A 63,200-nucleotide genomic window follows, 5' to 3' on the forward strand; every position below is an offset into this window, starting at 1 on the left:
TACTCAGGAGAGGCAAAGGTTGAGAGCAGTGAGTTCTCTGAAACACAACCCAACCACACCAGCGTGTCAGAGGAAACACAGTACACCTGAAGATCGTGTCAGCATGCACTGCGCCCAGCCCACCACAGAAGTCACTAGTGCACGACGGGACAAGGATATCCCTGTCGGCCAAACCTTCCCCTAACCCAGACAGGCACTGGAGTCGCTAGTGAGCGATGGGACAAGGATATCCCTGTCGGCCAGACCTTCCCCTAACCCAGACAGGCACTGGAGTCGCTAGTGAGCGATGGGACAAGGATATCCCTGTCGGCCAAACCTTCCCCTAACCCAGACAGGCACTTGAGTCGCTAGTGAGCGATGGGACAAGAATATCCCTGTCGGCCAAACCTTCCCCTAACCCAGACAGGCACTGGAGTCGCTAGTGAGCGATGGGACAAGGATATCCCTGTCGGCCAGACCTTCCCCTAACCCAGACAGGCACTGGAGTCGCTAGTGAGCGATGGGACAGACCTTCCCCTAACCCAGACAGGCACTGGAGTCACTAGTGAGCGATGGGACAAGGATATCCCTGCCGGCCAGACCTTCCCCTAACCCAGACAGGCACTGGAGTCGCTAGTGAGCGATGGGACAAGATATCCCTGTTGGCCAGACCTTCCCCTAACCAAGACAGGCACTGGAGTCGCTAGTGAGCGATGGGACAAGGATATCCCTGTCGGCCAGACCTTCCCCTAACCCAGACAGGCACTGGAGTCGCTAGTGAGCGATGGGACAAGATATCCCTGTCGGCCAGACCTTCCCCTAACCCAGACAGGCACTGGAGTCGCTAGTGAGCGATGGGACAAGATATCCCTGTCGGCCAGACCTTCCACTAACCAAGACAGGCACTTGAGTCGCTAGTGAGCGATGGGACAAGAATATCCCTGTCGGCCAAACCTTCCCCTAACCCAGACAGGCACTGGAGTCGCTAGTGAGCGATGGGACAAGGATATCCCTGTCGGCCAGACCTTCCCCTAACCCAGACAGGCACTGGAGTCGCTAGTGAGCGATGGGACAGACCTTCCCCTAACCCAGACAGGCACTGGAGTCACTAGTGAGCGATGGGACAAGATATCCCTGTCGGCCAGACCTTCCCCTAACCAAGACAGGCACTGGAGTCGCTAGTGAGCGATGGGACAAGGATATCCCTGTCGGCCAGACCTTCCCCTAACCCAGACAGGCACTGGAGTCGCTAGTGAGCGATGGGACAAGATATCCCTGTCGGCCAGACCTTCCCCTAACCCAGACAGGCACTGGAGTCGCTAGTGAGCGATGGGACAAGATATCCCTGTCGGCCAGACCTTCCCCTAACCCAGACAGGCACTGGAGTCGCTAGTGAGCGATGGGACAAGATATCCCTGTCGGCCAAACCTTCCCCTAACCAAGACAACACTACGACAGAGCCTGGACTCGAACCCAGAATCTCTAGTGGCACAGCTAGCAATGCAATGCAATGCAGTGCCTTAGACAACTGCGCCACTCAGGAGGCTGACTAACATAGGTATTTTGTCTTGATCTTGTCCACATTCTGATTGTGCCCATATTCTCAGAAACATGTCTACACATGGTATTAAAATGTGTCTCATTTCTGTCCACTGTGTCAGCATCGTGACCAGATTTCCTCGTCCCTCTTATTTATTTATTTTAAGACACATATTGATGCCATAAGTCAATGGTTCCACCTGTCATTGATTTTTAAAAGGCGGGATAATGATCCAATTATGATTTTAAATGGTTTCACTATCCTGATCCGTTTACACTTGTAAGATATCCAGACAAATTGGCTGCATTTACACAGGCATCCCAATTCTGATATTTTTTTTCACTAATTGGTCTGATGGAAAAGATCTAATGTGATTGGTCAAAAGACCAATTAGTTGGAAAAAATATATATCAGAATTGGGCTGCCTGTGAAAACACCGCCAATGGGTCCTGAGGACGTCAGGAAGATATGATCACAAGCAGATCACAATGCATCTTTTAATAATCTACACCTGTCTGAAAATGTGGGCACAATCAGAATGTGGAAAAGATCAGGACAAAGGATTCATGTTAGAACCAGGTATAAATGAGGCTTATGTCTACAGGTCTCTTTTGTGAAAGACATTTAATCTCAATGACAGACAATAACAATATATAAACAAAGGTTCAATCAAATGCTTAGCTACAGTAACTGGAGTAAACCTTGTTGGCAACTTCAGTCAGTGTAAAACTAGTGAAGTATTCACATTTGTTCCATGCTATAATTAACAATCCTGAAAGTGTATTTTATTGTGTCCTTGTTGATATTTTCAGGTGCTGACTCCACCAATGTGTTGAGATCATAGAAAGTCTGTATAATTATACAGTGTACATTCCCTTTTATGCCCTAAGAGACTGTAAAAAACAATGTGAATGACTCTACAGCAACACAGAACGTTCCACGGGTGGTTGACCTATATTTCAGAACAGGTGTAATGTATTATATAAGCGTAAGCCATCGTCTTCACCAATTAGCTGTTGCTAATCATATTGCAGCCTAATCAGCTTAATTGCATTAACAGTGGCTGGCAGCATGTTATAAAACAGACACTATACTCATCAGTATTGTCATGAACAAAACTGACAATGGAGTTTTGGGGATTATTATCATTACTGTTATCTGGTTACATAGTGTGGACACCAGAACGGTTCATTCTCAAATCTGTCTGTCCCCCATAGCCATGGACACTTTTCAAGTTCAGTATAGTGGCTGAGTTAATATTGACTCGTTATAAAAGTTATGACACTTTCATCACTAACTTAACTACTCAATAACTTCTACCCTAATCTTGATATGATTTCATTTTAAAGTGTGTGTAAACTATACACACACGTAGTTATATAAACAGTATATACAGTACCAGTCAAGTTGACACCTAGTCAAGGGTTTCTTTATTTTATCATTTCTACATTGTAGAATAGTGAAATCAAAACCATGAAATAAAACAATGGAATGACATAGTAATTCGAACTAAATCACCGACAAGTTCACTAGCAAAGCACACGTGATCATCCATTCACCTACTCTTGCGTCTCACAAAGACATGGCAGTTGGAACCAAAAATCTGGACAGATTTCCACCAGTCTAATGTCCATTGATCGTGTTTCTTGGCCCAAGCGAGTCTCTTCTTGGTGTCCTTTAGTGGTTTCTTTGCAGCAATTTGACCATGAAGGCCTGATTCACGCAGGCTCATCTGAACAGTTTTTGCGACTGCACTTAACTTTAAAAGTTCTTGAAATGTTCCGACAAGGTCGGAGAATGAACTGGTGCTGTTTGAGCTGTTCCGTCTTTCCCCTAAATAGGGCTCTCTGTATACCACCCCTACCTTGTCAACACAACTGATTGGCTCAAATGCATTGAGGAAAGAAATTCCACAACTTAGACATGAAGCTGGTTAAGAATGCCAAGAGCGTGAAAAGCTGTCAAGGCAAAGGGTGGCCACTTTGAAAAATTTCAAATAATTGAATTTGTTTAACACTTTCTTGGTTTAGTCTTTCCATGTGTTATTTCAAAACCCTGCATTTTTTAAACAATTATTGAACCTTTAACTGGGCAAGTTAGTTAAGAACAAATTCTTATTTACAATGACAGCCTACCCAGGGCAAACCTGGGCCAATTGTGCACCGCCCTATGGGACTCCCAATCACAGCCAGATGTGATACAGCCTGGATTCAAACCAGGGACTGTAGTGACACCTCTTGTACTGAGTAGGTGTCCAAACTTGACTGGTACAGTGTCTATAGTTATAGACAAACAAATATTTAGGGACTTAGTCACTTGAATAGGGAATACAATTAAGACAAAGTATTCATTGCAAGAATTTTGATTTATTCAACAGCAAAAAGCATGATAGAGAAATCCTTTTGTCTTTTATAAAAAAAATATATAAACACAGGGAGGAAAAGCAGCCTCAATCACTAAAAAGTTGTAAAATCTGCTGCCTCAATCTCCAACTAAACTCAAGGTGTGGGGTGTTGGAGAAGAGATGGGATTAGGAGGGTGGTGGGCTCCCTTGTTCCACCTTCCCAGAGTTACTGCTTTCACTGAGTTGCCTACTGAGTTGCTTCTTCAACACCATCTCCCTGGCGATACACGCCACCTGCCCGTTGGTCACCGTGTACGTTCCACTCCTGCAATAAGAAATATTGTTTAGCTAAAGAGGTACAGAAAAACAATTAACCGGTTACTTAAAGTGAGACATCTTACAAAGGACAAATGAAACGCAAGATTTAAACTATGCATGGTTTTAATCCATTTGTGTGACTCTTGGGTTAAGGAACTCACTTCTGTTCAGATCCAATCATGCTGCCAGGCTGGTTCTGTTTGTTTGGGAAGAAGAAAGAAGACCACCAGTGACCAGAGTCCTGTCTCTGCAGACCTGAGGAAGAGAAAACAAAAGGAAACTTTAGAGACCGAGTGCGAGATAATGTTCTTATGAAAAACTTGTCAGAGTGCGAGAAACTGGTCTGTACCTGGGGGGTGTGGAATGACTTCGCCAGCGTATTCAGAACTGCCACAGGAGCTGTTGCTAGAAGTGGAGCCTATGCGCCTTCTATAGTAATCATGGGTGGCGATGAGAGAGCCAGTGGACGGAATTGATGCCATTCTCTTTAACTCTGCTCAAAGATGGAAAACCTAGGGAAGAGAGAAGGGGATATTAGGAGTGTGGAGACAGGAACCATGCAAGCAGAGGCAAGTGATACTGGGATGAGCCAAATAATATTGCTATGGATGCTGCTAGATGTCATTAAATGTGCCATAATGCAACAGCCTCAACATAGGCTTTTGTACAGATTTGTCTTTGTGGAAAGTGTAAGACCCATTTCAAAATCAGCCTGCAACCCATTCACAGCATTTTGCGACACAGCAGAGAACAGGTCTATATTCAACTTCATCCAAAGTGAGTTAGAAACATGCCTGAGTGACAAATTCTGGATTGTCATCCAGTCACAGAAGCCCGTCATTAGCCTATTATAGGCAAACGTGCATTTCCACTTCCCATGCTCCTGACCCCTTGAGCCTCTCTGATATCACTGTTGGCTTAGCCCTCAGTCTGAGGGGTGTGATAGAGACCAACAGCTGTGCAAAGTGATTTCCACACCATGATCTGCAAATAAGTGGGCTGTCTGGGACCAGGGTCTGCAGGTATAATGTTCCAACTTCCAGGCACCTAGCCAGGAAAGTGCACAGGCTAGGTGAGTCACAGGGCTCAACACTTGGTGTGAGGCGCTGCAGTACCTCTTTAAAAAAAAAAAGGTACTGACTAAGCCACTCAGAAAGCAGGACTATACAGGATGCACAACTCTTCTCAAACACTGCAGTGGAATGAAACATGCTAAACATATAGTTTTACTCCCCAAACAAACTACATTTCCATAAGCAAAAATGAGTGGTTTATTGAGAAGCAACCTGATTACATTTGATGCTAAATCAGTTGTCAGGTCCAGTCAGGGCAGAAGTTCAGTCCAGATGGTTACTGGCTAGGGATTGTCAGGGTAATGCATGTCTGTGCTAGATAGGCAGTTGCAAAATATCAAGGATAAACCAATCCCCTTTACACAGTGGGGAAAAAAGACTTACTGCCATCAGGCACTATTGGATGTGTGAATGTGCATTGCATTCATGCCAGCATTGCCAATCACACCTCATGTGCAGAAAAATAAGAGACCAACACTGGCAAGTGTATGATAAAACAGACCATTGAGACAAAATGTAGATGCAAAGAGACTATACAATATCAGCAGTCAAGGCAACAATTATTCAACAAATTAGAGAATTCTTTGATGTTCCTCTTTGATGATCAGAATCAGATAGGACACAAAGCTGGTAGAAAGAGAATCCCCCCCCATTCTGATTTCACTATTTTAAGGCTATTAGCCTACATTGTTAAAGGCAATGTGGAATCTTTTCTAAAATAATTTGTGCCAGGACAATAAATCAAATAGATTTAGTGTAGGTAAACATATGATTGGACACACATTGTCCATTGTTATCTGGGCAAGTAGCCCAGCTTATTCAATTGTCATTCAAGCTGGGCGAATATTTTTTGCCTTTTCTAAAAGCAATCAAATCAATCTTACCTTTTTATTTGGCGTTGAATGATGTTGAAAAACACCAAAGGCGGGGTCTTTTGGCAATACTCGGTGAATTAAGCTAAACGACTACTCTTGCCCATTTGTGGTATGTTCTCGAATAGAAAACTTCAAATTATTTCTGGTGTGCTCAGTGTAGAATGATGAATAGGGACAAGCAGGTAACTTTATACAGTGGGCGCTGTGACGCATCCTGGACGAGCTGCTCATGGGTGGGGTTAGGGCACGTTTAGGCCTACGTTTCCAAGGAAGCCAACCTGGACTCAGGAGTAGACGTAACATAGTAAACGTAAATATGTACTGAAATTAGAACAATTACTTTTCGAATTGTGTGTACTAATTTGTGGATATCCATCATCCATTTTGTATGATATGTCACATATTACAATTCTTATGATATGTTACCAATTGCAATGTGTACAATATGTTACGAATTTGCAAAACGTATGACAAGTTATGAGTTTCAGTATTTTGTGGCTAACTTTACCTATATGGATAATGTAAACTAGGATAGAGGCTATGGTAAGGATTAGAGATAAATTCAGGGTTAAGGGGCTATTAAGGTTAGGGGTTAGGAGGCTAAAGGGTTTGGGGGTAGGGTTAGCTAACATGCTAAGTAGTTATTTAAAAAAAAGCTAAATGTTGTAAGAAGTTGCTCATTAGCTATAATTGTCCTTGATGAGAGTCAAACACAACCTTTGGGCTGTTAGACTTCGCGTTATATGCACGCACGCCTTCCGTCCATCCCGACCAACCTATGTAATCATACATATACATTTTTCGTATGTACGTTTAACATGTAACATGTCTAGTCTAGGCTGGGCAAGCACAAAGGCTGGGCAAGCACAAAACATGATCGATTGCAATGCTCTTGACAGACACGTCATACAGAATCCACAGCTGTCCCAAACACGAATAACCGAACTTTAACCCAGTAGCCTACTGATTCATTCACTGTTTTAATTTGTTCTTCCACAGCGTGGAATTTCCCATTTAGGAATGAATCCTAACTGTGAAAGCAGAACATAATGTCAACATGTTATTATCTGACTTTTTCTTTTCAATGTTTATAAGATGATTGGAATCACAGACTATTGTATCAAATCCTATAAATTATCAAATGTTATTCCCTCAATAATGTCATCATGAAGAAGAAAAACACGATAATAGTTATTTCAAAGTTAACAATATAAGTTTTTGATTTTCAATAATATAAATTGGATCATTTTCTAGACATTTGATTTATTTTCTTGGTGGTCTAGTGGTTAGGGTTCGGCGTTCTCACCGCAGCCGCCCGCATTGGATATATATGTTTTTTTTTTTTAGAACCTGACAGCGACTGTACTACCGAAGTCCTTTATACCAACTTAACAATACATTTTATGAAGACTTCCCTGGTGGTCTAGTGGTTAGGATTCGGCGCTCTCACCGCCGCGGCCCGGGTTCGATTCCCGGTCAGGGAACATACGTTTTATGTTTGTTTTTTTAAACAACTGTACTACCGCTATTCCAAGTTAACAATATAATTTTTTGAACAGTATTTATCATTTTCTGAAAAATGCTGCATTTCGTGGTGGTCTAGGGGTTAGGCTTTGGTACTCTCACTTCCGCGGCCGGTGTTCGATTCCCAGTCAGGGAATTTAAGTTTTACATTTTTTAAACAACATGACAATCACCGTTTTACCAGTCTATTATACTACCGTATCATGGTTATAGCTGTGAACTGTAACAACAATACTCACTTTTGTTTCTTTCTTTATTTTTCCAGAAAGGTATTAGTATCCAAATTCAGAACAGACCACTTTTGTTTTAATTGTAAATTCTCTTAAAGTACAAAAATACATTACTGTACATTTGTGATTGTTATGTTCTTAGAATGCAATAGTAGAATATGACAATGACATTTTCCTTCAAACAGTTGGACAATATACACTGCTCAAAAAAATAAAGGGAACACTAAAATAACACATCCTAGATCTGAATGAATGAAATATTCTTATTAAATACTTTTTTCTTTACATAGTTGAATGTGCTGACAACAAAATCACACAAAAATTATCAATGGAAATCAAATTTATCAACCCATGGAGGTCTGGATTTGGAGTCACACTCAAAATTAAAGTGGAAAACCACACTACAGGCTGATCCAACTTTGATGTAATGTCCTTAAAACAAGTCAAAATGAGGCTCAGTAGTGTGTGTGGCCTCCACGTGCCTGTATGACCTCCCTACAACGCCTGGGCATGCTCCTGATGAGGTGGCGGATGGTCTCCTGAGAGATCTCCTCTCAGACCTGGACTAAAGCATCCGCCAACTCCTGGACAGTCTGTGGTGCAACGTGGTGTTGGTGGATGGAGCGAGACATGATGTCCCAGATGTGCTCAATTGGATTCAGGTCTGGGGAACGGGCGGGCCAGTCCATAGCATCAATGCCTTCCTCTTGCAGGAACTTCTGACACACTCCAGCCACATGAGGTCTAGCATTGTCTTGCAGTAGGAGGAACCCAGGGCCAACCACACCAGCATATGGTCTCACAAGGGGTCTGAGGATCTCATCTCGGTACCTAATGGCAGTCAGGCAACCTCTGGCGAGCACATGGAGGGTTGTGCGGCCCCCCAAAGAAATGCCACCCCACACCATGACTGCCCCACCGCCAAACCGGTCATGCTGGAGGATGTTGCAGGCAGCAGAACGTTCTCCACGGCATCTCCAGACTGTCACATGTGCTCAGTGTGAACCTGCTTTCATCTGTGAAGAGCACAGGGCGCCAGTGGCGAATTTGCCAATCTTAGTGTTCTCTGGCAAATGCCAAACGTCCTGCACGGTGTTGGGCTGTAAGCACAACCCCCACCTGTGGACGTCGGACCCTCATACCACCCTCATGGAGTCTGTCTCTGACCGTTTGAGCAGACACATGCACATTTGTGGCCTGCTGGAGGTCATTTTGCAGGGCTCTGGCAGTGCTCTTCCTTGCACAAAGGCGGAGGTAGCGGTCCTGCTGCTAGGTTGTTGCCCTCCTACGGCCTCCTCCACATCTCCTGATGTACTGGCCTGTCTCCCGGTAGCGCCTCCATGCTCTGGACACTACGCTGGCAGACACAGCAAACCTTCTTGCCACATCTCGCATTGATGTGCCATCCTGGATGAGCTGCACTACCTGAGCCACTTGTGTGGGTTGTAGACTCCGTCTCATGCTACCACTAGAGTGAAAGCACCGCCAGCATTCAAAAGTGACCAAAACATCAGCCAGGAAGCATAGGAACTGAGAAGTGGTCTGTGGTCCCCACCTGCAGAACCACTCCTTTATTGGGGGTGTCTTGCTAATTGCCTATAATTTCCACCTGTTGTCTATTCCATTTGCACAACAGCATGTGGAATTTATTGTCAATCAGTGTTGCTTCCTAAGTGGACAGTTTGATTTCACAGAAGTGTGATTGACTTGGAGTTACATTGTTTTGTTTAAGTGTTCCCTTTATTTTTTTGAGCAGTGTACATAACTACATATTGGAAATACTACTTCATATTTAGAATGAATGAAAGGTTGGAACTAACACTGTCAAAGCCATACCCAAGTTATCAACCTCCTGCATAATGTTTACTCTTTGAAGGGGTAGTGTGGACCATGACATCAGGTTAAAGTAATGAAGGAAGTAGTGAGATTACAGATGGTTGAGAGAAAAATAGATTATGTTGGAAGGAACCACTGTTCTGAGATGGGCTTCTTTCAGACCCAGAGATATCTCCGTCAATCCCTAGAATCCTGGACACCTTGTTCTGTGTGGAAGAGACAGAAGCCAGTAGAGACATGAGGAATTAGTTGTAATATTAAAGATGAGAAAATAGAGTATTTTCTGTTCTTTATGTTTGTGATTGTTCTCACAGACACTTACCTTCACGCTTCACACCATGTCTTCAAAAGGACTTGAATGTATTGGAATGTCTACAAGGAGGCAGAAAGACACATCTCTTAAACAATGGAATTCAGTTTGAGGTATCACTTCAGGTTAAAGTAAGTTTTTCAGCTTTAAATGTAACTTTATTTACTTGCAGCATTAATGTCATTCTAATGTCGTTCACCAGACTCTTCCTCCCCAAGCACTGTTCGCAATTAGCCTGGGGACGAAGTTAATATCATTCAAACATCATTCACCGCCTATGGAGGTACTGCAGAAAGTAGTAGTAGTGCAGTAGTGTGCCCAGTGTTTTACCTCATTGACATAGCAGGGACACTGATGGAGTGGCCCAAGGAGGGGCTGGTGCGTCCGAGAGCAGAAACAGAGACAAAGAGAGATTAGTAAGAGCATCATGTAGTTTAGCAGTACATCATGTAGTATAAAGTACTAGTATAGTAGTACATCATGTAGTATAGCATGTAATATAGTAGTAGATCATGTAGTATAGCAGTACAACATGTAGTATAGTAGTACAGCATGTAGTATAAAGTAGTAGTATAGTAGGTCATCATTTAGTATACAGTAGTAGTGCATCATGTATTAAAGGAGTGCATCATGTAGTATACAGTAGTAGTACAGTATGTAGTATAAGAGTGCATCATGTAGTATAGGAGTGCATCATGTAGTATACAGTAGTAGTACAGTATGTAGTATAGTAGTACATCATGTAGTATAGTAGTATATAGCACATGAGCAAGAAAAACAGATAAGATCAGTAGCAGCTTAATATATCACATCGAAATCAAGGTTGTTCACTATCACAAGGCCAGGGAACTCCTACTATCCTTACCGAGGTGGGCTTGGCAAAGGCAGTGCCCTGTCCGGTTAATGGGCAGCGTTCCAGGAAAGAGATGGGGAAAGAGAGATGGTCAGATAAAGTAATCAAGAGGCCACATGGAGGTGTAAATATTGACAGTGCGCTGTATGAGAAGAGTGTGTGTGTGTGTATATATAAAAAAAATACTTAAACAATTAATGGCAAGCAAAAATGCATCACAGCGACAGCTATCCTTTACGCAGGCTCAATTTAAAGGCTATGAAGGAACAGTAAAGTAGATAAAGGGATAATGTTGCCAATTAAGACCGACTGGTCTGATTCGATTAAGGCTGTTGAATTTCTCCCTGTGATTGCGTAAACAAATGCACGAGAAGAAACCTCTGTCCTCAACAATGTGTCCTGTGAAGGGCAGTGGTGTAAAGTACTTAAGTAAAAATACTGGAATGTACTACTTAAGCAGTTTTTGGGGTATCTGTACTTAACTATTTATTTTTGACAACTTTACTTCACTACATTCCTAAAGAAACTTATAACCTTTTTACTGCATGCATACATTTGCCCTGACACACAAAAGTACTTGTTACATTTTGAATGTCAGTTGTATTGCTTCTTTAAATCAGAACAACAATTTTCAGCTGTGCTAACACCATTTCAAAAGGGGTTTCTAAAGATCAATTAAACTTATAAGATAAACTTGGATTAGCTAATACAACGTGCCATTGGAACACAGGAGTGATGGTAGCTGATAATTGGCCTCTGTAAGCCTACGTAGATATTCCATAAAAAAAAATCAGCCTTTCAGCTACAATAGTAATTTACCACATTAACAATGTCTACACTGTATTTCTAATCAATTTGATGTTATTTTAACAGACCAAGTTTAATTTACAATCGACCGACACAGCCATGGCACGTTGGCCAAGAACATTTCGTTTTTTATTCCAGGGTTGTTGCTCTAGCACCTCGGCTGTTTTACACCTAGGCCTATATCATTACGATCAAGAATATAAAAAGGTAGCATAAATAGCTTATATAGAAATATATAATATACCTCTCTCTCGCTTAGAGAAGTGTTCTACCGTTAACTTTAATCAGTTTATCCCCGTGTTTACCAGCCCACCACACTAATAGAGACAACAACCCTGTTGACAATACCTTATCCATTTGCTGGTGTGTAACAGAACAATAATCATCCTTTTACATTTTTTATAATGAGATTTTAAATGTAAAAGGCAAATGACACCAATTATTTTAGGATCATTTAGGCCTATTCCAATAGAGAACCTAGGCAGGTTTTTAATGATATTGTCCTTTATCATTGCCCTATAATAATTCTATTCATATTTATTACGTTTTATCTTAACAGCTATTCATTCCAATTCACATCAGCGAACAATAATGTATTTGAAGTCATAATATACACGACCTCTACAATTAGGCCATATCATATCAAGTAAAAAAAAACAACCTTGGTATTTCTAAAGTACAATCTTCAAATTAAATAAGTAAATAAATCATAAGAAAAAAGGTCAGCCTTACCCATCTTTGCCTTCCCCTAAATCAAAACCTGATATTAAGTCCATATAGAAGAGGGATAAGTTCATCATACCCATTCTGCATTACCATAAGTCCAACCGTATTTTAAGTCCACGGTTCCATACTGCATGAATAAAAAAAGTTGTTCATGCAACAACAACAAAAAAGTTATGTGTACTGTTTAACGCGGTGCAAATATCTATCGGGGACTACTTCAACAGAAGGTAGCTATCACTCACAGCCACGTTGTAATCTTAAGAGTCCTTGAACATTTGGTTGTTTACATATCATTTATTGACCACTAGACGAACATTCTGCTTCACTGCTCGGAGCCTTTTGAAAGTGGGGTAGAGGGCACGTCGTCTCTCCACTATTTTATGGGGAAATTGTTCATCAATAGAGAATGAGGTGTTCTTCAATTCTCTAACCTGTTGTAACAAAGCAATTTTCCTTTTGAGGTGGGTCAGCATAGCTACGATCGGACGGAGCCTTCCCTCTGCTCTGCCACCGAAAAACGGGGAGCCCTCTGAAAATCAATTGTTTCCACCTGTTCGACCGTCATATTGAGATTACTTTTCCTGAACACCTTGATTTTTCCTCCGTTGACAAATAGTTTGTGTTCATCCTCCTTTTATTCCCATTATAACAATATTATTTTTCATACTTCTGCACTTTAGATCAAGTAATTCGGCTTTCATTGTTTTATTATCATACCGTAGCCTCTCTGTAGTGTCTTCTAGGGAGTCCACGGCAGTTTTCAATATCATATTTTCCACTCGTATTTCATTTTATTACTGTAATCCATTCTTATTTTTAAGGCCTCAAACTCCCCCAGTAACCCAGGCAATATATCATTTTTTTGAACTGCTCGCTCATGCTTGTAAGCAATGCTCTATCTTCTGGAGACAGTTATAAAATCGTCCCCCTCCCAATGTGACATTTTTAATTTTTGGTTTCGCTTGTAGAACTCGAGGAAAGGTATTCTCTTGTTCACTTCGATGTATGCGTTTCTTTTTCGAGCATATCAAAATGCGGATCAATAAATAGTTCCAGATTCTCAATATTATCCAGAATGTTTGTTTTGTAGTTATCAGCCAATCCTCAATTGTTGTGATTAAGTCATGCAACAAACTATGCCTACCACGCTGCCTCGTCAGACTTGGTCTTTTACCAAATAGGGCTATCTTCTGCATACCACCCATACTTTGGGTTAATAGATTATTCCATTTGTGCTATTTCATAGTTATTCACTATTATTCTACAATGTAGAAAATAGTAAAAATGAAGAAAAACCCTGTAATGAGTAGGGGTGTCCAAACTTTTGACTGGTTCTGTATATATATACTGTTGAGCATGAACAACCCAACAGCGTTGCAGTTCTTGACACACTCAAACCGGTGTACCTGGCACCTACTACCATACCCTGTTCAAAGGCACTTAAATCTTTTGTCTTGCTCATACAGAATCCATGTCTCGATTGTCTCAAGGCTTAAAAATATTTTTGTAACCCCCCCCCTCCTTCATCTACACAGATTGAAGTGGAATTAACAGGTGACAGCAATAAGGGATCATATCTTTCACTTTGAATCCCCTGGTCAGTCTGTCATGGAAAGAGCAGGTGTTCCTAATGTTTTGTACACTCAGTGTGTGTGTGTGTGTGTGTGTGTGTGTGTGTGTGTGTGTGTGTGTGTGTGTGTATGTATGTATGTATGTATATATATATATATATATATATATATATATATATATATATATATAACTGGATTAAAAAGATGATTGATTTAGTGGATTAAGACAAAGTGACGATATGAAGGGTGGACACTGCTGGTGGACAGATGAGTAATAGTGGTGGTGAAGGAAGATGGAAAGAACAGAAGGGTGTGCAGGAGGATGAGCTGAGGGTACCTCATGTCTCCAAGTCTCCTTGTAATGGCCACACCCACTGTGGACAGGGCAGCACTGGTCATCTGTCCTGCATTAGAGATACTCTCCTGGGTCCTCTTATACCTAGTCACAGAAAGCAAGAGAGAGAGTCGGAGATCTAGAAAAGACAGGAAGTTTATATTTTGACTACCAATCAGTCGGCATGACTACTATAGTATATCAAGGGGGAAAGGGCAAAACTTAACTTATGTCACCGAGGTTTGTTCAAAGTACACCCTACGCAAGGACTTAATTTGCATATTGGCCCATCCACTTTCTTGGATCCTCCTTTTCACAGTGACGAGCTTGCTGTGTTCCACCACAGCATCAGCAGGAGGACACATGCTATGAGCACGGATGGCCTGGTTGAAGCACGATGGGTGAAACCCCAAAACATGAGCCATCAGCACCTTCGTGGTCACCCTGTCCTAGTGCAGATAGCCAGATTCCCCCCACCCCCTCTGTTTTCACCAAGTAAAGTGCTCCCTCCCCGGCCAGGCCAGCCACAGCCTGTTGTTAATACTGCTGCCAATGTTAAGAAAGGCTATTGGACAGGCTATTAACAGGCCTCTGATCCAGCTGACCTTAAAATCCCATCAGCTGTTCCAACATAGAGCTTAGAACAACATAGAACAAGAACCCTTTTAGCAAAGCCCGTCTTGGTTAAATTCACATATATAATGGAGTGACCACTCACACGTTAGATTGACTGATGTCTTCCAGAGTAGCTGAGGCTGTCAGATATCTGTAAATATAGAGGTACATTATCATCAGAGTGCCATCTTAGAGAAAGCATTAAGTACTGAAGATGAGCATGCATTTCAGGATTATGTACTGTAGGTATTATGCCAGGCAAAAACAGGGTGCTGACATTGTATGCTTTTCTACAACGTTCTGCCAGAAATAATAATAGATGCAATAGCTGCTTTGGCAGGCTTGGTTCACCTTTGCCCAACTTTTACTCACATTAAGTCAGAGTCAAATCTGCCCTGGTTCATTTGCAAAGGCTCTCCATTAGTTTGAAGTCTATCCACAGTTTTTGAATGCCTTCAAATCTGATAGTGTCTCAGGGGGAGTTGGGAAATGCATATAATACACAATTATACACAAGTACATGTGTGAAATATGACAAATATACTGAACAGAAAAAGAAATGCAACATGTGAAGTGTTGGTCCAATGTTTCATGAGCTGAAATAAAAGATCCCAGAAATGTTCCATACGCACAAAAAGCTTATTTCTCATAAATGTTGAATGTTCATTTCTCTACCATAAACCGTCTTAGGGAAGCTGATCTGGGTGCTCGTTATCCTCACCAGGATCTTGACCTGACTGCAGTTCGACTTCAGTGGGCAAATTCTCACCTTCGATGGCCACTGGCACGCTGGAGAAGTGTGCTCTTCACGGATGAATCCCGGTTTTAACTGTACTGGGCAGATGGCAGACAGAGTGTATGGCGTCGTGTGGGCGAACGGTTTCCTGATGCCAACATTGTGAACAGAGTGCCCCATGGTGGCGGTGTGGTTATGGTATGAGCAAGCATAAGCTATGGACAACTAACACAACTGCATTTTATCAATGGCAATTTGAATGAGCAAAGATACCGTGACGAGATCCAGAGGCCCATTGTCGTGCCACCTCATGTTTCAGCACGATAATGCACAGCCCCATGTCGCAAGGATCTGTACACAATTCCTGGGAGCTGAAAATGTCCCAGTTCTTCCATGGCCTGCACACTCACCAGACATGTCACCCATTGAGCCTGTTTGGGATGCTCTGGATCGACATGTACGACAGTGTGTTCCAGTTCCCACCAATATCCAGCAACTTCGCACAGCCATTGAAGAGGAGTGGGACAACATTTCACAGTCCACAATCAACAGACTTATCAACTCTATGCGAAGAAGCTATGTTCGTTGCACTCCATGAGGCAAATGGTGGTCCCACAAGATACTGACTGGGTTTCTGATCCATGGCTCTAATTTGTTTAAAAGGTATATGTGACCAACAGATGCATATCTGTATTCCCAGGCATATGAAATCTATAGATTAGGGCCTAATGAACGTATTTAAATTGACAGATTTCTTTTTTTTTCCCCAGTGTACAGTATATGTATATGGTATTTGATTAGGATCCCCATTAGCTGTTGCAAAAGCAGCAACTACTCTTCCTGGGGTCCACACAAAACATGAAACATAATGCAGAATGACATAATACAGAACATCAATAGACAAGAACGGCTCAAGGACAGAACTACATTTTTTTTAAAGGCCCACATAGCCTACATATCAACACATAAACTATCTAGGTCAAATATGGGGAGAGGCGTTGTGCCGCGAGGTGTTGCTTTATCTGTTTTTTGAAACCAGGTTTGCCGTTTATTTGAGCAATATGAGATGGAAGGAAGTTCCATGCAATAAGGGCTCTATGTAATACGGTACGCTTTCTTGAATTTGTTCTGGATTTCGGGACTGTGAAAAGACCCCTGGTGGCATGTCTGGTGGGATAAGTGTGTGTTTGTTAGAGCTGTGTGTTAGTTGACTATGCAAACAATTTGGGATTTTCAACACATTAATGTTTCTTATAAAATAAGAAGTGATGCAGTCAGTCTCTCCTCAACTCTTAGCCAAGAGAGACCGGCATGCATAGTGTTTATATCAGCCCTCTGATTACAATCAAGAGCAAAATGTGCCACTCTGTTCTGGGCCAGCTGCAGCTTAACTAGGTATTTCCTTGCAGCACTGGACCATACAACTGGAAAATAATCAAGATTAGACAAAACTAGAGCCTGCAGAACTTGCTTTTTGGAGTGTGGTGTCAAAAAAGCAGAGCATCTCTTTATTACGGACAGACCTCTCCCCATCTTTACAACCATTGAATCTATATGTATTGACCGTGACAGTTTACAATCTAAGGTAATTTATTCTCCTCAACTTGTTCAACAGCCACAAGGAATGATTTGTACCAAATACAATGCTCTTAGTAGTGATTTCACAGACTTCAACTCTTTTTTAAGAGTTTCAGTGACTTCATTAGCTGTGATGCATATATGGTTTAATCATCAGCATACATGGACACACATGCTTTGTTTAATGCCAGGGGCAGGTCATTGGTAAAAATATAAAAGAGTAGAGGGCCTAGAGAGCTTCCCTGCGGTACACCACACTTTACATGTTTGATATTAGAGAAGCTTCCATTGAAGAAAACACTCTGAGTTCTATTAGATAGATTGCCATATTGTGGATTCAGAGCTGAGGTTAAAAAGCCATAACACATGTTTTTTTCAACAACAGGTTAGGGTCAATAATATCAAAGGTTGCACTAAAATCTAACAGTACAGCTCTCACAATCTTATTATTATCAATTTATTTCAACCAATCATCATTTGTGTCAGTGCAGTACATGTTGAGTGCCCTTCTCTATAAGCGTGCTGAAAGTCTGTTGTTAATTTGTTTACAGAGAAATAGCATTGTATTTGGTCAAACACCATTGTTTCCAACAGTTTGCTAAGAGCTGACAGCAAGCTCATAGGTCTGCTGTTAGAACCAGTAAAGGCGCTTTACCACTCTTGGGTAGCGGAATTACTTTGGCTTCCCTCCAGGCCTGAGGAAAATACTTTCCTCTAGGCTCAGATTAAAGATATGACAGATAGGAGTGGCTATAGAGTCAGCTACCATCCTCAGTAGCTTTCCATCTAAGTTGTCAATGCCAGGAGGTTTGTCATTATTGATCGATAGCAATCATTTTTCCACCTCTCCCACACTAACTTTACAAAATTAAAACGTGCAATGCTTTTCTTTCATTAATTGTTTTTTTTATGCATGAATACAAGTTTTCCCACTTGCCCACTTGGCTTCATAATAGTTTCTTCTTCTTTTTATTGAGTTTAGTCACGTAATTTCTCCATTTGCAGTAAGTAAGCCCGTCAGATGTGCAGCCAGATGTCACGCCCTGACCATAGAGAGCCCTTAGTTCTTTATGGTGTAGTAGGTCAGGGCGTGACTAGTTGGTGCTAATATGGTTCCCAATCAGAGGCAGCTGTTTATCGTTGCCTCTGATTGGGGATCATATTTAGGTAGCTATTTCCCCACCTGTGTTTTGTGGGATATTGATTGTTGGTTAGTGTGTTTGGGCACCACATCCTCACAGTCTTTGTAAGTTTTGTTGTTTTGTTTTGTTAGTTTCACTTAAATAAATATGTGGAACTATAGTCACGCTGTGCCTTGGTCCGCTCATTTCCAAGATCGTGACAGAATATCCCACCACAACAGGACCAAGCAGCGTGCCCAGGAGGAGAAGGTATCCTGGACTTGGGAGGAGATCTTGGATGGGAAGGGATCCTGGACTTGGGAGGAAATCATGGCAGGACAGGATAGGGGGGGTCGAGCTGGCGGTCGAGCAGCGGAGAGTGCCAGAGCCTGTTTGAGAGTCGAATGAGGAATTTGATGAAAGATTCCGGAGAGAGGTGGTAGCGATGAGAATGCTGCCATACAGGCGTGCTGAAGAGTGTGACACCAGTCCTGTGCCGGATCCACGCAACAGGACTGCAGTGCGCCTTCCCAGTCCGGTACGTCCTGTGCCTCCTCCTCGCACTCGCCCTGAAGTGTGTGTCACCAGTCCGGCGCAACCTGTACCGGTCCCATGCATCAGGCCTCCAGTGCGCCTTCCCAGTCCGGTACGTCCTGTGCCTCCACCTCGCACTGAAGTGCGTGTCACCAGTCCGGTGCAACCTGTACCGGCCCCACGCATCAGGCCTCCAGTGTGCCTTCCCAGTCCGGTACATCCGGTGTCTCCTCCTCTCACTCGCCCTGAAGTGCGTGTCACCAGTCCGGTACCACCTGTGCCGGCCCCACGCACCAGGTCTCCTCCGGAACCTCCTGCGACGGTCCACGGTCCGGAACCTCCTGCGACGGTCCACGGTCCGGAACCTCCTGCGACCGTCCACGGTCCGGAACCTCCTGTGACTGTCCACTGTCCGGAACCTCCAGCGACAGTCGACGGTACTGAACCTCCAGAGAGGGTGAACGGTCCGGAGCTTCCGGGCACAGTGTCCAGCTTCACTCCAGGACAGGAGCCTTCCTCTGCGTCGATGCCCAGTCCAGGCACGGTGTCCAGTCCTGCTCCATGGCCAGAGCCTTCTTCTGCGCCGGTGCCCAGTCCAGGCACAGCGTCCAGTCCAGCTCCAGGGCAGGAGCCTTCCTCTGCGCCGGTGCCCAGTCCAGGCACGGTGTCCAGTCCTGCTCCATGGCTGGAGCCATCCTCTGCGCCGATGCACAGTCCAGGCACGGTGTCCAGTCCTGCTCCAGTGGCCAGTGTCCAGTCCAGGCACGGTGTCCAGTCCTGCTCCATGGCTGGAGCCTTCCTCTGCGCCGATGCCCAGTCCAGGCACAGTGTCCAGTCCTGCTCCATGGCTGGAGCCTTCTGCTTCGGTGCCCAGTCCAGGCATGGCATCCAGTCCAGCTCCAGGGCAGGAGCCTTCCTCTGCGCCGGTGCCCAGTCCAGGCACGGAGTCCAGTCCCGCTCCAAGGCCGGAGACTTCCACTGCACCGGTGCACAGTCCAGGCACGGCGGCCAACCCAGCTCCATGGTCGGAGCCTTCCTTTGCGCCGGTGCCAAGTCCAGGCACGGCAGTCAGTCCCGCTCCAAGGCCGGAGCATTCCTCTGCGCCGGTCCCCAGTCCAGGGACAGCGTTCAGCCCGGCGCAATGGCCAGACCCAGGGTCTGGGTGGGGGCTACGACCTGCATCAGAGCCGCCACCAACACCAATCACCCCCCCCACCCTCCCCATTTGGTTTCAGGTTTTGCGGCAGGAGTCCGCACCTTTGGGAGGGTACTGTCACACCCTGACCATAGAGAGCCCTTAGATCAGGGCGTGACTAGGGGGTGATCTAGTATATATATTTCTATGTTGGTGCTAATATGGTACCCAATTAGAGGCAACTGTTAATCGTTGCCTCTGATTGGGGATCATATTTAGGTAGCTATTTCCCCACCTGTGTTTTGTGGGATATTGATTGTTGGTTAGTGTGTTTGGGCACTACGTCCTCACGGTCTTTGCACATTTTGTTGTTTTGTTTTGTTAGTTTCACTTAAATAAATATGTGGAACTATACTCACACTGCGCCTTGGTCCACTCATTTCCAAGATCGTGACACCAGACTTATTAGCCACTCCTTTTGCCTCATTAATCACATCAGACCAACAAATATTTTTAACATCATCCACATAAGAGTCACAGCAAAATTGTTGTATGATCTCTTATACACTATTTTAGGCCCAGCTTTTGGAACCTTAGTTCTCCTAGATATAGCCACTATATTGTGAGCACTGCTCCAATGGGTATGGATACAGCTTTAGAACAAAGTTCTGCAGTATTAGTAACAATGTGATCGATACATGTGGACGATCTTGTTCCTGTAGTGTTTGTAAACACCCTGGTAGGTTGATTAATAACCTGAAACAGATTACAGACACTGGTCACAGTAAGAAGCTTCCTCTTGAGCGGACAACTTGATGAAAACCAGTCAATATTCAGGTGCCCAAGAAAGTAGACCTCTCTGTTTATATCACATACAGTATCAAGCATTTCACACATTATTTAGATACTGACTGTTAGCACTTGGTAGCCTATAGCAACACCCCAAAAGAAAAGGCTTTCGATGTGCCAAGTGAACCTGCAACAAAAACACTTCAATAACACTTGACATAAGATCTTCTCTAAGCATTACAGGGATATGGCTCTGAATATATACAGCAACACCTCCCCCATAAGCATTTCTGTCTCTTCTATACATGTTATATCCTTGTATTGCTACTGATGTATCATCAAATGAATTATCTAAGTGAGTCTCAGAAATGGCTAATATATTAATGTTATCTGATGTTAGCAAGTTATGGATTTCATGAACCTTATTTCTAAGGCTACATATATTAATATGGGCTATTTTCATCCCTTTCCTGGGTAGCTTATCAGAGATAGACATAATACTGAAAAGAGCAAACAAAGCAAGAGAACAAAATATACATTCAGCAGTCCATTAATCAATTGGTATGTGTGTGTTGTGGGGTTGAAGCTACGAACCCATAGGCTTGACTCTCTCATCCCTTCCAGGCTTCTGGGAGGGAGGGTGGACAATGAGCCTGTCATAGCGGATGTAAGCAATGTCCCCACGCGCTCTGGCAGCTTTCATGGCTGGGATCAGTTATCTCAGTTACCTATTTCCTAAGATATATGTTCCTCTCAAGTTCTTCGCTCTTTCCAGAACATCTACCTTGTCCTTGAACCTCAGGAACTTGACCACTATCGGCCCGGGCCTATCACCTGTGCCGGGTTTTCCAGTCCCGTGGGCGTGCTCCACCTCAATCTTCCTGTGGTCCATATTCAATTTCTCAGATATCATTTCCCTCACTTTGTCCTCAGACTCCGTCCAAGTCTCATGTGGAGATTCTGCAATTCTGTCCACAACCATGTTATTCTGCCTTGAACTGATGTCCTCTCTCAATGACTTACAGATTGCTGTCATCAACTCATAGAGCTGACCATGGGAGAACTGCAAAATGTTCTTCCGGTCCTGGACCTCTCTGGTCAGGTCGTCCATTATTTTATTAGCAGAATCCACGAGTATTTGGACAAAACACTTGAAGCTATTTTCTTGTTGTTGTAACAACTACTTGTAGGTCTCCATTTGTTTGTTTAAAAGATCATTCACGTGTGATAGAGAGACACCAATGTCCTCAACGGTACTCCTGCCAGCTTTGGTCTTTGCCAGTACCCACCAAATTATTATTATTATTATTATTACTACTATTCTGATACTAATTCTGATGTATTATTGTCAAGTTTGTTATGTAATTCAGTGACAGTCACTCAATCAGCCCATGTCAGCTAACTTTGTTTATAATTTAGTCTTTATAATGCCTCGGGTTACTTTAATACATTTCTGATGTTGTATAGGCGGTTAAAGAAGCAGGAGTGTTGTGTGACATCATGAGGGCATCTCACAGGTGGAAGTACTTACGCATTGGAGGTCTGGACTTCCTGCCAACCTTTGGACAGGTTTTGTTTAATCTCACTGAAGGGGCCAGTACCCAGCTGCCTCCTGATGTCCATTGCATATTTCTCTTTGGCCAAGAGTACCTGCCGCAAAGTCTGTATTTCATCCTCCGTCTGAGCAGAAAAAAATGACAGAAAAGTTTACAACGTTCAGACTAAAAATAATAAATTGTGGATTTTCTATGACTTGTCTTTTTCCATTAATTTGGGTGCAAATCAAAATCTGAACAAACTATTATGCTAAGAGACAGATTCAACATAAATGAATATGACAATGTTTGACAACATGAAGAATGGGACAAAAGGGCAAAGTTGGACAGACACAGAGAGAATAATACCTTTGCCAGCTCCATCTTTAAATCAAACTCATCCTCTTCTGATAGACCGTTAGTCGGACTTCCAATTCCTGATATTCCAATGGAAATGTTCCTTGGTGTAACATTTTCCCCACTGTAACCTTTGAAAGGATAGATGTTACTGTCTACAATGCATACCCATATCAATGCTCGAACTGTGACTTCATAAATGTTCAGTTGTTGACATAAATTACTGCTCTACTGGCAGTTCATCTTCATTTAGTCAACTAGTCTCAACTAAAGAGATGCTCTGCTTTTTTGACACCACAATCCAAAAGCAAGTTCTGCAGGCTCTAGTTTTGTCTAATCTTGATTATTGTCCAGTCGTGTGGTTCAGTGCTGAAAGAAAGACTTAGTTAAGCTGCAGCTGGCCCAGAACAGAGTGGCACATTTTGCTCTTGATTGTAATCAGAGGGCTGAAATAAATAGTATGCATACCAGTCTCTCTTGGCTAAGAGTTGAGGAGAGACTGACTGCATCACTTCTTCTTTTTATAAGAAACAATGTGTTGAAAATACCAAATTGTTTGCATAGTCAACTTACACACAGCTCTGACACACACTTATCCCACCAGACATGCCACCAGGGGTCTTTTCACAGTCCCGAAATCCAGAACAAATTCAAGAAAGCGTACCGTATTACATAGAGCCCTTATTGCATGGAACTTCCTTCCATCTCATATTGCTCAAATAAACAGCAAACCTGGTTTCAAAAAACAGATAAAGCAACACCTCGAGGCACACCTCTCCACTATTTGACCTAGATAGTTTGTGTGTATGCATTGATTATGTGTTTCTGTCCTTGTCTATTGATGTTCTGTATTATGTAATTCTGTATCATATTTTTTTATTTGTGTACTTTTGCATTAGCTAATGGGGACCCTAATAAAATACCAAAATACCAATACCAACTTACTGCTGAGAGTTAGAATAGTAAAATGCACAAGGTGCAATTTCGAAATTTGGTTGTGCGTCAGCAGTCTTTCTCTTGTAATATCAGTCACTCAATTAGCCCATGTCAGCTCAGTTTTTTAAAGATGGGTAAGATAGTCTAGCGGCCAGCAATCTAAACTTGTAGTAATCACGGGTATAGACCGGAGGGCAGCCATTGATTTTGTTAGTCACACTCAGTCAGATATCATATTAAACATGCAATGCAAAACATTTCTCTAGACCCTATGGCAAAATCTGTCGAATTGCAAGAAATTAGCTCTAGAACTGCTAATGTTTCTCTCCGCACCATGGCAAATTGTTTAGAACTGCAGCAAACCTGTTTTAAAACAGCAACATTTTCTCTACAATGTGGCAAAATGTGTAGAATTGAACTCTAAACGTATATATAATATGTTTTTTTTTAATCTCCGCCGTCAAGAGGACTCCCATTCGTTGTTCTCAATTTCGCCCAGTGCGCAGTCCATGGTGCTGAATTCCATGCCTACCTGTAGCGCTAGCAATAGCATTGCGTGTGGCTAATCACGCATAGCATGAAAGGCTATCTAGGCAAGTATTCTTTATCTCACCGTGTAATACAGAGTAGGATGTCATTCATTCATTCATTCATTGAACAATTCAACAATCTAGCCATAGTAACTTACCTTGCCTATTCATGATCAGCAGAGGCATGAACAACTCCGTTTCACCCAGCACTTCTTTTCCGTGTTCGTGCTATCGTTAGCTTTTGCTAAATGGTGTCCAATCCCTACTGTTCAATAATGGATGTCTCAAATGCTTCTCTATACTCACATTCAGTATCACGCTATGGTTTACATGCCAAAGCTATATACAGGAAATCAAGAACATAATGTAGTCTTATTTGGAATATTAACGTTATGTTGCGTTGTTTATTCAACACCTAAGTATTTTAAGAATGTGAGTTAATCCCGCACGTGAGTGTGTGAGATGATGGTGGCGTACCCCTGTCGAGTAAACAAATTCGATGTATTTTTATACATATTGTCCATATTGTTCATCGATGTTGTTTTATCAAGTATAGGCTATCCTAATTCATTCAGAACGAACTTTGCTGCTGCTGCGGGAAACACAAACAGCCACCTGTGCAGGCTGTGCTGGATCTTTCAGCGTTGGTAAAATATCCACCAAGTGGTAAAATGAGTGAGAGTTGAAGAGAGGATTCCACAGCACGGGCTCTGTCTCCATCTACCTCATATTCTAGAGAAGGCCTACAGTATTTCCTAGGCCTATTGAATGTAGAACATTATGTTTTCAGTCTACTGTAATAGCACGACACGTAATGATACTTGAATATCGTAATTGCAGCATAGCATGAGAATTGAAATGATAAACAAAACAAAGGTAAATGTTCAAGAACATTTATTTTACCAACAGCAAATCAGATCAATGACCCACTTTGTTTTCTTTCAGACACACAAGTATTACCATGCTACAACATAAAGGTCAAGATTTATACTACATATTTAAGTGTATGTACAAGAGACCTTAACCATTAAACCATGCGTTGCAAAATTTAATGGCCACATCAAAACAACATACCATTTATAACTATAGCCGCTCATCATCAAAACCATGATAAAATAAGATACCTTAAATAAAATTGCATCAAATTACTATATCACTATCATTACACTATATGTCCTCTGTATCAAGAAAATGTTACGTCACCATTTCCTGATCATTTATATAGTAGTCTTTAGTTTTTTTTTTTTAACACATTGCATTCAACTCATTTAACAATTAGCATTTTCCAACATGTCAATGAAGAAGCGATAATAGGTAGGTATATCTATGGCATTTTTTTCTCAGGAGGGCACAGCAAACATTGTAAAAGGATCACACAGGTCAAATAACCATACCATCAAAAGCAGAGGGCAGGCAAGAGGAGCTCAGAAACCCATCATTGTAAACCATTGAAACACGTAATTCGCATTAATGAAAGAAACAAACAATGAAGATAATGGCTGTTTATGGCAAGTTATGTATTAGTTACACTGGACGTATATTCCGCTGTATATATTTCTATTAAAAACATTAGTATATTCTGGTTCTAGGATAAGAGCTGCCTGTAGTAGTGCTAGCCAGCTCATGAAATGACTTAGAAAGTACCAATATCGACACTCACAATTCAATGATGGTAAACACAAATTAACAGCATTGGACAATTACAAAACTCTTTAGAATTCCCTTCAACACAACTATAAAAACACGATGATGATAATATTCTTCAAATGCTCACAATATTTTCCTAAACATGATCTTTTTCGTCACATCTAAACATAGATGAATAGTGCTCGGAATAAAATGGACATCACACTCTAAATATGGATCAGGTCAAGGTTCTTGGCTTAGACCGTGTGGGGTACCACTTGGAACCACAAGAACAGAAAGCACTGGTAAAACGTATTAAATAACTGGATATCGAGAACATCCGTTCAAATGTGAAGAGAAGAAGTGTTGCTCAGAGACGCGTCCAAGCAATCCAACGGGACTGTGGGTGGCACAGTGGCAAGTAAGCTACACAAAATATACACGTGTAAACAAACGTATATATATATCATATTTATCTTCTGCTGTTAGTCAGTTCTTCAATGCAGGGAAGTTAGAGGCAAGATTACAAGCATTCAATTCAGGTTTCAGGGGCTGGACAAAACAATACTTCCTACACAAAACAAGAGACCAAAGTAAGCCAAGTCAGATAACGGAAAAGCCCAGACCCACCAAATGTTAAGAAAACAATGACATCATCATCCGCATTTCATGATATTGCCATCGTAAATCCCCACCCCCCTTCTACATGCACAGGTCTCAGGGCAACATAACCACAATGCACTTGGAAGGGCACAAACACAGGTAAACAGGAGTCCAAATCGATGGGTTTAAAAGATGAAGGAAAGGAGCTGTATGTTTATAACTGGCATCAGCTGATGGCAATTCCAAACTGAGCATTGTGTAGCTCAAACCTTGGATGTGTAATGATTACTCCAGCATGAAGCAAAGACAATGAACAGCAAAACACCTCACAATCCAGAACTCCCTGAGCCGAGCCTCTCTTATCAGTGAGCAAAAAACATCAAGTAAACTGTACCCCAAAGGAATCACACTCAAATACAGTACTAGTCAAAAGTCTGGACACACCTATTCATTCAAGGGTTTTTCTTTATTTTTACTATTTTCTACAGTGTAGAATAATAGTGAAGACATCAAAACTATGAAATAACACATATGGAATCATGTAGTAACCAGAAAAGTTTTAAACAAATCCAAATATGTTATATTTGAGATTCTTCAAAGTAGTCACCCTTTGCCTTGATGACAACTTTGCACACTCTTGGCATTCTCTCAACCAGCTTCCTGATTAATACTTTTACAACAGTCTTGAAGGAGTTCCCACATATGCCGAGCACTTGTTGGCTGCTGTTCCTTCACTCTGTGGTACATCTCATCCCAGACCATCTCAACTGGGTTGAGGTCGGGTGATTGTGGAGGCCAGGTCATCTGATGCAGCACTCCATCACTCTCCTTCTTGGTCAAATATCTCTTACACAGCCAGGAAGTGTGTTGGGTCATTGTCCTGTTGAAAAACAAATGATAGTCCCACAAACCAAATGGGATGGCATATCGCTGCCAAATGCTGTGGTAGCCATGCTGGTTAAGTATGTCTTGAATTCTAAATAAATCAGTGTTACCAGAAAATCACCATCACACCTCCTCCTCCATGCTTCACGGTGGGAACCACACATGCAGAGATCATCTACCCTGCATCTCAAAAAGACACGGTGGTTGGAACAAAAAATCTCAAATTTGGACTTATCAGACCAAAAGACAGATTTCCACTGGTCTAATGTCCATTGCTCATGTATCTTGGCCCAAGCAAGTCTCTTCTTCTTATTGGTGTCCTTTAGTAGTGGTTTCTTTGTAGCAATTCGACCATGAAAGCCTGATTCACACAGTCTCCTCTCAACAGTTGATGTTAAGATGTGTCTGTTACTTGAACTCTGTGAAGCATTTATTTTAGCTGCAATCTGAAGTGCAGTTATTCTAATGAACATATCCTCTGCAGCAGAGGGAACTCTGGGTCTTCCTTTCCTGTGACAGTTGAGAGAATGCCAAGAGTGCGCAAAGCTGTCATAAAGGCATAGGGTGGCTACTTTGAAGAATTTCAAATATAAAATAGATTTTGATTTGTTTAACACTTTTTTGGTTACTACATGATTCCATATGTGTTATTTCAGTTTTAATGTCTTCACAATTATTCTACAATGTAGAGAATAGTCAAAATAAAGGAAATTCCTTGAATAAGTAGGTGTGTCCAAACTTTTGACTGGTCTGTACGTATTGCACATACCTATGCACCAACAGAATTCGGGAAACACAACAAATGTCACATTCAACAAATGAAAACAAAGATTTTTTTTCTCAGTGCATGCTAAACCATCACACTGAATATGGAAAGGGGACTGTGGGGATGGAGGATTGTGAGGTCAAAGGCCAAAAGAATACAAAAGAACAAAAGGGCAGGAAGCAAACCATTTCTTTCTTTTTCTTCCTACATAAGAGGCGAGACTGGACCATTCTGGAGAGGGTGGAAATGGGGGGGGGGGGGGGGGGGTCTTCAAGAGTTTTGTATGTAGGCCAAGCTTGCTCCTCCATCTCCTCTCCAGGACATGGCGCTCTTGGTGAAGTTAAAACAGATTGCCCCTATCATCCTTTTAAGGTGGGGCAGGGTAGCAGGCCAGGACAGGGATGGGGTTTAGTTGAAGCCCATGTCGGTTTGGTAGGAGGAATGGTGACCATCTGACGTCAGCTGGGTGGTCTCTGTCGCTGATGGCTGCACCAAGATGGCTTCGCCGCCACCCTCTGTCAGAGAGAGAGCGTTACACACGCACACGCACAGGGTAAGATATAAAAGGTCAGTGATGATGGCACTCCATAGTAAATTACAATGCAATTGAGACAAGTCAAGTGTTACTGATAGGGTCGCAAACTTCTGCTAAAGTTATGTGATTTGTGTTCATGCAGAAACATGTTTCTTACACAATAAGCAGTCGATCTCACCTCTCTCGTCAGACTGCATTTGGGCCTCCAGGTCCTCAGGGGACACATAGAAGTCGGGCTCCTGGCCCTCTGGGGGCCGCGGTTTACACTTCCCACAGCAGCAGTTACAGCAACAACACAGACAACAGCAGAAGTAGCAGCCAGTGGCAAGGCCACAGAACACAAACAACGCCTGCAGAGGGAAAACAAGGCGGTGTGTGTGAGAGAGACAGAGATATCAAGAAGAAGAAAAAACAATAGCCAACAGTATTAGAGAGGTTTTCTTTTTATAGGGGTTGTGTTATAAAATATAGTGTTATATTTGACCCTAAGTCCACTCTACATGTCGACCCTTCACGTCCCCACCTCCCCATGGCCCCTCACAGTCTCACCTTAGCCCACCAGCTGGACAGAACAAAGTAGGTGTTCACGTTCTCCTCGCCAAACTGCTCAGCCACGTACAGTCCCAGGGAGCCGTACTTGTCATAGATGTTCCGCTTTGTGGGATCGTTCAGAATGGCATGGGCATTGTTGATCTCCTTAAACTTGTCAGAAGCTTCTGGGTTATCTGGGTTCTTATCAGGGTGGAATTTCAACGCAAGTTTTCTAAGAACACAAAAGAGTGAGAATTAAAACCTACCAATAAAGACAACATACAGTTGGAAAGTATTCAGACCCTTGACTCTTTCCAAATTTTGCTACGTCAAAGCCCTTTCTAAAATGTATTAAATAAAACTCATCAATCTACACACAATACCCCATAATGACAAAGCAAAAACGTGTTTTTATAAATTTTTGCAAAACATAAACATATTTACATAAGTATCCAGACCCTTTGTTATGAGACTCGAAATTGAGCACAAGTGCATCCTGTTTCCATTGATCATCGTTTCTACAACTTGATTGGAGTCCAACTGTGGTAAAATCAATTGATTGGACATGATTTGGAAAGGCACACACCTGTCTATATAAGGTCCCACAGTTGACAGTGCATGTCAGAGAAAAAACCAAGCCATGAGGTTGAAGGAATTGTCCATAGAACTCCGAGACAGGATTGTGTCGAGGCACAGCTCTAGGGAAGGGTACCAAAAAAATGTATGCAGCATTGAAGGTCCCCAAGAACACAGCGCCTCCATCATCCTTAAATGGAATAAGCTTGGAACCACCAAGACTCGTCCTAGAGCAGACCACCCGGCCAAACTCAGCAATCAATGGAAAAGGTATTGGTCAGGGAGGTGACCAAGAACCCGATGGTCACTCTGACAGAGCTCCAGAGTTCCTCTGTGTAAATGGGGGAACCTTCCAGAAGGGGAACCATCTCTGCAGCACTCCACCAATCAGGCCTTTCTGGTAGAGTGGCCAGACGGAAGCCACTCCTCGGTAAAAGGCACAACAGCCCGCTTGGAGTTTGTCAAGAGGCACCTAAAGGACTCTGACCATGAGAAACAAGATTCAAAGTACAGAGAGATCCTCGATGAAAACCTACTCCAGAGCGCTCAGGACCTTAGACTGGGGTGAAGGTTCACCTTCCAACAGGACAACGACCCTAAACACACAGCCAAGACAATGCAGGAGTGGCTTCAAGACAAGTCTCTGAATGTCCTTGAGTGGCCCAGCCAGAGCCCAGACTTCATCCTGATCGAACATCTCTGGAGAGACCTGAAAATAGCTGTGCAGCGATGCTCCCCATCCAACCTGACAGAGCTTGAGAGGATCTGCAGAGAAGAACGGTAGAAACTCCCCAAATACAGGTGTGCCAACCTTGTAGCATCATACCCAAGAAGACTCAAGGCTGTAATCGCCGCCAAAGGTGCTTCAACAATGTACAAAGTAAAGGGTCTGAATACTTATGTAAATTTCATTTTTCATTTTTTAAATTTTTTATACATTTGCATACATTTCTAAAAACCTGCTTTTGCTCTGTCATTATGCGGTACTGGGTGTAGATTGATGAGGGGGGGAAACAATTGAATCAATTTTAGAACAAGGCTGTAATGTAAGAACATTTGTAAAAAGTCAAGGGGTCTGAATACTTTCCGAATGCACTGTAAGGCTATATTTATACGTGGCACAACTCTAAATTGAATTAGTTTTTTTTTGTTACTTATGAGTATTAGTATGACTACTACAGTAAGTGTCTGTGCCTCTCTGACTGACCTGTAGGATTTCTTGATATCGTCGGGAGTGGCTAGCTTGTCAATGCCAAGCACAATGTAGAGTGATTCACCAGAGGTGGAGAGTGAGCGCTGCCTCGCCTGTTCATGAGCTGCCATGATGCCTCACGTCCTTCACAATCTGAACACAGAGAAAAGAAAGCAATGCACCTGTTTATTTATAAATGAGTCATGGCTATTCTATTATTCAGCCTATAGCACCCTGCTAAAGCAGTGTTTTTTTTTCATTCTCACAAATACAGTGCATGTGCAATTCTGCTCCAAATTCACTAAATACTCCCACACTCCAGGAATCTATTGGACACCTTGTCCCTACCGCCACTCCAAATTGGTGCACTGTCAGCAGGGGTTCCCTGACTCCAGTAGGCCTACCCTGTAAAAGGAGAGCAGAGTACATCATCTGCCTGTAACCATAGATGCCCTCTCCCTCCAACAACAGATTAGACAATTTAGTCACATACTGTTAAATTATCTTGGGTTTGTGTTTAGAATAGGTCTACAAATGCCAGAATCCTGTAGCTAAGTCAATAACAAATTCCCTTGTTGTCATTTTCAGTCACTCTGTTGTCAAATTTGGAGCTGAGGTCTCACGCAAATCACTATCTTTAATTGCAATGTGTACTCTAGTGGTATTTTTTCAAACTAGCTACTGTCATTGTCAATTGTTGCAATAGGAAATCAGTAAGAAGTTAACAAATCTCCTTGCTGATGTTCCAAACACGAAGATACTAATAGCTTCAGACAGCACAAGGGCATATAGTATCCAGAGAATCTCAAGGGCCTATAGCATTAAGAAACCATCACTGCAGAAGGCCCTTGAGGTTAAGGCCAAAATGCTTAATCTTGAGCATTTTCCATCATAGGCCTACCCCTGAATAAAAAATGAAGACAGTTCAAATAATGTACTCAATCGGATGCTCAATTTAAAGTCATGTCGGAAATGTTGAGACTTAATGTAGGGAGTGAGAATCATTATTTACATCCAAGGAAGCAACCGGCCACATACACTAGATTTATTGAGGAAGCAGCCGCCACATACACTAGATTTATTGAGGAAGCAGCCGCCACATACACTAGATTTATTGAGGAAGCAGCCGCCACATAGACTAGGTTTATTGAGGAAGCAGCCGACACATACACTAGATTTACTGAGGAAGCAGCCGCCACATACACTAGATTTATTGAGGAAGCAGCCGCCACATAGACTAGGTTTATTGAGGAAGCAGCCGGAAACATAGACTAGGTTTATTGAGGAAGCAGCCGCCACATAGACTATGTTTATTGAGAAAGCAGCTGGAAACATAGACTAGATTTGTTGAGGAAGCAGCCGCCACATACACTAGATTTATTGAGGATGCAGCCGGCCACATAGACTAGGTTTATTGAGGAAGCAGCCGGAAACATAGACTAGATTTATTGAGGAAGCAGCCGCCACATAGACTATGTTTATTGAGGAAGCAGCCGGCAACAGACTAGATTTATTGAGATGGCGGACTAGTCGTAAAATAATCTTCAACCCCCAACCGAAATAAACTACTGTATCTTCAACCTCCAGCCGAACTAGCTGGTACCATTCATAGGCCATGTCACAACGACTGATCAAATGACTCATTTTCACAAAAATCGACGTTTGCAAAATGTAAAAACCCGTACGCTTTGACGCTGGTTAAGTTAATTGAATACATGACCATCATTCATGGAATGTCCGTTTGCCATAAGGACAAAGAAAGAATATAATACATATTCAGGATTATTTTGAATCTGTAAATGCGATGCTTGGTGCAGTTAATCTCTGTAGCTGCATCACCAGCAGGACTGCGCAGCATCCATGTTGGTTTGCTTGCTGGCCTTCTCTAGATGTAAGATAGAACTCGCTCAAATCAGCAGTAATTTTCAAGGGCAAAGGGAAAATGGGTACAAAAAAAGAAACAATCCACATCCATGAGAATGCTTACCTCTTGTAGTTGGTTTTGATGCACTGTATAGGGAAATGATCCAGAGAGATATAATAACGGTATGTAATTATGGTCGCATCCCAGAGAACCGTGCGCACCCACCAAACCCAACCATGGACAGCTGCAGTATATTGTCCCCGCCCCCCGACCAAACCCCCAATCGACGTGCGCACACTCATTGATGGGGACTGGAGTGTATTTGTATTATTTTTATTATTTAACCTTTATTTAACTAGCCAAGTCAGTTAAGAACAAATTATTATTTACAATGACGGCCTAGGAACAGTGGGTTAACTGCCTTGTTCAGGGGCAGAACGACATATTTGGGTGCCCCTCGTCCTTCTGTTCAGTAACAGGAAATAAACATAACTAACTACAACGTGATAAAGTAATTGGATCTTGAAGTTATTTTGAAGAAAAACTAAAATATAAATGGAACATGTAAAGTGTTGGTCCCATGTTTCATGAGCTGATATAAAATATACCAGAAATGTTCCAGAAACACAAAAAACGTATTTCTCTACATTTTTGCACAAATTTGTTTACATCCCTGTTAGTGAGCAGTTCTCATTTGCCAAGATAATCCATCCACCTGTCAGGTGTGGCATATCAAGAATCTGATTAAACAGCATGATCATTACACAGGTGCATCTTGTACTGGGGACAATAAAAGGCATTTCTAAAATGTGCAGTTTTGTCACACAACACAATGCCACAGATTTCTTAAATTTTGAGGGAGCAGGCAATTGGCATGCAGACTGCAAGAATGTCCAAAAGAGCTGTTGACAGAGAATTTAATGTTAATTTCTCGACCATAAGTCACCTCCAAAATAATTTTAAAGAATTTGGCAGTATGTCCAACCGGCCTCACAACTGCAGACCACGTGTAACCAAGACAGCCCAGGACCTCCACATCTGGCTTCTTCACCTGCGGTATCATCTGAGATCAGCCACCCAGACAGCTGATAAAAGTGTGGGTTTGCACAACCGAAGAATTTCTGCACAAACGGTCAGAAACGGTCTCAGGGAAGCTCATCTGCGTGCTCGTCGTTCCCACCAGTGTCTTGACCTGACTACATTTCGGCGTCGTAACTGACTTCAGTGGGCAAATGCTCACCTTCGATGGTCACTGGCACACTGGAGAACTGTGCTCTTCACGGATTAATCCCAGTTTCAACTGTACAGACAGTGTGTATGGCGTCGTGTGGGTGAGATATTTGCTGATTTCAACGTTGTGGACAAAGCTCCCCATGGTGGCGATGGGGTTATGGTATGTGCAGGCATAAACTACGGACAATGAACCCAATTGCATTTGATCAATGGCAATTTGAATACACAGAGATACTGTGACGAGATCCTGAGGCGCATTGTCGTGCCATTCATCCACCGCCATCACCTTATGTTTCAGCATGATAATGCGCTGCCCCATGTCGCAAGGATCTGTACACAATTTCTGAAAGATGAAAATGTCCCAGTTCTTCCATGGCCTGCATACTCACCAGACATGTCACCCATCGAGCTTGTTGGGATGCTCTGGATCGACATGTACGACAGTGTGTTCCAGTGGCGACCTGTCATTTAGGGCAGGTGGCTACCGCATTTTTTTGCCCGTTTTGGATAATATTTTGGTACGTGTCACATATCAGTTTGCAAACAATGTAAAAAAAAAAAAAAAAAATATATATATATATATATATATATATATATATATATATATATATATATATAATTGAGTTAATAAAGCCACATACAAACATGGTCTCTTTTTTGTTTCTTGGGTAAGATAGCTCCAAAATGCAGATGTTTCAGCCTAGCTCAGTGCTTTCTGTGGTGGTGGGGCAAGCCAGCAGAAAATACGGAGCATTGCACCATGATTGGCTCAGTGTTCTGTCACTCATGGGGACACTACATCACCGCCAAGTCTAAAGGGTAGAGCTAGAAAATTCTAGCCCCTTGGGTACTGCCATAGAGTTACATTAGAAGTGCCCATCCAAGAAGGCTCAAGGTCATTGGCCACAGATAAAATTATGTCAAATCGCATATGTACAGTAACTTTGATTGGACTGATCATGTCAACATCTTCTTTCAAAATCTTAACTAGCAGTCATCATCATGAATCAAGTCAACAATCTTACTGGCAAATCCTTTTTAATTCTTGTCATATGAATAGAAACAAGGAAGAGAAATTATTGATAAAATGTATCAGTGCTCATTGGCCAATGGCCATTGGACATAAACATTACACAACAAGTCAAGTTGGAAGAAATTAGTGACAGTGGCTAACTGCAAGCATTGCAAAACAATCACTAGCCTGCTATTCAGTGGAGTGACTGTGTGGTCCCAAATCTGGGATTAAGTGGCTCTTTTCCAAGTTTAAAAGGATAAACATTCAACATTGGCCATGCTGTCAATCAAGCGCGATTTGTGCCGCTCGGAACTGCGAAAACTAGACTTCAGTGAGCTCAAGACGACTGGGAAGTCGGGAATAAACAAGCTCCGACTGGGAAAATACTTTTTGAACGGTCATCCAACTCGGAATTGTAAATCCGGCCTCTTTCTAGAGCTACAACCTGAAGATCAATGACGCCATCATGATTCAACCTTATTTTTTTTCAGAGTTCCCAGGTGTTTTGAAAGCATCATAAATCCAGAGAATGACAGACTTTGATGACAAAATTTGCCCAAGAAGGACCGCCACTCCACCTTCCTGTTCAAGTGAGCACAGCACAACACGGTGAGTATAAAGATGTATTGTATGCTGCATAAATTATGTAATATGCCAGGGAGATATGTATATTGTAGCTAAGAAAGTAATACTACGTGTATGTTTTGTAGTAAGATGTTAGTAGCCCATGTGTCTCACCCTAATCATTTTGTATATGTACCCCTCTTAATTTTGCATACTGTTCTGACTTGGTGGTGCAATCATTGAATATTGTAAGAGCTTTCATTGTCTGCTTATATGCCCCCTTTATTTATCCTACGGTTCTGACTTGGTGTACAAGGAGAACACTGTAAGAACAGCCCAAGTTCTGAATTCTGTCACTGTACATTTATAAAGTGCTGAATAAGTAGTTACATTGACTAGATCCGTCCTAGCTCGCTCATTAATGTCTTAATTGAAATGATGGATTACCTCTTATCCGCTTGTCGTCACCTTATGCCATAGTTTGTACATCTCAATTGTCATTAGAAACCACATTTGTTTAAGCAAGTCAGCCATATCAGCAATGTTTTTTTAAAGGCAGTAAATGAGGCTGAATTAACTGTTTCGCTGCCAGACAAGGCTCTGCTGATAGCCAGGTGTAGCAGTGGTAAGATGTTGGGACTGCTGTTGGGACAGCTTTATGTAGGCCCTAACAGTTTTTGGGGACCGTTTGCCACTGTTATAGTGCAATTCATGTATTGTTTAGTGTTGGGTCGTGTAGTGGCTTTGCTGGCATGCATCCCACTTTTGTTATTTTCTTCCCCACCAAGATTTACATGCTAAAATCGCCACTGGTGTGTTCCAGTTCCCGCAAATGTCCAGCAATTTTGCACAGCCATTGAAGAGGAGTGTGACAACATTCCACAGGCCACAACCTACAGCCTAATTAACTCTAAGTGAAGGATATGTGTTGCACTGCATGAGCCAAATGGTGGTCACACCAGATACTGACTGGTTTTCTGATCCACGCCCCTACAGGTGTCTGTAACCAACAGATTCATATCTGTATTCCCAGTCATGTGGAATCCATAGATTAGGGCCTAATGCATTTATTCCAATTGACTGATTTCCTCATATGAACTGTAACTCATTAAAATCGTTAAAATTGTTGCATGTTGTATTTATATTTTTGTTAAGTGTAGTAAGCAATACAGCCTATGTGATTCTCAACCAGAGACATCCTCAGTGAGTTTTCCTCCAGAGGGTCACTGGAAAAGGAGGGATAAAACTATCAAATTGAAAATAACATCAGCAAAGACAACATAAATGTTTAACACCGGCATTAAAATGTGTAATTTTATATTTTGACCGTCGACAATGAATATTGAGCTATGAGCACATATTTTACATTCAAAAGTGTGATCTATGTCCCTTACAGCAAGTCTCTAATAACTTTACACACCCACCAATTATTAACTTCACCATGTTCTTTTTATATATGAAATTTTGAAAACGTGTCACATTTCATTAGGCACAATAAATCTAGACTGAAGAAGAAAAAAAAATCATTTACACTTTTGTAATTTCAGTTTCACTTTGCATTTTCAAAAAGGCATGTTCATTTCTACATTACTCAAAGAGGGGTAAACCCTAAAACCCAATACATTACTTTATGTAATTTTCACTTTGCCTTAATCCACTGAATAGACTTTCGAGTTACACTTAAATGATAATGCCAGAGAAGCTGGTGTTTGGAAGATATATTGTCAGGGGTCTTCATCTCTAGCAACCACAGATTTGTGTAGGGACTATATCTTGTGAAAGGATGAAAAAAGTAATAATGCCCTCGAAGCCGGTGTTTGGAGGATATATTGGCACGGTTTGCCAACGGGTGGGTCTAATCCTGAATGAACAACACCCGTGCCAATATATCCTCCAAACACCGGCTTCGAGGGCATTATCACTTAAATATTCAATGAGGTGAAACTTTTAGAACCTTGCAGCCCAATTCTACAAGACGGAACATCTGTCCTACAAAATGCATTTCTATCTGACCATTTTGTAACGTTGAACCCTTCTGAACATTGCTACTGTTCCTGGTAACCCACTGAGGTATAAAGATACCATGCCGTCATTCCGCTGACCAATCCTAGTTCTTGTTCCCACAAATCAGGTTCGGCTGTCGCGAGAGAGCGTGAAGCAAATACACAGCTGTTGCCGAAGTCGAAAGATTGTTACAGGTAGCTAGCTAGCTGATTGTCATTTTACAATGCAGCTGTCTATTATATTTCATATAAATAATGGTTGTTATTCTTTATTGTATTGTACTTTTAGTTCATGTGTCAAATTGAGCTTTCGGATGTTAAAATTACACGTTGGTGGGTGATGCACCAACAAGCAGTTTGCTAGCTTAACGTTAGCTAACAACACAACAAGTCATTTCAGGTAGGTGTTTTGCTGGCGTATTTCCATACACAATCGCTGCTTTCAATTATATTGGGTTGCACAAAACCGCGTTGGGAAGCCAGAAGTTAAGTTGAAATGGAATTGTATTTAACGTTACTGTGCTGTGATTGGGGTGGAGGGTTGGTCATTATGACGGGGGAATTTGAGACAACATATCTAAAGGATTGTATTATTAAGGCCAGGCACCACAGCTAAAATGACATTTTTGCATCTACCTATATATTTTTGGGGTATTTTGGTCCATTAATGAGTATTTTCAAAAAGTAAGCAATTTTAAATAACTTGATAAATATATTTTCTTTAGTTTGTCATATTAGCTAATTAAAATAAAGTTTATATATTTTAACCACTTAAAATGGTCATCAATAATTTCCAAGCTTATTAGCTACATTGAATTACACCATTTCAATGCCCATTTCGTAGAGTGTTACTAACAGGACTACATTTAATAATTTACTTTGAAGAGATGGTGATTGGGTCTAAACAGGCGTTTGGTACTCTTATTTCAGTTTACTTGTCTTTAACTGCCTGTTCCCGGAAGTCACTCTTCCCACACCAACACATTTTTTCTTAGCTTCAGAAACATCTGCATTCACCAACATTTGTGTGGTTCTCTTTAGATATATTCTCCAGACTTGCCCAGGAGGAATTGTTGATATGCTGTACATTTTCTATTGCAGATAACATTTTATTTGCCAAAAATGCATTTTTATGTACATGTCTTCAGTGTTATACAGATAAGAAGATGAAAAAAGTATTTATCTGTAATGGACAAGTCTGGTCCTAGCATAAATATTTTTGTTTCATTTTGTGAAAAAAAAACACTAACTTCATCCAGTGTCCAGAATTTTTTTTTTTTTGTGTGGTATGCAAACATGCACAGATTTAATGAGACATCACCTTATTTGCAGATTTTTATATATAAAATATTTCAGAAATCATACAAATTTGTATTTTATTTGTCTACATTCTACTGGTAGAAGTTGATTGTGATATGATTAAGAGAAAATGGTGTGGTGCCTTGCCTTAACCAGACTTACCATAGGTGGGTCTGTTGTAGATCCACTTCCCTTCTGTCAATGTAAAAGTCCCCCATAAATTATAACTTTTTTTTTGTTCATGTATGGCGCATGTACAGGACTTATATTTTAACATGAGGTAAGAAGAGAAAGTGGGTCTACAACAGACCAAGGTTGCAAAGTCTGTTTAATTGACTACAGCTCCGATATCAACACCATAGTGCCCTCAAAGCTCATCACTAAGCTAAGGCCCCTGGGACTTAACACCTTCTTCTGCAACTGGATCCTGGACATCCTGTTGTGCTGCCCCCAGGTGGTAAGGGTAGGTGGTAACACATTTGCCACGCTGAACACGGGGGGGCCCTCCTGTACTCCCTGTTCACCCATGACTGCATGGCCAGGCACGACTCCAACACCCACCATTTAGTTTGCTGACGACACAAGTGGTAGGCCTGATCACTGACAATGATGAGACAGCCTAAAGGGAGGTGGTCAGAGACCTGGCTGTGTGGTGCCAGGACAACAACCTCTCCCTCAATGTGATTAAGACAAAGGAGATGATTGTGGACTACAGGAAAAGGAGGACCAAGCACACTCTCATTGACGGGGCTGTAGTGGAGCAGGTTGAGCATTTCAAGTTTCTTGACGTCCACATCACTAACAGCTGATTCTCAAGATCTTCCACACTAATGAGATGCTATTGAGCCCACATTACTACACTGTCTGAGCCAAGGATTACATGCTTTCTGGTATGTTGTGATTACAATATTGGGAAGGGTGAATATATTTTGACAATTTCTTTTGTAAACTAGTAAATAGTAGCCTACAGCAATGTGTGTTTTAAATAATTTCTAACTTAACAATTTCTGCTGGTTAGTTTTTGCTACCATGTGGGTTTTAGCTTGCTTGACTGAGTGTTAATTCACCTGTTTCCACACATTTAATTTTAAAACATTTCTTACAAAGGGGTTTTAATGTAACTGCTTAATTATTTATCTGTACATGGAATTGTATTTAAAAAAATGTCTGGTCTACATTTTTAAATGGTATTTAATATTAATTTTCATATATTCCCACAAAGTTTCCACCTCTGAATATTCCCCAAAATGTGCAACCCTAGTCCAATCACACCAAGACAGTTGTAAAGAGGGCACGACAAAGCCTATTTTCCCCTCAGGAGACAAAAAATATTGGGCATGGGTCCTCAGATCCTCAAGGTTCTACAGCTGCACCACGAGAGCAGCCTGACTGGTTGCATCACTGCCTGGTATGGTAACTGCTCGGCTGCAAGGCACTACAGAGGGTAGTGCGTACGGCCCAGTACAACACTGGGGCCAAGCTTCCTGCCATCCAGGACCTCGACCACCGTCTGGTATAATCTATGCATAGTCACATGTACATATTACCTTGACTAATCTGTGCCCGTAACCTCTGTGTATAGATAGCCCTGCTACTGTTATTTTACTGCTGCTCTTTAACTATGTTACTTATATTTTTTTACTTAACACTTATTTTTCTTAACTGAATTTCATTGTAAGGTCTACTACACCTTTTTATATTCGGCGCATGTGACAAATAATATTTGCTTTAATACAATCCTTTTTAGATAGTCTCATGCCCCCCGCCATAATGACCAAACATCCTGCCCACTGGCACAGTAATTTGAAATTGAGTTGTATTTCACTTCTGTCTTTCCAGACTGTTTTAGCAACTCAATACAATTTAAAGCAATGCTATCTAGCTAACGTTTGGTTTTTCAAACACTACTTCAGTCACTCTCGACATAAACGGCAGGTCGGTGCAATAACTAGCTACCTGCTACATAACTTTTTTTTATTTAATTTTTTTTTCATGTTCAAATTTTTCAGGATCCAATGATGAGTTACGTGGAAAAGCCTGAAGACATTACGAAAGACGCATGGATGGACAAACTGAACAATGTACAAATACAGAGGGCTGACATGAACCGGCTTATTATGAATTACCTGGTGACAGGTATACCATCATTCACACTTTGTCATTTGCTGCTAAAACAACCTCCAATCTGAGCCGCGCTCAATCCCAGTTTACTGTTCTGCTCCAAACGTCTTTGGCTTTTCAGCTCGTCTACTTGCAGAATCGCTCACCTTTTTCCTTGATCTTTCCTATATCCGGTTGATTGTTCTTGTGATTTTGATGGTCTCACTCTTGTCTGTGTTTGTGCAGAGGGGTTTAAAGAGGCAGCTGAGAAGTTCCGGATGGAGTCTGGGATCGATCCCAGTGTGGACCTGGACTCACTGGATGAGAGGATAAAGATCAGAGAAATGATCCTAAAGGGGCAAATACAGGAGGCCATCGCACTCATCAACCACTTACACCCAGAACTGCTTGACACCAGGCGCTACCTGTACTTTCACCTGCAAGTAAGGATGCCCTCAGTGGACTGTTTTGGGACCAGCTCCTGTCCAAATCATAAGCATCTCGATGTGGATGTCCATTGCCTACACCAAAACACTTGAACTTCTGTCATCCCTCTCCATTTCTTTCCTCTTTGTAGCAACAGCACTTGATTGAGTTAATCAGGCTGCGGGAGACGGAGTCTGCTTTGGAGTTTGCCCAGACACAGCTGGCAGAGCAGGGTGAGGAGAGCAGAGAGTGCTTGACAGAGATGGAAAGGACGCTGGCTCTTCTTGCCTTCGATACCCCAGAGGAGTCGCCCTTTGGAGACCTGCTGAACATGATGCAGCGACAGAAGGTGTGTGTGGGTGGTCTATAATCTGCATCATTGTATTATTAGAGCCTCTTTACACTACACTAGTTTGACAACACATACTAGTTCCATTACATATTTTTGTAGTGTAAAAAGACTTAACTTACCTTGGCCCAGCGTCGTCCGGGGTAGGCCGTCATTGTAAATAAGAATTTGTTCTTAACTGAATTGCTTAGTTAAATAATACCAGTATACAGCATTTGCTGTTGGCCAAATTGAAAATGTCCACACGCTTTGTAACTCTCATGTGTGCAACATGGTTTGGATGAGATGGGGAGGCAGGGTAGCCTAGTGGTTAGAGCGTTGGACTAGTAACCGGAAGGTTGCAAGTTCAAACCCCCGAGCTGACATGTTACAATCTGTCGTTCTGCCCCTGAACAGGCAGGTAACCCACTTAACTGACTTGCCTAGCTAAATAAATAAAGCTAACTATAAGTATAGTTATCCTTATTTTGTTTTTCTAAATACTAAGGTATTTATGGTTTGCTATTAGCTGCACACACATGAATCAGGAATGTGCCTTTTGGCCACACCACATCCAAGGCTAATGTAAGGAAACTGTAAAGATAAAATTTGCACATCTGAAGTTGAAGAGCTCTTACTTCACATTTTACTAATAGCCTTAATGTGCATTTGTAAAGGGGTCTCCTTTTTATAGGTGTTCTGTCTGACTGTATTCCTGTAATTGACACACCATTCTTTCCCTTCTGAATGCTCTTCAGGTGTGGAGTGAGGTGAACCAGGCTGTGTTGGACTATGAGAACAGGGAGTCAACGCCCAAGCTGGCCAAGCTACTCAAGCTGCTGTTGTGGGCTCAGAACGAGCTGGACCAGAAGAAAGTGAAATACCCCAAAATGACAGACCTCAGCAAAGGCATTATTGAGGATCCCAAGTGAAATGACGAGCAGTGACATGGACTACCATACTTTCTCCTATTTATAATCCGTGAAAGACTGGATGATAACGGAAAAATAACATGTATATAAATGCTATATGGCTGTAAAAAAAGAAGTGTAAAACACGATTTAAACATTTCAACGAAAGTATTCGGCCCCCTTGAACTTGGACCTTTTGCCACATTTCAGGCTTCAAACATAAAGATATAAAACTGTATTTCTTTGTGAAGAATCAACAAGTGGGACACAATCATGAAGTGGAATGACATTTATTGGATATTTCAAACTTTTTTAACAAATCAAAAACTGCTAAATTGGGCGTGCAAAATTATTCAGCCCCCTTAAGTTAATACTTTGTAGCGCCACCTTTTGCTGCGATTACAGCTGTAAGTCGCTTGGGGTATGTCTCTATCAGTTTTGCACATCGAGAGACTGACATTTTTTCCCATTCCTCCTTGCAAAACAGCTCGAGCTCAGTGAGGTTGGATGGAGAGCATTTGTGAACAGCAGTTTTCAGTTATTTCCACAGATTCTCGATTGGATTCAGGTCTGGACTTTGACTTGGCCATTCTAACACCTGGATATGTTTATTTTTCAACCATTCCATTGTAGATTTTGCTTTATGTTTTGGATCATTGTCTTGTTGGAAGACAAATCTCCGTCCCAGTCTCAGGTCTTTTGCAGACTCCATCAGGTTTTCTTCCAGAATGGTCCTGTATTTGGCTCCATCCATCTTCCCATCAATTTTAACCATCTTCCCTGTCCCTGCTGAAGAAAAGCAGGCCCAAACCATGATGCTGCCACCACCATGTTTGACAGTGGGGATGGTGTGTTCAGGGTGATGAGCTGTGTTGCTTTTACGCCGTGTTGCTTTTACGCCAAACATAACGTTTTGCATTGTTGCCAAAAAGTTCAATTTTGGTTTCATCTGACCAGAGCACCTTCTTCCACATGTTTGGTGTGTCTCCCAGGTGGCTTGTGGCAAACTTTAAACAACACTTTTTATGGATATCTTTAAGAAATGGCTTTCTTCTTGCCACTCTTCCATAAAGGCCAGATTTGTGCAATATACGACTGATTGTTGTCCTATGGACAGTCTCCCACCTCAGCTGTAGATCTCTGCAGTTCATCCAGAGTGATCATGGGCCTCTTGGCTGCATCTCTGATCAGTCTTCTCCTTGTATGAGCTGAAAGTTTAGAGGGACGGCCAGGTCTTGGTAGATTTGCAGTGGTCTGATACTCCTTCCATTTCAATATTATCGCTTGCACAGTGCTCCTTGGGATGTTTAAAGCTTGGGAAGTCGTTTTGTATCCAAATCCGGCTTTAAACTTCTTCACAACAGTATCTCGGACCTGCCTGGTGTGTTCCTTGTTCTTCATGATGCTCTCTGCGCTTTTAACGGACCTCTGAGACTATCACAGTGCAGGTGCATTTATACGGAGACTTGATTACACACAGGTGGATTGTATTTATCATCATTAGTCATTTAGGTCAACATTGGATCATTCAGAGATCCTCACTGAACTTCTGGAGAGAGTTTGCTGCACTGAAAGTAAAGGGGCTGAATAATTTTGCACGCCCAATTTTTCAGTTTTTGATTTGTTAAAAAAGTTTGAAATATCCAATAAATGTCGTTCCACTTCATGATTGTGTCCCACTTGTTGTTGATTCTTCACAAAAAAATACAGTTTTATATCTTTATGTTTGAAGCCTGAAATGTGGCAAAAGGTCGCAAAGTTCAAGGGGGCCGAATACTTTCGCAAGGCACTGTATATACATTGAATGGTAACTAATGCATTGTGTCATTTTGGAGTCACTTTTATTGTAAATAAGAATATAATGTTTCCGATCACTTCTACATTAATGTGGATGCTGCCATGATTACAAATCATCATAAATGGTTAGTTACAGAGGCTCAAAGATCATACCCCCAAGACATGCTAACCTCTCACCATTACAAATAACAGGGGAGGTTAGCATTTTTTGAGGAGTATGATTTTGTAACAATGTACACAATTGTATTTTGTTTTGTTTTATATGTTTGTGTAGGACAAATGTCTGTCTAACACAATGATTTGTAAAAAGGATTGTAAATACAGTAGGCCTATGAAAAAGTTACTTGTTTCTGTCACGTTTTATATTATGCCCTCTAGCACCAGATCTGAGAATAAGATCATGTTGGGATACAATGGAACTAAGTGTCATTACAAAATAGATTTAGCTATTGAACCCACTTTAAAACATCCCCAAGCATGTTTGTTGTTACATAAAATAAGGGTTTAAAACATGTATATGTTAAATGTTGTTTAACTTGGTAGAACTTTGAAAACATTATATTGTCAAAAATGCATGTTCGTTCTCTGACATTGAATAGAGAAATAAAGACCTAGTAGAAAGCAACTTTATGTGTGGGTAGGCACGCACAGCCTTGGGGAGGAAAAGCCACAGAGAATTAGTGCAGTTTCAGCACCATAGCCAGTGGACAGCGGTGGTGCTGGTGCAGCCTGGTCTCATAGTTTATAGATGTGCAGCGGACGCCTGATGCCTGGACCAGTGTTTTAGGCTTAGCCTATTCTATGTATTCAATAGTGGAATACGGACCACATTCCATATGCCTAGTAGGCTACTACATTAATCATTCTCCGGATCCAAAGTTGTACAACAAGGGTGTAGTTGACATCGACAGTGAGTTTACGTTTGCTAAAATCCCTTGCACATATACTGTAGGAGTCAGTGGTGCATCAGATATGTAAATTAATTGATGCTTCTGTTGGATAATGCTTCTATAATTATATTGGTATGGACATTGGACACTGACTGGTGTTTGTTCTAACACTCCGGATTCAGGAAATAGGCTATAGGAGGCTATATCAAATGAATTGTAATAGCCTGCGAAGAATGCTCCTTCTCCACTATTGCGGGCTGTCACTATCCATTGTTTGTGTGTAGTAATATGCCCTTGTGATCTAAGCTACACTAAAACTACACTTAAGAAAATTATATTTTACTTAAATAAAGTTACGTTGATAAGGTAGTTCAGCACATCCAAACTACTTAGTGAAATTATCAGTATGTAAATCTGAAATGTCATAGACTACAAATTGCAAAATTAAGGGTTTAAAACATGTACAGATAAATAGTTGAACTTGGTAGAACTTTGAAAACATTATATTGCCAAAATGTGTAATTTAGACAATTAAACACAATAACTATGTTTCAAGTGAGAATTAAGCATGCCTGATGCCGAAAAAGAAAGGAAATGATAACCCTAACCCTAATCCTTTAGCCTAACTCCTAAACTTAATCCTAATCTTAACTCCTAACCCCTAGTTTAGCTAACGTTAGCCAGCTAGTTAATGTTAGCCACCTAGCTAGAATATATATGTTTTGCAAATTTGTAACATATTGTACATTTGCAAATTCATAAGGTATTGTACATTTTGCTAATTTGTAACAGATAATGTGAATTTTAATTTGTAACACATCATATGAAATGGGTGATGCACATCCACAAATGAATACATACCATACTAAACTAAACATAACATATACAAAATGGGGTGACTCGGATTTACATACAGAATAACACAAAATGCTCTGAGACCAGGTTGGTTGGGGAGGTGTTTTCGTCGATGCACTATTTGCCCCACAAGGTGTCTATCTATCATTCAGATAGGTTTAAGAAAGTCATAAAATTACATAATAATCGGATATTATGGTTATTATGCACACTGGAAATGAACCGTAAACTGTTCTGCAAAATGTCAACCGCTCATCTCAAGAACATTTCGCGGATGGTTTATGGTGGGGGGAGTTTGACCCGTTCTTGATGTCAGTTGCTTCTAATCTTCAAGCATTGCATTCAATTCGGCGGAAGAGGACGAGTGTCTGGGATGAGAAGAGACGCAAATCCTTCTAGACTGGGTCAGAGATGATGAAAACAAAACAAGTGGACTACGCAACTACTGTTTCGGACAATCAAGGTTAATATATAGGGCAAATGTATTTGAAGCGATGTCCTCTCTCCGGTTATGCGTTATCATGGCTGGAGCGGTGCTGGGGCTGCGGATGCCTGGACCATTGTTATAGGCTTAGCTTATTCTATGTATTCGATAGCCGACGATGGACCATATTCCACAGGCCTAGTAGGCTACGATACTACATCATTCTCCGGATAGAAGGTTGTACAACAAGGGTGCAGTTAACATCGACAAGGAGGTCTCGCTTGTTAAAATCACTCGCGCATATTGGAGTCCGTGGTGCATCAGAGATGTAAACACAGTTATGCTTCTGGTGCATAATGTTTCTATAATTATAGTGGCACCCTGATGTAACTGGACCAATGTGGTATGGACATTGGACACTGACTGGTGTTTTGTCTGACGCTGCGGATTCACGAGATATAGGATGCTAGGCTACATCAAATGAATTGTAATAGCCTGCGCCAAATGCTCATTCTCCAGTTTTGCTGGCTGGCACTGTCCGTTGTTTGTGTGTAGTACTATGCCCTTGGATTTCTAAAAACAGGTGTGAGGTAATGGTGATTTGGAAACGGTCAGTGTAGGGGAAGGTCCTCAAAAAATAGTTTACCAATTACATCACACTGGAAGAAGTTAAACTACACTAAAGAAAAATGGATCTTCTTTAACTAAAGTTACTTTGATAAAGCATAGTTCAGTACATCCAAACTACTTCGTGAACAATTAGCTATATGTAAATCTGAAATGTCATTGACTACAAATTGCAAGAATATATCACTCTGGGGTCATATGTTAACAGAAAGTGTAAGTTGGCCTGTTAAACATAAAAACGATGTTTCAAGTGAGAATTAGGCAGGTCTAATGCCGAAAAAGAAAGGAAATTGCCTACTTCACCCATATGTTATTTGCAAAAAGACCAACTAGGCCTACTGTAGTTCGAGCCGTTCAGCCTGGTCTCATTAACGTAGAAGTAACATAGTACATGTAAATCAGGGACATTCAAATGATTATATGTTACCTTTGGCATGGAATGCTACCAAAAATAATTCGCAGAAACCCGTTACTAAAGACAGAGTCATCCATGATTCTTCAAATTATATTTTAAAAGAGGAAGCTAAATATTTTAAGCATATATTTTATTTTCTGTCTCATCCTAACCCTCAGAATGACGATTACTCTAAGGAATTATTTCCAAATAATAACAAAAATGTGAAATTAACAGACAAAAAGATCAGTGCAAAGTCCAAATTACAGAGGAATAACCTTTTGAGGCTATTACATCCTTTCAGTCTGGAAAAACCCCAGGGCTTGATGGCAAGCCTTTTTTTATATACTCATAGCTCCATTATTAGATTGTTTGAACTACTCCTTTAGAAATGGTAGTCTGTCAGGTACTCGGCAGGAAAGTCGGAATTTGCCTATTATTAAAACAAGACCCAGATGGCAAATATAAAGATTCAGTCCATCTAAAAAATTGGAGGCCTCTTACACTTCAATGTGTGATGCAAAAATACTTTCGAAATGCATAGTTTTACCTTCATAGCGGATTTTGAAAATGCCTTTGATAGAGTAAAACTGGATTATATATATATACATCGATTATTTTCACTTTGGTGAGTTTCTTATTCAATGGGTAAAAGTAATGTTTTTGCAAACCCAGGTGTAAAATAGTAAATTGCGGCTACTTCTCAGAGTTTTTAACTATCAAGAGGAGTTCAACAAGGCTGTCCCCCTGTCACCATATCTATTTGTTATGGCCATCGAAATGCTAGCTATTAAAATAATATTAGAGGATTAGAAATCCAAGGTTTAAAAACAAAGGTGTCCATCCACGTATGACGATGACTCAAGTTTTATATTTAGTCTGCAAGCTAGATCCTTGCAATTTCTCATTGAAGGTCTAGATAACTTTTCTGGCCTAATGATAGTGAGTGTACCATATTACGTATTTGATCTTTAAAAAACACAACTTTACCCCGCAGTTTACCTATAAAATGGGCTGACGGTAAAGTAGACGTACTTGGTATTCATATCTCAAAAGATATGAGCACAACTTTTTATAGAAATAGAAAACTAGTAAAAATAGATCCTGCAAACATGGAGGGGTAAATACCTGTCTATTTATGGAAAAATGAACTCCTTAGTCATATCTCAGGTTACTCACTTACTTATGGTGCTGCCTACACCTGATGATTCGTTTTTCAAATCATTGGAGTAAAGAATATTTCACTTTATCTGGGATGCTAAACCAGACAAGATGAAGTATCTATATAACGAATATGATCTGGGTGGTTTGAGATTATAAAAGCACTACACCTCTCTCTAAAAGCTTCACTTATACGAAAATTATTCTCAAATAGATTACTGAGAAAATATGTCCACTGTTTAAAAATGGCCTTTTTGCCTTTGTGCAGATTGCTATGTCTCATTTTCGATGAATTGAAAATGAAACATTGTTGAAAGTGTCTCTCTTTTTCGAACAAGCTTTGCAGGGCTGGTTACAATGTCATCCCCTCAAAAATATATAAAAAATATTTGTTCTATGTTTGAAAAGGGTATTTTGTTTTTAAATGATATTGTAAATTGGAATGTTACAGTTATGTCTTTCATGGAGCTATCGAAATTGTATGGGAAATTCTGCTTAATCCAAGATTAAGATCTGGAGATCTGGTCAGTCAATTACTAATATACTAATACTCTTAGTAAGAGTATTTATCTTCAACTTGCAAACTGTGGATTCTATTCGATTAGATAGATTCAAATTGTATGTTAAACATCACAGCATAGTTGAAAGATATATGGTGCATAGAAATCCGAAGAGGGTGGCCAGCAGAGATGGATGGAATGGGCTGAGGGAAGCTGGGGGTTGAGATGTGGAACTGAAGACAAGTGAGAGTGGAGTTGCTGGGTGGGGGATAGAATGACAGTCAAAGATAAAAGTAAAAAATAAAGTCTAAATAAACAACAACAAAAAGTATGTTTCAATGACACTGAGGGGCAACACTGTTACATCCATTACCTGTTTGCCTGAGGCTGATGCCGTGCAGGTGCTTGTACGCGCGTAACCTCGCATTCAAACGGACACATGTACATGTACGCATCCTCACATGTACGTGTGCACGCATGCACACACACACACACACACACACACACAAATAGTTTTTGTTGTCCTTGTCTTCTGTTTTTTTAAATTGTTGTTTTCCTTTGTTTTTCTCTTTTTTCCATATTGCTGGTGCATTGGGGACGGTGGCTTGGGGTGGGCGTTTGGGGGTTCTCGGATGGTTGAGGGGCAGCTCTAAGGAATTGTGTGGGGGGGGGGGGGGGGGGGATCTTGGATGGTTGGTGGCCTAACGGTTGGGAGATGGGGCCGGTGGGCGATATGTTGCTGGATCGGGTCCCCGATTTGACTTGGTGGGAGATCTCTCAACGTGCCCTTGGGCTGGACACTTGACCCTGGTTGCTCCTGTGGGTCGCTCTGGATGGGAGTCTGCTAGATGACTGAATGCAACGTACATTTTGAACGGCTTCACTGCAGGTAGATTGTATGTTTTAATATGTAAAAATAAATAAACAGTTTAGCATGGTACATAAGACAGGCTACTTAAGGCAATAACACAGACATCTAGCAACCCAAAGTTTGAGTGTTAGAATCTCATTACAAGCACCTGCATGGCATCAGCCTCAGGCAAACAGGTATTGGATGTAACAGTGTAACAGATGTAACAACTACTTCATATTTTTTTGCTACTTTGCATGTTAGCTAACCCTTCCCTTAACACTTTTAGCTAACCCTTCCCTTAACACTTTTAGCTAACCCTTCCCTTAACACTTTTAGCTAACCCTACCCTTAACCCTTTCAGCTAACCCTTCCCTTAACCAGGGATGCAAACTGGTGAGGGCCCAAAAAGGTGACACTTTTTTTTTTTCACTGAAACATGCAAAAAATCCCTGCTAGGGGGAAATGCATGTTTTAGCTAATTAAACAACAAAAAATATGATCTACATGGTCAGTCTGTGTGTAAAATAAAAAGTGGTCAATGTGAACCTAACTCACAGCTAAAAAAAATTAAGAAAGCAATCCAATGTTATTTGTTGCCTAGACTTTACTGCAAATTACACTCAAGTTTTGAGAAAAACAATACACTAATATTGCAGTTAGCCATGAAAGCCTTTATAATAGAACACTTGTGACCACACACACACATCTAAGTATTGCACCTGGGGGAAAAACATCTTAAAGTACAAATAGAATGAAACAACAGGCATTCTATTTTTGCTCTATTATAATGGCAACTATAGTAGACATTGATCAAGTGCACAAGACTACATGTGTGCAAAAATAATGTTCACTGAGTAAAAATGTGTATTATCCCCCCTCACACACACACACGTGTTACTGTCAAGTTCAACACAACATAAGCAAAATCTTTGGGCTACACTGAACATTATTACAATTTCTGCCTCTGCATGCAGAGCATGATACCCTTTGTTGGCATACTTGATCTCTTTCAGGCAGAGAGTACACCTGGCATACCCCTTTTATCCACTGTATTGAAAAAGTGTGTGATGTTCCTTTCACCTCTATAGTGGCATCCAGCTTAAACCAGGCCCAGCTACACTTGATCTCTGAATGCACTTGTCTAACAAGCAACGCATCATTTTCCCCTAATTCTCTCATTCTGAAAATGAACTACATACTGTAGAAAAAAAACATTAGTTCACAGATAGTAGTTACGTTCGTTAGCTAGTTAACATTTCACAGATTGCCAGGGTCCAGTAAGCAACTAACGCATTATAACTTGAACGACAAGGAGTCGTATACCAGTCAATACTATAGCGAATTGGTTAGGTGAAATGTGACTAGTTTGCATCCCTGCCTAACCCTTTATTAACCTAACTCCTAGCCTCAATAATGTTTACCACCTAGCTAACATTAGCCATAACAAATTGGAATCCGTAACATATCATACGTTTTGCAAAATCTATCATAGAAAATGGATTACGGACATCCACAAATTAATACATATGAAAAAACGTACCTTATCATACTATATGGAAAGTCTCGGATTTACGGACAAAATACAAAATTCTCGAGACCAGGTTGCAGCAGTTAGCTACACCACTAAATGGCAAAAAAGTTATTAACTACTCTAAACACTACCTCAATTTGAATTTAGTTCACAACTCCTGAACACTGGAGTAGTGGTTATTGGCATTAATCTAATGAAGCAATCCATCTGCAATCTAGGACAATTTATAGGTAAACTGAGCGAGTGTTTTGGGGGTAGGATTACCACTTTTCGTGTTCACGCCGGACCTTGATTTAAAAGCAATACAATTAAGGCACGCGGTGAATGCCAAGAGAGGAATCACGTTAACGTCGATCCAAATAATTGAAGTGATTGTATTTTAGGCAATCAAACAAAACATATCAACATGGTTACTTCAGTGGTAAGAAACATAGTTGTAGGCTATGAGCTCTGGTGATCAAACACGGGAAAAGTATATGGACACATTTTACGTAATCCCATAGCCTTGGTTTGATGTGCTGTGAATTATGTAGGCCTACAGTTCAGTTTGTTTTTATGGATCATGGATTCAAAACTGAATAAAATGTATTTTGGGTTTGGGACTTTTGAGACCAAACCATTGGTTTTTATCAGAGAGAGTACAAGTATCTTATGTGTTTTTGACCCAGGTCTGAAATGGCAACGTCCATACTTCAGGCAAGGGAAACAGGCTGCTCTAGATGCAGACATAGCTACTTTTCACTCACAATAGAACAAACCAAAAACACTTACAATAGATAGTATACCTTTAATAATGACCATGATCAAATCTAAGAATGTGATAGTGACCTTTGATACAACGCATATTAAATTCAGGGGTGACTTAAACATTTGTTTTCTTAAATGTTGATATATTCTCATGAATAATTTCCAATACCATTACATAAATCTGATTCCCTCAATAAATCACACTCCCCTCTGTCTTTCGCATACAGACATACACAGTACAGCAAGCAGGTCCCGGAAAAAAATAAATCACACAGATACCATATATACTATTCTCTGGGTTTTCATACACTTGACATTAAATCAGTCAAATTAATTTTAAGATTACATATTTGAGGCGTTCTCAGTTAGCATTGCCAGTACATTAAAGCTTAAAATTTCTGAGGATGAAGTGGAAGGGTTATATCAATGCTTTAATTCTGTTAAGAAAAGGACAAGGATAAGAAACAGAGTGACAGGGCTATCTTGATTTTAAAAGCAGTACATGCTACATTTGTCCCCAAAATGACTTAGTTTCATTGACCCCGTTGTTGGAATGATGGGGAACAGAGAAAAGTAACAACTATGATTTAAAATTACAAGGAAGAAGACAACAATAGTATTGTCCGGCTAAGAACTTGAACTCAAGACAGTTTACATTTCCACCCCATCAAGAAAAAAGAAAGGGACCTCCTTTGAGAGCGGATGTTCTAGACATCTTTCCCCTGAATCTTTTTGCTGACACACTTGAGTTACAGTACAGCAAATAGAGTTTCATTGACACTGTTGTCAGAAAAAGTGTTAAGGCTCCACTGAAAAAAAAAACGAAAATAAAACATATTGTATCTCTTCTTCAACAAATTGTTGTCACAACAGTGTTAAGCCAAGTGACACCTAATTTCAAAAATATTTCTTCTTTTTTTTTTAAACATTAAAATGTTCTAATGTCACAGCCTTTCACATTATCCATTATATGCATCATTTGCAGAAGCTTTTCACATCTTCTACCAAGCCACAAGACCACCCTCACATGGACAAGAAGGGCATAACAGAACAGTTTATTTTGATTATGCAAAATAAAACTGGCCAAGTACAGTTATCAAACATTTGTCAAGATTCAGTTAATTGTCGCATTCACTCTTCCTAAATCAGAACAACCAATACAAGCACTTAACGTTTCTCCAACACTCACACCACCACAAGTTGAACAGTCACTGAATATCAGCAGCATGTTAGATTTTGTTAAAGAAGTGCAGATATTTGTTACTCAGTTAAGGATGTGAGTGTGGGAGTATAGCAAATAAAGACCTGCCAGGCTAAAAATACAGAAAGAAAGAAAACAAATAAGGATGAAGCAATTTGATTAATGGAAACTGACTTCATCCCTGCGCACGACTTAGAGACTGGGAACCGGACCAGAAGCAGTGTGGCTCAAAGTTTGATGTGGGCCAAAATAAATAGGAGTTGACAATTTCTTTATGTCCTCTTTTTTCATGATCTAAATTCCATTATGTCCATCCAAGTATAACCATTGATCAAGCTATAAGGAGCATTCCTCTATTGTGGTTTACTTCGGTTTTGGCGTTCCTTGGGTGGAGAGGGGAAGAAATAACAAAAGTGTTACCATTAGAAAAACTTCACTGAATAAAATCTTCCACCCCCCCTACAATGGTTTATTATTTCCTTAGAGACATAGGGAACAATGTCTTGATGGGCAGAAGCCAAATAAAAGGTGAAACACTCAGAAAAGGTTATTTACCTGATCAAGTCGAGACCCTCTCTGTATTGGAGCTGGCTCATAGGTCTGTTGAAAGAAGAGGCATTTAGGGATGGTTACACCTCCTCCACAAAACAATAAAAACAGCAAACAAATACAAAAGGGTAGACATTTGGTCTGTGATGGGACAAATCAAGTAATACAAAACTCAGGCTGTCCCAATATTTTTTTAAATCATCCCTATGTAAAAAGGAGATATACACTGCACTTGGAAAGTATTCAGACCCCTTCCCTTTTTCCACATTTTGTTTCGTTACAGCCTTATTCTAAAATTAAATAAAACGTTTTCCTCAATCAACATTGAATACCCCATAATGACAAAGCAAAGTTTAAAAAAAAAGTTGAATATACACTACCATTCAAAAGTTGAGTGTCTAGTTTGAGAAATAGATGCCTCACAAGCCTTCAACTGGCAGCTTCATGAAATAGTACCTGCAAAACACCAGCCTCAACGTCAACAATGAAGAGGCAACTCCGGGATGCTGGCCTTCTAGGCAGAGTTCCCCTGTCCAGTGTGTGTTCTTTTACATTGGCCAGTCTGCCTAGAAGGCCAGCACCCCAGTCGCCTCTTCACTGTTGACGTTGAGGCTGGTGTTTTGCAGGTACTATTTCATGAAGCTGCCAGTTGAAGGCTTGTGAGGCGTCTGTTTCTCAAACAAGACACTAATGTACTTGTCCTCTTGTTCAGTTGTGCACTCCTCTTTCTATTCTGGTTAGAGACAGTTTGCGCTATTCTGTGAAGGGAGTATTACACAGCGTTGTACGAGATCTTCAGTTTCTTGGCAATTTCTCACATGGAATGGCGTTAATTTCTCAGAACAAGAATAGACTGATGAGCTTCAGAAGCTCTTTGTTTCTGGCCATTTTGAGCCTGTAATCGAACCCACAAATGCTGACGCTCCAGATACTTCATTAAAATCAGAACAACAGTTTACTGCTGTGCTAACATAATTGCAAAAGGGTTTTCCAATGATCAATTAGCCTTTTAAAATGATAAACGTGGATTAGCTAACACAACGTTCCTTTGGAATAAATTAAAAAATCTGCCGTTTCCAGCTACAATAGTCATTTACAACATTAACCATGTATTTCTGATCAATTTGATGTTTTATTATTTTTTTATTATTATTTTTAAATGTTACCCCGTTTTCGTGGTATCCAATTGTTTAGTAGCTACTATCTTGTCTTGTCGCTACAACTCCCGTACGGGCTCGGGAGAGACGAAGGTTGAAAGTCATGCGTCCTCCGATACACAACCCAACCAAGCCGCACTGCTTCTTAACATAGCGCGCATCCAACCCGGAAGCCAGCCGCATCAATGTGTCGGAGGAAACACCGTGCACCTGACAACCTAGGTTAGCGCGCACTGCGCCCAGCCCGCCACAGGAGTCGCTGGTGCGCGATGAGACAAGGATATCCCTACCGGCCAACCCCTCCCTAACCCAGATGACGCTAGGCCAATTGTGCGTCGCCCCACAGACCTCCCAGTCGCGACCGGTTACGACAGAGCCTGGGCGCGAACCCAGAGTCTCTGGTGGCACAGCTGGCGCTGCAGTACAGCGCCCTTAACCACTGCGCCACCCGGGAGGGCCATTTGATGTTATTTTAATGGCCAATTTTTTTGTTGCTTTTCTTTCAATAACAATGAAATTAAGTGACCCCAAACTTTTGAACGGTAGTGTATATATATTTTTATACATACCTTACAAAAGTATTCAGACCCTTTGCTATGAGACTTGAAATTGAGCTCAGGTGCATCCTGTTTCCATTGATCATCCTTGAGATGTTTCTACAACTTGATTGGAGTCCACCTGTGGTAAATTAAATTGATTGGACATGATTTGGCAAGGCACACACCTGTCTATATAAAAAAAAGGTCCCACAGTTGACAGTGCATGTCAGAGCAAAAACCAAGACAAGAGGTCAAAGGAATTGTCCGTAGAGGTCCGAGACAGGATTGTGTGGAGGCACATCTGGGGATGGTACAAAAACATTTCTGCAACATTGAAGGTCCCCCAGAACACAGTGGCTTCCATCAATCTTAAATGGTAAAAGTTTGCAACCACCAAGACTCGTCCTAGAACTGGGCGCCCGACCAAACTGAGCAATCGGGGTAGAAGGGCTTTGGCAAGGTAGGTGACCAATAACCCGATGGTCACTCTGACAGAGCTCCAGAGTTCCTCTGTGGAGATGGGAGAACCTTCCAGAAGGACAACCATCTCTGCAGCACTCCACCAATCAGGCCTTGATAGTAGAGTGGCCAGACGGAAGACACTCCTCAGTAAAATGCACATGACAGCCGCTTGGAGATTGCCAAAAGGCACCTAAGACAATGAGAAACAAGATTGAACTCTTCACCCTAATTGCGAAGCACCACATTGAAGGAAACCTGGCACCATCCCTTCAGTGAAGCATGGTGGTGGCAGCATCATGTTGTGGGGATGTTTTTCAGCAGCTCGGAAGTACAGAGAGATCCTTGATGAAAACCTACTCCAGAGAGCTCAGGACCTCAGACTGGGGCAAAGGTTCACCTTCCAACAGTACAACAACCCTAGGCACACAGCCAAGACAATGCAGGAGTGGCTTCGAGACAAGTCACTGAATGTCCTTGAGTGGCCCAGCCAGAGCCCGGACTTGAACCCAATCCCATGAGAGCCCTGAAAATAGCTGTACAGCGATGCTCCCCACCCAACCTGACAGAGCTTGAGAGGATCTGTTGCAAACAATAGGAGAAACTCCCCAAATACAGATGTGCCAAGCTTGTAGCATCATACCCAAGACTTGAGACTGTAATCACTACCAAAAGGTGCTTCAACAAAGTACTGAGTAAAGGGTGTGAATACTTAAATGTGATATTTCATTTTTTGTTATTTTTATACATTTGCTAAAATTAAATGTTTTGCTTTGTCATTATGAGGTAGTGTGTAGATTGATGAGTAAAAATACGTATCAATTTTATAATAAGGCTGTACTGTAACAAAATGTGGAAAAAGTTCATGGTTCTGAACACTTTTTTGGGGGGGGGGGGGTCTATTCAAAAATGGATGAAACCTATCTGTGATCAGTTAGTTTAGGATCTTTGTGATCAACAAGAGACGGTAATTATGATTACCTTTCTGACAACCTCCTCTTCTTCCTGTCTCTTCTCATAGTGGGAGAAGTCATCAAAGATGGAGGTGGTGTGTTTGTAAGTTGCGATGATCTTGAGCACCTGCTTAGCCTTCTCTAGAGGGACCTCTTGAGTGTCCCTAGAGTTGGTCACCGGCTTGTTGTCGTTGTTTTCCAGCCTGATGTGCCTCAGCTGGCTATTAGGCACGTCTTTCACAAACAGCCAGTCCACGTCAAACTTGCCTTTCCACTTGTCCTGCGCCCAAACGCCAGCACTGGTGCCGTAGTCCACGGGCGAGAGCATCTCTGCCACGCCACAGAAGTGGCCGCTACCATTGACGCTGAACAGCAAATAGACAGGGCCTTTGGCATTGATGGCACGGAAGGCTGAGTCCAGACGCTTGTTGCCATGCTCTGTGCTGCACCAGATGGAGTACTTGATGGAACGGTGGATGTCGTCCTCAGAGTAGCTCTTGATGATGAACACGCGGCCATTCTTCAGGTTCCAGTCAAACTCCTTAGGGTTGTAGCTGTGGGCAGCCCGCAGATTCTCCAGAACAGGGTGGTTCTCTAGACCTGGGCCAGAACCTGGAGGCACACCTCCACCCCCACCACTAGAGGAACCGCTGCTGTCCATGCTGCCCCCACCGTAGCCCGGGTTACGGTTGCGTGGAGCAACCCAGCGGGTCTGAGGGGGTGGGGCTGAGTTGTGGTTCTGGTATGACTGCGGGGGGGGCGGGCCCATGGTCATCTGCTGCACAAGGGACTGGGCAGATTGAACAGACTGCTGAGGGGGGAGCCCGTGGGGGAGGTGGGCATGGCCATGAGAGTGGAGCTGCTGCTGGTGGTGGGACAGTGGAGGGGCCACTTTGCTTATAGACCCCTTGTTATCCCATGTCCCAATGTCCATATTGTGTTTGATGGGTGGTGGTGGCAGGGCTCCCCCCATGGGCATGCCTGGCTTGGCCTTCAGCTGCTGTGGCTTGGCTGGTTTGCTAGCGATAGCAGCCCAGGACGTGGGCTTAGGAGGGGGCATGCCAATTGGTGTTCCACCATTGCCTGTAGAAACAGCCTGAGCCACAGCACCACCGCCGATCACAGAGCCCACACTCTTCACGCCTGAGCCATTGCCCGACACATCCCCACCTATCTTCAGCCCCAGCATCCCCTGCTCCAGGCTGTTCATGCCTGGTGCCTTGCTCAGTGTGTCACTGTGGAACCCTGTCTGACCATCAGGGACTAGTGTGCCCCCCAGGGAGCTGGGAGGGTAGCTGTAGCTGCCCCCATAGGCTGAACTCTGAGTCTGCTGGCCTTGAGACCCACTGGTACCCCAGGTGGAGAAGGCTGGGTTCTCAGGGAAAAAGTTAAATCTATGTGGGTAGATGCTGCTGCCAAGCCCCCCAGGCTGGCCAAAAACGGTGTCATGCATGAAGTGGTGGTCTCCATTGCTAAGGGGCGCATAGGGGGTCAGGTAAGGGATCGGGGGGTCGCCACCGGTGGACCAAGGTGCCTCGCTCAGGGGGTAGGGGAATCCAATGGAGGGGGCATAGTAGCTGGACAGGTAAGGGTCAGTCATGGATTGGTAGCTGTTGTTCTAGAGAAAAAAAAGGAGTGTAAATACAATTTTGAAATCCTGATACATCAAACTAATTATCAACATGACCTACCATCACAAACTCCAATGACCGTCAGCTTATACCCCCAAAATTCTGATTTTAGGACCAAAGGGCCATGCGTGCAGTACTTAAGGCATCATCTTTAATTATGCAAATGTGTAACAATATCAGCTAACAATGTAGCCAAGCAAACGTCCTGTCCTCCTGTGAGAAAATATTGAGTTATGGTCCTCCCTGCAGCCAAGCCACTTTTTTATTTTCTAATTCAGACACAGATACACACATTTCAAAAGTCACTCACCTGATTGGATTGGCCAGTGAGATAGGGCTCAAAGTCATTATCATGGACAGTTTCCTTCTGGTGGAGTGAGCCATTTTGCACTGAAACCGGAAAGACTGATAGTAGGGTTATTTATCAATGTGTGTCAAATAAACAGACACACACATGTACATGTCTTTTCAGTCAGTACTGATTAACACTTGGGTGTGTAAAAGCAGCAAGACATCAAATGCATAACAAGACACCACTGTATTTACACCGCAGCTGCATTGTTTGTAACTCAGTCCGTGCATGGTCAGTGCTTGCTACCAGCAACCAGCTGAGCAATCGCAGTCTACCTAACGAGTCGAAATTGATTTAGCTAACATTAACTACAGTGATCTTACCTTTAGCGTCTTGTCCTTTTGAAGTCTTCATTCCCGTGTAATTGGTTAACATGTAAAAGAGAGAAATCTGTTTTAGCTGTCTAAGTAACATCCAACCCACACTCGCTGAAAATTAGAGGCTCGCTTATATTAACGTTAGTTACTTAACTTTACTATCTAGCCAACAACCAGTTTCCTAGCTAACTAAACACATTGCGTTAGCACAGAACCACAATTTACTAGAGCTGGTAAACCACTGCAACAGCGGAAACTGAGCCTGACAATATTAATAAGGAGAATACATGTGAAATACATAATGTTGGGTTTTTAGCAAACCACATAGCTAGCTAACGTTAACTAGCTAAGCGCTAGGAACAAAACGTGGCGATTGCTTCAAATTATTATTGGTATAAAAAGGTCAGATTTATTACGTGTTAGCTAGCGGCTAACTAAATTGGAGTTAACGTTAGCTAGCTAGATTGAATCACATCTCAGCAATGGGTGGATTGGGCGCACAACCAACCACCTTTCCTCAATGCAAGGCCTTGAGTCGACGCTGAGTGGATTTTTTCCGGGAAATACAGTCTGCCTACCTGAGGGTCAATACTTGTAGCAGACATAATTCATGAAGCAAGCCACTGGATTTGTGTAGAGCGTTTCAATTAGACGCGTTCCCTCAAAACCTGCGTTTTATTCGTATCCCAGTACAGTAGCTAGCAAGCTAATCAGCAAGATGTTTTCCTTCGTTACAGTCAGCAGCAAGCTAACTCAAACTACTGTTCCAAGGCTCAATTCTGCCAGTCCCCCAATGTTTACGTAAATCCAATTTTGAGATAGTCCTGGTGGTTTCAAAGGGTCCACTGTTAGGATTAATCCTATGTATTTTTGCTTTTCCCCCTTTATCCACCAAATTGCAGTTATTGTGCTGATGGCCCTGTTCACTTCCCCCACTAGCAGTTTCATCCGGGGTCTAAATGAAGGGATTGACGTCAGCGGCACACCAGGCGCGGTGCCTCAACGACAAAACGTCGGAAGTCATGCATCTTCAATAGCAGGACTGCGGTAATCGCGTTTCAGAAATATCACTTGTGATCTTTAATGCTCTGCCGCGATGACGAGTCAGCGCGCTAACCAATCCAACGGAAGAGTGATGGGGACATTCTGAAAAGGGACGATTTATTTGGGGCACAATCTACTATAATTAAGGTAAGGCTTTGATAATAACATGTAAAACCTTCACAATAGAGAAAATACTCTCAATAGCAATTTAGATATCATGTATATTATCTTGACGACTGTTACTACAAATATTCTGTATAAAACATTGCACTGAAGCCATTTAGTGAGCTTATTTCCCCTTCCACTCACACTTTTTATAGACTCTGTTGTGTTTCTCACAAACATTAAGTTATATCTTGGTTATAAGTGTTTCATATAGAGAATGTAAAGCTGTGTGTATTTATTATAGGCTCCAAGTAGACCTACAGCCCTGCAATCATTTTATAATATTCAGATTTGATGGACTGGACTCTTGAGTCGGGACTTGAATAATAGCCAGTGATACTCAATGGTTAACATGCAATTTAAAAAAATCAATAGTAAGGCAAGTAAATGAGGAATATGAGTCAAAAACATATCTGCACACATTGGTTAACAGAAAAGCACAGTTTATTCAAACAAAATTCACTTAAAGTTACAGCCAGGGTCTTTTTTCCATCAGTGGCACGCAAATTCGAACAAAATTCAGAGGTAGGCCTAAAAAATTATACGATGCTTTTTTACATGACAACCACTGACTTTAGCTAATTTCTATCACAATATTGAAGATTGTTAATAAAATGTCTTTATTTTCCTCTGCTATCTGGAATTTAATGTATGAACTGCACACACACGCACACACACAGGCACACTCATACCTTCACATAGGTCCAAATCCTAACTATAAATCTGTATACATAACTTTGATAATTTGCACATGACTCAAATTTTCATGCAAATTTTCCATTAACATTAATGTAGAACACACAATTATAGGGTTTGGTCCATTTTCAACAGTATGTGTAAATGCATATTTTTACAGAGTGACAGTACTGTATGTCATCAAACATATAGATTCAATGGTTGTAAAGATGGGGAGAGGTCTGGCCATAATAAAGAGATGCTCTGCTTTTCTGACACCAGACTCCAAAAAGCAAGTTCTGCAGGCTCTAGTTTTGTCTAATCTTGATTATTGTTCAGTCGTGTGGTCCAGTGCTGCAAGGAAAGACATAGTTAACCTGCAGCTGGCTCAAAACAGAGCAGCACGTTTTGCTCTTAATTGTAATCAGAGGGCTAATATAAATAAACTCAGCAAAAAAAGAAACTGCCCTTTTTCAGGACCCTGTCTTTCAAAGATAATTCCAAATAAATCCAAATAACTTCACAGATCTTCATTGTAAAGGGTTTAAACACTGTTTCCCATGCTTGTTCAATGAACAATAAACAATTAATGAACATGCACCTGTGGAACGGTCGTTAAATCACTAACAGCTTACAGACGGTAGGCAAATAAGGTCCCAGTTATGATAACTTAGGACACTAAAGAGGCCTTTCTACTGACTCTGAAAAACACCAAAAGAAAGATGCGGAACGCACAATCGCTCCATCAGTGCTCAGACTGTCCGCAATAGGCTGAGAGAGGCTGGACTGAGGGCTTGTAGGCCTATTGTAAGGCAGGTCCTCACCAGACATCACCGGCAACAACGTCGCTTATGGGCACAAACCCACCATCCTGGACCAGACAGGACTGGCAAAAAGTGCTCTTCACTGACGAGTCACGGTTTTGTCTCACCAGGGGTGATGGTCGGATTTGCGTTTATCGTCGAAGGAATGAGCGTTACACCGAGGCGTGTACTCTGCAGCGGGATCGATTTGGAGGTGGAGGGTCCGCCATGGTCTGGGGTGGTGTGTCACAGCAGCATCGGACTGAGCTTGTTGTCATTGCAGGCAATTTCAACGCTGAGTGTTACAGGGAAGACATCCTCCTCCCTCATGTGGTACCCTTCCTGCAGGCTCATCCTGACATGACCCTCCAGAATGACAATGCCACCAGCTAAACTGCTCGTTCTGTGTGTGATTTCCTGCAAGACAGGAATGTCAGTGTTCTGCCATGGCCAGCGAAGAGCCCTGATCGCAATCCCATTGAGCAAGTCTGGGACCTGTTGGATCGGAGGGTAAGGGCTAGGACCATTCCCCCCAGAAGTCCGGGAACTTGCAGGTGCCTTGGTGGAAGAGTGGGGTAACATCTCACAGAAAGAACTGGCACATTGGGTGCAGTCCACGAGGAGGAGATGCACTGCAGTACTTAAACCCAAATTGTTACACATAGCTCTGACACACACACTTATCCCACCAGACATTCCACCAGGGGTCTTTTCACAGTCCCCAAATCCAGAACAAATTCAAGAAAGTGTACAGTATTATACAGACTCCTAATCGCATGGAACTTCCTTCAGCTGTGCTTTTGCCTACTCCATTGCCTGATTAGGGCATAGTAATTCCCCTACTCTGATGCTCTGCTAGGTGTGGCGCTAAGGACGCTCGACACTGCACTAGTGTAACACGCCAGTAGTTTTTGGTGCTGGTGGAAGGAACAA

General features: G+C 41.8%; 5 protein-coding genes and 1 non-coding gene across 10 annotated transcripts; 2 read left to right on the plus strand and 4 right to left on the minus strand.

Annotated features, from left to right (window-relative positions):
* Positions 1-2,926: 2,926 nt before the first annotated feature.
* LOC139368560 (pancreatic progenitor cell differentiation and proliferation factor) lies at positions 2,927-6,336 on the minus strand. The gene is made up of 4 exons (XM_071107581.1): positions 6,139-6,336; positions 4,531-4,693; positions 4,343-4,436; positions 2,927-4,188 (listed from the first exon to the last, which is right to left on the minus strand). The coding sequence occupies exons 2-4, from the start codon at positions 4,661-4,663 to the stop codon at positions 4,050-4,052; spliced, it is 366 nt and encodes a 121-aa protein (XP_070963682.1). The 5' UTR covers positions 4,664-4,693; positions 6,139-6,336; the 3' UTR covers positions 2,927-4,049.
* A 1,205-nt stretch (positions 6,337-7,541) lies between these two features.
* trnae-cuc (transfer RNA glutamic acid (anticodon CUC)) lies at positions 7,542-7,613 on the plus strand. The gene has a single exon. It is a non-coding gene; the product is annotated as a tRNA-Glu (tRNA).
* A 1,481-nt stretch (positions 7,614-9,094) lies between these two features.
* Positions 9,095-24,605, minus strand: LOC139368562 (tumor protein D54-like). 2 transcript variants are annotated; one of them, XR_011626976.1, is made up of 10 exons: positions 24,345-24,605; positions 22,733-22,851; positions 22,360-22,508; positions 15,039-15,086; positions 14,324-14,425; positions 10,895-10,921; positions 10,360-10,404; positions 10,196-10,264; positions 10,042-10,091; positions 9,095-9,925 (listed from the first exon to the last, which is right to left on the minus strand). XR_011626976.1 is itself a non-coding variant. In XM_071107585.1 (9 exons), exons 1-8 carry the CDS (start codon positions 24,370-24,372, stop codon positions 10,064-10,066), a joined length of 546 nt encoding a protein of 181 aa, XP_070963686.1. In that variant the 5' UTR covers positions 24,373-24,605; the 3' UTR covers positions 9,095-9,925; positions 10,042-10,063. The 2 variants fall into 2 exon arrangements, 1 of the variants encoding a protein (XP_070963686.1); XM_071107585.1 differs by lacking the exon at positions 10,196-10,264.
* Positions 24,606-25,065: 460 nt separating this feature from the next.
* LOC139368561 (dnaJ homolog subfamily C member 5-like) lies at positions 25,066-33,010 on the minus strand. Of its 3 annotated transcripts, none has more exons than XM_071107582.1 (6): positions 32,888-33,010; positions 31,238-31,305; positions 30,916-31,053; positions 29,151-29,364; positions 28,780-28,951; positions 25,066-28,581 (listed from the first exon to the last, which is right to left on the minus strand). In XM_071107582.1, the coding sequence occupies exons 3-6, from the start codon at positions 31,029-31,031 to the stop codon at positions 28,475-28,477; spliced, it is 609 nt and encodes a 202-aa protein (XP_070963683.1). In that variant the 5' UTR covers positions 31,032-31,053; positions 31,238-31,305; positions 32,888-33,010; the 3' UTR covers positions 25,066-28,474. The 3 variants fall into 3 exon arrangements, with proteins under 3 accessions (XP_070963683.1, XP_070963684.1, XP_070963685.1); XM_071107583.1 differs by having other exon boundaries at positions 28,325-28,581; positions 31,249-31,305; positions 32,888-32,988; XM_071107584.1 differs by lacking the exon at positions 31,238-31,305 and having other exon boundaries at positions 28,325-28,581; positions 32,888-32,988.
* Positions 33,011-40,456: 7,446 nt separating this feature from the next.
* On the plus strand, positions 40,457-42,753 carry LOC139367640 (glucose-induced degradation protein 8-B homolog). Its single transcript, XM_071105909.1, has 4 exons — positions 40,457-41,014; positions 41,225-41,421; positions 41,556-41,753; positions 42,491-42,753. The coding sequence occupies exons 1-4, from the start codon at positions 40,894-40,896 to the stop codon at positions 42,662-42,664; spliced, it is 690 nt and encodes a 229-aa protein (XP_070962010.1). The 5' UTR covers positions 40,457-40,893; the 3' UTR covers positions 42,665-42,753.
* Positions 42,754-52,437: 9,684 nt separating this feature from the next.
* Positions 52,438-60,635, minus strand: LOC139368563 (YTH domain-containing family protein 1-like). 2 transcript variants are annotated; one of them, XR_011626977.1, is made up of 7 exons: positions 60,159-60,635; positions 59,587-59,611; positions 59,222-59,316; positions 57,309-58,898; positions 55,899-56,007; positions 54,179-54,223; positions 52,438-54,006 (listed from the first exon to the last, which is right to left on the minus strand). XR_011626977.1 is itself a non-coding variant. In XM_071107586.1 (6 exons), the coding sequence occupies exons 1-6, from the start codon at positions 60,183-60,185 to the stop codon at positions 53,977-53,979; spliced, it is 1,812 nt and encodes a 603-aa protein (XP_070963687.1). In that variant the 5' UTR covers positions 60,186-60,553; the 3' UTR covers positions 52,438-53,976. The 2 variants fall into 2 exon arrangements, 1 of the variants encoding a protein (XP_070963687.1); XM_071107586.1 differs by lacking the exon at positions 55,899-56,007 and having other exon boundaries at positions 60,159-60,553.
* Between the last annotated feature and the right edge of the window lie 2,565 nt (positions 60,636-63,200).

This window comes from Oncorhynchus clarkii, chromosome 16 (genome assembly GCF_045791955.1).
Source record: "Oncorhynchus clarkii lewisi isolate Uvic-CL-2024 chromosome 16, UVic_Ocla_1.0, whole genome shotgun sequence".
NCBI classification, from domain to species: Eukaryota; Metazoa; Chordata; class Actinopteri; order Salmoniformes; family Salmonidae; genus Oncorhynchus; species Oncorhynchus clarkii.

Excerpts from the sequence above, each read along its gene's own strand:
- LOC139368560 (XM_071107581.1), bottom strand. The coding sequence starts at position 4,663 with ATGGCATCAATTCCGTCCACTGGCTCTCTCATCGCCACCCATGATTAC. Across the intron at positions 4,437-4,530 it reads AGTCATTCCACACCCCCCAG|GTCTGCAGAGACAGGACTCT; the intron begins GTACAGACCAGT and ends TCTCTTCCTCAG. Across the intron at positions 4,189-4,342 it reads ATGATTGGATCTGAACAGAA|GAGTGGAACGTACACGGTGA; the intron begins GTGAGTTCCTTA and ends TTCTTATTGCAG.
- LOC139368562 (XM_071107585.1), bottom strand. The coding sequence starts at position 24,372 with ATGCCTCTGCTGATCATGAATAGGCAAG. Across the intron at positions 22,852-24,344 it reads GCTGATCATGAATAGGCAAG|GTTACAGTGGGGAAAATGTT; the intron begins GTAAGTTACTAT and ends ATCCTTTCAAAG. Across the intron at positions 10,405-10,894 it reads CCTTTGCCAAGCCCACCTCG|CCCCTCCTTGGGCCACTCCA; the intron begins GTAAGGATAGTA and ends CGGACGCACCAG.
- LOC139368561 (XM_071107582.1), bottom strand. The coding sequence starts at position 31,031 with ATGGCAGCTCATGAACAGGCGAGGCAGCGCTCACTCTCCACCTCTGGT. Across the intron at positions 29,365-30,915 it reads GATATCAAGAAATCCTACAG|AAAACTTGCGTTGAAATTCC; the intron begins GTCAGTCAGAGA and ends TTGTGTTCTTAG. Across the intron at positions 28,582-28,779 it reads AATGCAGTCTGACGAGAGAG|AGGGTGGCGGCGAAGCCATC; the intron begins GTGAGATCGACT and ends TCTCTCTGACAG.
- LOC139367640 (XM_071105909.1), top strand. The coding sequence starts at position 40,894 with ATGATGAGTTACGTGGAAAAGCCTGAAGACATTACGAAAGACGCATGG. Across the intron at positions 41,422-41,555 it reads ACCTGTACTTTCACCTGCAA|CAACAGCACTTGATTGAGTT; the intron begins GTAAGGATGCCC and ends TCCTCTTTGTAG. Across the intron at positions 41,754-42,490 it reads ACATGATGCAGCGACAGAAG|GTGTGGAGTGAGGTGAACCA; the intron begins GTGTGTGTGGGT and ends AATGCTCTTCAG.
- LOC139368563 (XM_071107586.1), bottom strand. The coding sequence starts at position 60,185 with ATGTCTGCTACAAGTATTGACCCTCAG. Across the intron at positions 58,899-59,221 it reads TCACTGGCCAATCCAATCAG|AACAACAGCTACCAATCCAT; the intron begins GTGAGTGACTTT and ends TTTTTTCTCTAG. Across the intron at positions 54,007-54,178 it reads GAGGGTCTCGACTTGATCAG|GAACGCCAAAACCGAAGTAA; the intron begins GTAAATAACCTT and ends TCTCCACCCAAG.